General features: G+C 32.6%; 5 protein-coding genes and 1 non-coding gene across 10 annotated transcripts in view; 5 read left to right on the top strand and 1 right to left on the bottom strand.

Moving 5' to 3' along the window:
* The window catches only part of LOC113864453 (sulfite reductase [ferredoxin], chloroplastic), a 4,407-nt gene extending 312 nt beyond the window's left edge, over positions 1-4,095 (top strand). Inside the window, exons 1-8 of one of the 2 annotated variants that reach the window (XM_027498169.1) lie at positions 1-16; positions 308-1,087; positions 1,166-1,462; positions 1,915-2,112; positions 2,692-2,826; positions 2,917-3,033; positions 3,121-3,279; positions 3,394-4,022. The exon at positions 1-16 is cut by the window's left edge and continues 312 nt beyond it. In XM_027498169.1, coding sequence (XP_027353970.1) covers positions 1-16; positions 308-1,087; positions 1,166-1,462; positions 1,915-2,112; positions 2,692-2,826; positions 2,917-3,033; positions 3,121-3,279; positions 3,394-3,600 — 1,909 coding nt within the window. In that variant the 3' untranslated portion in view covers positions 3,601-4,022. Of the gene's footprint in view, positions 17-307; positions 1,088-1,165; positions 1,463-1,914; positions 2,113-2,691; positions 2,827-2,916; positions 3,034-3,120; positions 3,280-3,393 lie in introns of both variants that reach the window. The other variant, XM_027498170.1, reaches the window with a different exon arrangement.
* Positions 4,096-14,455: 10,360 nt separating this feature from the next.
* LOC113864481 (sulfite reductase [ferredoxin], chloroplastic) lies at positions 14,456-18,862 on the top strand. 2 transcript variants are annotated; one of them, XM_027498236.1, is made up of 8 exons: positions 14,456-14,783; positions 15,075-15,854; positions 15,933-16,229; positions 16,682-16,879; positions 17,459-17,593; positions 17,684-17,800; positions 17,888-18,046; positions 18,161-18,789. In XM_027498236.1, exons 1-8 carry the CDS (start codon positions 14,613-14,615, stop codon positions 18,365-18,367), a joined length of 2,064 nt encoding a protein of 687 aa, XP_027354037.1. In that variant the 5' UTR covers positions 14,456-14,612; the 3' UTR covers positions 18,368-18,789. The 2 variants fall into 2 exon arrangements, with proteins under 2 accessions (XP_027354037.1, XP_027354038.1); XM_027498237.1 differs by lacking the exon at positions 17,684-17,800 and having other exon boundaries at positions 18,161-18,862.
* An 11,043-nt stretch (positions 18,863-29,905) lies between these two features.
* LOC113866048 (cingulin) lies at positions 29,906-32,946 on the top strand. Its single transcript, XM_027500938.1, is given in 5 exon segments — positions 29,906-30,289; positions 30,596-30,892; positions 31,263-31,473; positions 31,773-31,972; positions 32,551-32,946. Coding segments are annotated over 5 exon segments (1,488 nt in total).
* An 819-nt stretch (positions 32,947-33,765) lies between these two features.
* LOC113865537 (phosphatidylinositol N-acetylglucosaminyltransferase subunit C) lies at positions 33,766-36,542 on the top strand. Of its 3 annotated transcripts, XM_027500166.1 has the most exons (3): positions 33,766-33,921; positions 35,124-35,273; positions 35,378-36,256. In XM_027500166.1, the coding sequence occupies exon 3, from the start codon at positions 35,403-35,405 to the stop codon at positions 36,243-36,245; it is 843 nt and encodes a 280-aa protein (XP_027355967.1). In that variant the 5' UTR covers positions 33,766-33,921; positions 35,124-35,273; positions 35,378-35,402; the 3' UTR covers positions 36,246-36,256. The 3 variants fall into 3 exon arrangements, with proteins under 3 accessions (XP_027355967.1, XP_027355965.1, XP_027355964.1); XM_027500164.1 differs by having other exon boundaries at positions 33,766-33,947; positions 35,124-36,542; XM_027500163.1 differs by having other exon boundaries at positions 35,124-36,256.
* Positions 36,543-46,888: 10,346 nt separating this feature from the next.
* LOC113864413 (auxin-induced protein 10A5-like) lies at positions 46,889-47,170 on the top strand. The gene has a single exon (XM_027498078.1). It carries the CDS (start codon positions 46,889-46,891, stop codon positions 47,168-47,170), a length of 282 nt encoding a protein of 93 aa, XP_027353879.1.
* A 15,252-nt stretch (positions 47,171-62,422) lies between these two features.
* LOC113866425 lies at positions 62,423-62,529 on the bottom strand. The gene has a single exon (XR_003505064.1). It is a non-coding gene; the product is annotated as a small nucleolar RNA R71 (small nucleolar RNA).
* Between the last annotated feature and the right edge of the window lie 9,560 nt (positions 62,530-72,089).

The raw sequence follows: 72,089 nt of genomic DNA, 5'->3' as shown, positions 1-72,089 counted from the left end.
ACGCGCTGTTTCCACGGTTTCTCTACTTCTCCCTTCAATTTCATCTTTAATTTCAGTTTTTCCTTTACTGTGCACTCTGTTTGTCTACTTTCTCATTTATCTCGGATTGTTATTTATTTTGTTGAATAATATTGATATATGTTCGAAGACGGTGATGAACATTTTCAGTTCCGGTAATATTTTAGAGAGAGTTGATAATTTTATAATTATTATTATTTTTTAAAAGTTGAACTGTGCGGTGGCAGCTATACTATGGAATGTGTAAATCCAATTTTGATAGTTTATTGTGCTTGCAATTTCTTTGTAGCCTGCAAAGTCTGAAACTGCCGCGGAGAAGCGCAGCAAAGTAGAAATATTCAAAGAACAAAGTAATTTCATAAGATACCCTCTTAATGAGGATTTGTTGACTGATGCCCCTAATATAGGCGAAGCTGCCACTCAATTGATCAAGTTTCACGGTAGCTATCAACAGTACAATAGAGATGAGCGTGGTTCCAGAAGCTACTCTTTTATGATACGTACTAAGAACCCTTGTGGGAAAGTTTCAAACCAACTTTACTTGACTATGGATGATCTTGCTGACCAGTTTGGAATTGGGACCCTTCGTTTGACCACCAGACAAACATTTCAGCTTCATGGTATTCTCAAGAAGGACCTTAAAACAGTGATGAGCACCATTATTCGAAATATGGGCTCAACCCTTGGTGCATGTGGTGACCTAAACAGAAATGTGCTTGCTCCTGCTGCTCCCCTTTTGAGAAAAGATTACGTCTTAGCTCAACAAACTGCAGAAAACATTGCCGCCCTCCTGGCTCCTCAGTCTGGGTTTTACTATGATATTTGGGTAGATGGGGAAAGGTTTTTGTCGTCAGAACCACCTGAAGTAGTTCATGCACGGAATGATAATTCTCATGGTACAAACTTCCCAGATTCACCCGAGCCCATCTATGGAACTCAGTTCTTGCCAAGGAAATTCAAAATTGCAGTTACTGTGCCAACTGATAACTCGGTGGATATTCTCACGAATGATATTGGTGTTGTTGTTGTTACTGATGATGATGGGGAGCCTCAAGGGTTCAACATATATGTAAGATGTTTTCAGATATCAGTTAAGTGAATTTTTTCCTATCAGTGTTCTGACTTGGACTTTTAATTATTCTTGCAGGTTGGTGGTGGAATGGGAAGAACTCATAGGTTGGAAACCACTTTTCCTCGCTTGGCTGAACCATTAGGTTATGTACCAAAAGAGGATATTTTGTATGCAGTGAAAGCAATTGTTGTTACACAACGAGAAAATGGGAGAAGAGATGACCGCAAGTATAGTAGAATGAAATATTTGATCAGCTCTTGGGGAATCGAGAAGTTTAGAAGTGTAGTTGAGCAATATTATGGCAAGAAATTTGAACCTTTTCGTCAATTGCCAGAATGGGAATTTAAAAGTTATCTTGGGTGGCATGAACAGGTTGGTTCTCTAGATGAAGGAATAATATTGATGTCTTTATCCCTGCTTATATACTCCATAATATTATTTTTTATGCACATTTCTCATAGTAATATAGACTTCACATGATGAGAGTTGGTGGATAGGATTCGTATGTTTAATGCCTATTTATTGATTTAATTGCTGATATGATCACAATCGATCTTTATACATTGCGTCTTGCCTGACAAGGACTTTCACGTATAAAATAAAAAATACAAAATATCTGGCAAATTAGGTTAATGAAGGTTATAGGAAATTCTGATATTTTTTGTGCTTTGTAGATTTTACTTCGTCTAACTTTAGATTTGTATTTTATGTGGTTAAGCAATCTGTAGTTGGCTGGATCATTCTTTGTTGTTATTGTCTTTGGCTAAAATATAGTTCAATGGACTTATGTGATATGGGTTCATTTGTTGGATTTCATCTTCTAGGGTGATGGCAAGTTATTTTATGGGCTTCATGTTGATAATGGTCGTATTGGTGGAAAGATGAAAAAGACATTGCGGGAGGTTATTGAGAAATATAATTTAAATGCACGAATCACTCCAAATCAGAACATCATCTTGACTGATATTCGTGCTGCATGGAAGCGTCCAATTACAACCACTCTAGCTCAAGCTGGTCTGCTGGTGAGATGCTTACAGATTATACTAAAATTGTTTTTCTGTGTTGAGTTATATTTGTTAAAAGTATTTAATTGACTTGTCCCTGCTCAGTTGACGCCTGACATTACTTAATAACCTTACATTGTGAGTTTCATTTAGTGGTCATAATTTACTAATTTAGGGGTTTCATTGTTTTGCATTTAGAAACAAACAAATTATTCATACGAACCCATCATTATTAACAAACACAATTCAGTTAACTTTTAGGGCTGTACAGATATAGATACAAGTAACAACTGTAACTTTTAGGTGTGTGTAGATCTTATTAGCTGCTACTTTTGTGATGGACCTATTTTTGTGAGTGGCGATAGAGAATGATCTTAATTTTTTCTTTTTCCATTCACTTTTGATTGATGCTTGACATGTATGGTGAATTGGTGATTCAAATTTCCCTAATTGTTAGTTTAGAGATCATAATTTACTAATTTTTTCCTTATTTATTTTCTCTTATGATTTTTTAATTTAATCTTTTGCCTTTTATTTGGTTCAGTATATGGAATTTTTCACTACTAATGCTATAGTGATCTGTTTTGCTGTGAACAGCAACCTAGATTTGTAGATCCCCTCAACATAACAGCAATGGCATGCCCTGCTTTTCCATTATGTCCACTAGCAATTACTGAAGCAGAACGTGGGATACCTAACATTCTTAAGCGGATTCGAACTGTTTTTGAGAAGGTATTGCTGTAGATATATGTGGCAGTATTTGATTTCATTGAAATCAGATCCCTAATCAGCAGACTTAATAATTATCTATCTGTAATTCAGGTTGGTCTGAAATATAACGAGTCTGTCGTTGTAAGGATAACTGGCTGCCCTAATGGTTGTGCTAGACCATACATGGCTGAACTTGGATTAGTTGGTGATGGCCCAAATAGCTATCAGGTCTGCTAATCAGTGACTCCACCCACTTCCAGTTAGTAGAAAATTCCAAAAGACTATCATGCTCACTTTTTTTTCCTTCTGATGAAGATTTGGCTTGGAGGAAACACCAAACAAACATCGTTAGCTCGAAGTTTCATGGACAAGGTGAAGGTTCTAGACCTTGAAAAAGTTTTGGAGCCTTTGTTTTATTATTGGAAGCAAAAGCGTCAATCTAAAGAATCATTTGGCGACTTCACAAACCGAATGGTGAGTTTTGCGTTCATACTTTTTATTTGCATCCGAGCCATATTTACTAATTTATGTTTTAATCTTTCAGTGATTATTGTGACTGTTAAAGTGATTGGAAAGTTTCGTTTTTAGGGATTTGTGAAGCTTAAAGAACTTGTTGAGAAATGGGAGGGTCCAGTAGTAGCACCAGCACGCCACAACCTAAAGCTATTTACTGACAAGGAGACATACGAAGCAATGGATGAATTGGCAAAGCTTCAAAACAAGAGCGCTCATCAGTTGGCCATGGAAGTTATCCGCAATTATGTTGCTTCCAACCAAAATGGGAAAGGTGAATGATTTCATTGACTTTGCCAAAGATGTAAGTGATGCTGCTTTTTGGTTGACTGGAATGGTGGATAGGCAACTAAACGCTACTCTCTGTTGTTACTGTGTGGTAACTCTGGGAATATGCTAAATTAATGTTTTGGTTGTTAGTAATTTTTATCTAAAACGGCTTTCAGATAGAATTGAGTTTTTTAACACAAAATAAGACTTTCTATCATTTCTGTATCAAATTTGGGGTGTTCGACCACTTGGTTTTTCTTCACATAATCATGTTAGGTAAGATCTTTTTTCAATTGTATTCTTGCTCCGATAAAGTTCACTAATGAGGATTTGTTAATAGCAATCGTGTGGTTAAAGTTGATTAATTACTGACGATGGTGCATCTGGAAGCGTATGTGTATGTGTTCACCTGTTCAGTGTTTCTTGTTATTTTTATTACAATGAGTTGTTCCTGATAGAATGTTTTGCATGAAAGACATGTTTTAATACTACATTTCACTCTTTTTTCTATTTTAATTCCAAATTGGTTTTTTTTTAGTAATTTTCTTTTATTTTTCCTAATCTAAGCTAATTGCAAAATTGTATGGTGGCAAAATGGGCTACTTGGCCCGATTTGGGTCCGCCCAGTTTAGGCATGTTTTCTTTTCACACCTTTTTAATTTTATTCCTTTTTTTTTTTTTTCAAAAATGCCCCCAAAATGGTTATTTTTTCCTCTTATTCCTCTGGTTTTGATTCATGCTTATTATTCCCACTATCAACCTTTATTCAACTTTGTCAAAAATTACACGTGCCTATGTTCTTTAACTACCAATGGTGCAATTTTAGAATCTCATCTTTCTTTATGACACTAAACACCACATCATTCTCAAATTCACTATAAACGCAGCACGTCACATCTATTCCTTTCATACTCAGTCACCATTCTTCATTTTTGTTGTCATTTTACTATTCAAATGACAACAGAAGTGAGTCCACGAGGTTCCCACACCATGAACAAGTGCTTCAGGTGGTCCTCGATGGTGCAGGTTTGCGCGCACATCTGAGTATTGAATTTGAAGGGAAAGGCTTCGTTTTGTTTTGTTTTTTGTTTTTTTTTCTTCTTTTGTTAATAAACTCGATCTTTCATTCTATGAAGATTACTTAATATTTTGGTACGAAGGGTACAATTTATTCACCCAATATTATTGGTTAGATCTTTTGTTTTTCACATGGAGAAGACTCAGGGTCAAGTGGTTCTCCTTTAGGAAGGAAGCAAGCAGTTGAGATTTAAGGGTATATTTTGAATAAATGTTCCAAAAAATATTTAAAGGGTGGTTCTAACAGTAAAAATGGGTGGATAATCTTATTTCTTATTCGCGCCTAAAATTTGAAACATATGCTTAACTTCAACCTTTGTTTCTCAAACCAAAAATAATAAGAACCTTCCTTTTACACTTGAAAAGATGGTTGGTTGAACCTTGCAATATAGAGCCAGCAGGTTATATACAAGATGATCAGATTTCGAATCCTTGGTTTTTGAAAATTTTCACATCTCCTTTTTCCGGGGTTTTGACATAGATAAAAGAATTTAAAATTCACACTACCTAAATGCCGTTTTTATCAATTTGATTACATATATGTCTTGATTTTATTGTAACATAGGTCAATTTTAACAGACATTCTTTAATTTTTTGCATGGTGCTTAAATAAAATTCAATTTAAATTATCTTTTTACTATTTTAAAATTTGTGCCTACTTAAAGAAGTCGATTTAAATCGACTCTCCTTCATGCTTTTATTTATAATTATATAGAAGTCGATTGCAATCGATTTCTATTTAAATTTTTCATGCTTTTTACAAAAAAGTTGACTTTAACCGACTTTCATACATGATATTCTTTTATTGAAGTCGATTTTAATAGATATATGTTAATTAAAATACAAACAAATTTGCTCCTTTATTATAAATGAACATATATAACTCGACTTTGCACAACTATTTTTGAAAAATTTTCAGATTAAGTGTGAAAATTGTAGTGATATGACGTAGAGTTACGTTCATGTTCTTATATATTATAATGGTGAGATTGTAAATACAATAAAGGGAGAGATCTCACAACTCCTTTTCATAAAGGATTGATGACATCATGCATCGCTACTCTCGGTATAAATTTATTTGCGAGATAATATACCTATATAGTGCAATAAGGAAATATCTTCCCTAGAATTAAACTTCAATTTTTCAATGATTATAACAAAGTCCTAACGGCATTTCCATACAACTCTAAAAAATTTATGTAAGCATGTATATATACAGTAGATGTTTCCTTGTAGTTCAAAATACAAATTTATAAATAACAATTGCATTGCTTGAAAACTGTAGCTAAAAAGTCTAGATCTATCACCAAAACCTAGACTTGACAAAATAATTAAAGTTACAAATTGAGTCTTTCAGTATTTTTCAGCATTTAACACAGCAATGCAACTTATTTAATGCAAATTGCAACAACTTAGTTCCAACTGGTTTCACAGCTCTAGTAATCCAGAAGGAACCTACAATTCTCCGGTTTGAGAGTAACTCATTCTGGTACTTGAATCCAGATATACAGCATAATACAACTCAGCATTTGATCTATTCCACACATGCCTACCCTACTTAGATATGTAACTAGGGTCTACAATGATGAATATCAGCATGATAATACAACTCATCCACAATCATGTATTTATTAGCTTAGTAATGTCTAGCAATGAACAAACATATATACCAATAACTCAACATTAATAACTTTATTATAGCATTATATCAGCACTTATTTATTCATTTCAGCACACAGGATTCACAATATGTGTTAATTACATATCTCAGCCTACATTTCCTAGCACCACAATCCAACTTTCACAATCAATTACATAGATACTTGGTGTTTTACCTTATGGTTTGTCCTTATATTAATTCATTCTCAGCTAAAAACCAAGTATACATCTAAGCATCTCCATATCTAGTGAATGAATAAATTCAGCTCAAGTAAATTCCTCTTACGTGTGACAAGATTTCTTAGATCAAAACTTTCAAAACAAGGAATAAAGCTTAAGGTCCCTAGATCTCCTTATTATTACGAAATAGAGACCCTTAATAAGAGAAATCTAGAAAGAAAGAATGGAATAAGGGAACCAACTCTTAGGAACTCACTTAGATCCGCACTAAATGGATGTTCTTACTTGAATTGGGAAGGAGTTCAACCTTGAGAAGATTTTCTCTAAGGGAAAAATGTGAGAAAAGAGCAAAAAAATGAGAGTTATTTGCTAAAGCTCGTATAATAGAGTTATTTCTCTAAGGGAACCAACTCTTAGGAACTCACCTAGATTCGCACTAACTCATTTGCTAAAGCTCGTATAATAGAGCTATTTGTCAAATTACAATGTGATTATTTTAGCTGTGGAGGTTCAACTTTGGATCCATCACCTTATGCATCAAATCCAGCCCTATTAGTTGAGGTGTCCTGTCATGATGTGCACAATTCATATGATGAGGTAGGTTCTCCAAGTTTTGAACACCTTGTTAGACAGATTAGAAAGTCATTATCCAAAATGCACAGGCAATGACACAACGTAATTTGATTGGAGATTTTGATTTTATTGTGGAGCAACAAGATGATGAAAATGATAAATAGAAAGACCTTGATCATGAACAATATGAACATTTTTTTTATGTGTAGAACTTTTGTGAACATTTGATGTCTTGATCCCATTCCAAATCTCAATCCAGACAACATCTTAGTCACTGTTCAACGATTGATTTAGATGCAATGCATTGTAATGTGAGTCGGTCTAGTCTAAGTTTGAGTATAAGGAGAGAGAATGATTTGGCACTTGGCTAAGTATTTCATATTAAGGACGAAGTGATATTTACTGTTAAGTATTACAGTCGAGGAGGTGTTAACTTTAAACATTACAACAAAATTAAACTAAAATTAACTACGTCACAAAATTAAATTTTAATTTATTATAATTTGTAAATTACTACAATATGAAACTAAATTATCATAATAATTAAAAATATATAATAAAAAATTAATTAAATTTAAAAATATATTAATTAGAAATATATAACAAATAATTAAATTAAATTTACAATATAATAATTAACATTTACACACTTTTCTAAACATACAATTACAGAATTAATGACATATTAAATTAAATACAGAAATAATTAAATATAATTTAATTAAATATATTTAAAACTTAAATTACCAATATTGACAACTTACTTGTAATATAATCAACAAAATTAAATCGATATAAATCATTATTCATATTCCTTAACTCCAATCGTCCGCAGCCTCCACTTTTCTCTGCTTTCACTTTCTTCATATAGCTGAAAAAGTTGATTAAACTCATCACTAAAATGATACTAAAATTGATTTTAATCGATTTTCTTGTTCAATGTGTAAATCAATTATAATCAATTTCTTGCAGAAAGTTATTTTCAATCAACTTCAATGAAACAAATTCATGAAATCTATGTTAGTTAATAAAACGTTTCCTGGACACATTAGTTGAAAAAATGTTTCCAAGACACATGCATAATTTTCAAAAAAATTCTTTTATTTACATAAAAAAAATCCCCATTTTTCCTTCCCCACTTAACTAAAAAAAAGATGGTCAGTTAGAATATGAGCAATGAAAAACTTAGATGGATGGGACTAAAAAAATTCGAATTAAATCTTCCATTGGGACATGACCAAGCCTTGATTTTATAGTTTAAAATGTTCGAATCCTCAATTGGTTTATTGATGAAGTCCCAACTAGATATCCTTTCAATCCTGTTTATGAGAAAATAAGACAAATGACAGGCTGTGTTATACTCATCACGAGCATTTGTGTGTGAGTTATGTATATCTATATAAATATTAATATCTCCGACTCCAATATCAACTTGTATGGTCTCCCAAGTTTTATTTTGGTGAGTGCACATTCTTCCCTTTAAAAGTCGAAAAAACAAGCACACCTTTTTTGGGTAATACACAAAATCACACTTTTATACAACCATTTTTCTTACAATTTCATTTGTATACTTGTTTACCTCTCTATTTCTTTATTGCATATGTTACTTTTTTCTCTATTTCCTCCATAAATAACTTATTTTTCCATTTTATAAAGAAGCTAAATGTGGAAGCTTCTCAGAATTTTTAGAATATACAAATATAACATACAATTGAACATATAACTGGTAAAATAGACTTTTGCCTTCAATAATTAAAAATATATATATATTTTTTATAAATAATCATATATATAATAAAATCATTTAAAACATTAACTTTCTTTAAAATATATTTTAATTTAACTCTATAATCACACACATTGTATGTATCAAAATAAAAAAATTATAATAGTTTAAATTATAATTTATTTTAAAATAATAAAAAATAATATATTAAGTATTATGACTTTTATATATAAACACAAAAAACTGTAGAAAATTTAAAATTTTATATAAAGTATTAAAAAAATTAGAAAAATAAATATAAGTATACTGAAAAATTGATAGTTTATATACAATAATAAGATCAATTTTATAAATATAAATATGAAAATTCATAGAGAATTTAAAAGTTTATACAATAATAAGCGAAGATGAAGTAATAACTTTTACTTCTACAATCTACAATAAAATTAATAAAAAAAACTATTGCAATTAAAAAAAAGTAATTCATATATTATTATTGGACAATTTTAATTTAAACAAAAGTATACATGCTATAGAATATTTCACTTACTAAATAGAATATTATCCTCTACAACACAAAGGTTCATTTTGTTACCATGCTTTTTTTTATATTATGATTTTTCATTATTTAATTTGATTTTTATAACAAAAGAATTTCCTTTCTCATGCGGTATTTGGTAACTTTCGTCTAGTATTTTTGTAAGTGTTTTGTGTCTCTAAAAAAATAGATATTAAATTAAAAAATAATTGATAAAATGGAAAACTAACGGGAGAGTTATATGAAAAGGAAAAACATTTCACAAAAACTTTATAATAATTTTAAGGCTTAATTATATTTTTGATCCCTATAAATATAGGCATTTTTGTGATTAGTTTGCACAAATTTGAATCAAACTACATAAAAATATAAATTTATGTTACAATTCTGACCCTACAACCCCTTACCTTATCTCAAAAATCAAAGTCAAAGAAAAGAGAAAAGAGAATTGGAACCTACAATTAATCATCTTGATTGCATTTGGAGAACAAGAGGTTATGCACGGGTCAGTAATCGATTTTGGAATCTACTTTGGCATGCAGGAGAAGCTTGGGGTACTCGCTCACTTTGGTGGTGAACTAGATAGAGGTAGTAGGAGTGCTAGGTGGAGGTAGTAGGAGTGCTGGGTGGAGGTAGGAGAAGGGGTGAGAATAAGAAATAATTGCTGGAAAAGGTAGGAATATGAGAAGAAGAAGGAGTGTCGAAAAGGGGGTGTGAGAGAGGAGGAGGGGGGAGTGGAGGTTGGGGTTGGGGTGAGGAAGGTAGAGTGTGGGGAAGAAGAAAAAGAAGGAGTGTGGGTGTGGGTGAAGGAAAGGAGTGATGGTGTAAGGAGGAAGAAGGGAAGAGAGTAGCGGCATAAGGAGGGAGAAGGGGAGGGAGTGGCCATGGGAGAATGAAGGAGGGGTAGGGGTGGAGGAGAGGTGCAAGATCCGGGCTATGGGAGAGGAGAAGAGAAAGACCGACAAGAAGAAAGAAACAAAATTAAAAGACTTTTATGCAATTATAAAAAATTGTGTTTAAGGACTTATTTGTAATTATATAATTTTAAATAAAAAAAAATGATGTGACATGCCACGTAAGCAACTGACTGGGACTTGAATAGGCCACGTGGAATGTTGAACTGACTCTCCGTTGGCCAGTTCAGCACTTAACAGAGGAGAAGTTAACGGCAGAACAAAATCCTAATTATCAACTTTAGAATGACTACTTCCTAACAAAAATATTTGTAGAGACTAATAACAGAAAGACCTATATTTATAAGGACCAAAAATATAATTAAGCCTTAAAAAATATTTCAATAAAAATTATTTTTATACTACTAATTTTAATTATAGTATTTATCACTAAACATGATTATTATTACTTATCATGTTTTATTATTTTGTTGAATAAAATTACATATTAATATAAGTTATAATCACTCTTACAATACTTAATAACTATTTTGTTGAATAATTTAATCTTAAAATCAATATCAAAATTAATATAATACATATTTTTAAAATATATAAAAATATAGACTATTTGATAACATTCCTATAAATGTTCAATTTAAAAAAAAAAATTAATGCAAATAGTTTAGGTTATACATAACTATAATTAAATGATTGAATTAATAAAAATTATTTTTTGTATTAAGTTATTAATAATTTACACTTATGTAATATGATTCCTTTCATATTATTATATTAATAAAGTTACGTCAAATTTTATATTATTTAATAACTTTTTATTAAATAATTTAATTTTAAAATTAATTGTTAATAGAAAGTTTCAATCAAATAGATCATATTTATAAAATGTTAGATCAATTGAAAATTATTTTATGTTTTACTCATATAAAATTAATGTAATGTATACTTGTAAAATATATGAAAAAAGGACTCTTTAATTACACTCTTATAGTTGTTTAATTTTGATAAAATTTGACATAAATAATTGAGATAATATATAATTATAATTTAATAGTTTAATTAATTAAAGATATATTTTATATCACTTTACTAATGATATAAAAATAGATGTAACTTACATTGATATAATTTGATCCTTTTCTATATATACATGGAGGATCTATTACTATTATCACCAATGTCAAGTTAGCACATGTACTCTGATTAATATTTTATTATAAAATACTAAATTGACTAGTCAAACAATTGATTTAAAGACAAAATTAATAAATATTATATAACATTAATTTAATTTAATAAATAATCTTTTTTTAAGTACAAGTAAATATCAAAATTTAAATAACATGTTACAAATGTTTTAATTATTCTAAATTTAATATCTATGAATATGAAAATGATATAAAATATTGATTAATCTTAAATTTTATTTACCTCGAAGATTTGTTACTTTAAGTACCACAGTTCTTAACCTTCATTAGGATTTCACTTTCACCTTGAGCTTTATAAAGCTCAATATCTTATTTGTAGCTTCCTTTAGACTTTGTTTGGGAGTTAGGTTTAAGAGGGGAGGAAAGGGATTAGAAGGGGTTTAATTAGGAGGGGAAGGTTTTGGAGGTTTTTTTAAACCTTTCAAAATTCTCTAAAAACTTGTTTTTTGAGTTCCTCTATTTTGGGAGTTTTTTGTCTTTCCCACTCTTTCATACTATTTTACAAATATGATTTTTTTAACCTTTTTTTTTAAATGTTAGTTTTTCAAATGATAATTTTTAAAAAAAAATTGAAAAATAAAAATTTTAATTTTAAAATTATTTATATAATTAAACCGCTATCACCTTTCCTTCTCAATATTAATTTTAAAATTATTTATATATTAACCTCCTTTCCCCTCTCTTCCCTTTCTCTCCTTCTTCCTCCTCTAAACTTACAAACAAAGCCTTAATGAAAGAATGTGACTATCCCTAAAGGAAAAACTAACTTCCTTATATCTCAAGTGAGTTATACTCAAGTAAGAAAGAGTAATAAAACAAAACACACAAAAAAAAAAAAAGTAAAGGGAAAGATCTATTGTGAATTATAATTGTGTGCCACACGTATGCATTGGTTGGTTTCTTTAAAAATTCTCGCAAAATTAAACTTTATAATAATTTGTTTAAAATCACATACATATAACGTAATCATATTTAATTATCAAGCATACAAATTAATTGATAAAAATTGTTCTAACTTAAATTGTAGTATTAAATTTGAGTTTGTAAATGTGTTAAATATTTATGAAAAAATTTATCACCTATAATAATTATATTCGACTCAAATATAATTGTCTTTGTAATACATGTGATTTAAATAAAAGAAAATTAATATATTGGTAATACTAGTTCTTTTAATATTTTTATTTTTTACATAACATTTGAATTCAACTTTAAGATATTATTTAATAAAAATTAAATATACATCACTTTTGTGATTTGGATACGAAAGCATTTGTGCAAAATATATATATATATATATATATATATATATATATATTCATATTTGTCCCCACTTTCATCAATTAATCTTCAGGTAAGTGATTAGAGGCGAGGCATCCAATTAGGGTTTAATAATTATTTTGTGCTCGCATATTATCATGCCTTAAAAAATAATAACTAAGATTCGTAACATTTTATTTCATAAATATAAAATATTTTTATTAAAAACATAAAAAAAATTGAGTGATATAAATATAATTTTTAATATATTGTTTATTAATTTTAAACTAATGCTCTTAATTATAGTAGTTTGGTGAACCCTAATATGTGTATGATGCACAAGTTGTAATTGATTACCGCGGCCAACTAGTTAACGAAGTGCTACTATCATGGGTTGAGCCAATATTCGGTCTAGGTTCACACGGCGATTCCTACTCGCCCAAAACCACAAACTCTTTTTTATTCTCCATATCTATCAGATATTTTATGTTCAACGCGCATTTTGTAGCGGATGCTTTTTTTTTCTTTGGGGTTCTCCATTACTTCTTCAATCCATCCGAATAATTAAAAGACTTTGTTGAAAATATATATTTATTATATTAAAATTATAAAAATATAATAAATGTTTATTTTTTAATAAATTTTTTTATTTCAAACGCTGAGTTAAATTTATATTATTGTTTGATTAAGAATAAAAATGTTAAGTATTAACGATAATATAATTTTCTTAAGAAAATGGGTTTATTATATTAAAAATATTAAATTATAATACATATTTAAAAGTTTTTAATTGAAAATATTTTTAAGAATTAATATTAATATGATTTTATAAAATATATTTATTAAATTAATAAAATTCAAATGATTTCTAGTCCAATTTAAAATGAGTAAACTATTAAATTAGTTTTTATTATTTTTTTAAATTCGTCAAAATATTATTAAACTAAGTCAACGTCATTCTAGTATATTCATTATATTAATAGTTAATTTAAAATATAATAATAGGGACTAATTTAGTTTTTAGTTAATTTAAATTAGTTAACTTAATTTAATATGAATTAACTTTGAAATGAATGTTGATTGACTCTTAAAATATCATATAATTATTATAATAATAATTATTTAAAATTTAGAAAAGATCACTTGCTTAACCTAATATTTAAGTCTTTTACTGTAAAATATTTTATTCATGATATAAGTCTCTTAAATACGATATTGAAGAAATAATAATAACTAGATAAATAAATGCGACTAAAATAATATTTATATAATTCATAAGTTAAAAATATTTAAATAAATGATATTAATTTTAAGTATTTGAAGATAATAATTTTAAAATATATTGATTATATTAACATTAGAAATATATAATAAATTTTACTATTACTATATACTTAATTTTAAATATTAAAGTTAATAAATTTTGTTATTTACACAAAATTAAAATGTAACAATGAGAGAAAGACAATAAATCACTGTATTTTATTATCTAAGGTGTAAAAATACTTAAGTTATATTTTTTATATTAATTTTAAGTAAGAAAATGCTCATGATTTCATTAAAATGATATGATTAAAAACTAATTAAAAGATAGCTTTTTTAACTTACGATTTTGAGTATTTATGTGATATTCATGATTTGGAAGCGTGCGCGTGGGATATTAGCATATCGGCGAATATATATATATATATATCTTTGAAAGCGTTCTCGTGGGAGGCACGTGACAAGAGAAACAAACCAAATTTGGCTTCACCATCTGGAGTCACTACTAACTACCACCCAATCGCAGTGTTGCTTTTCATTTCACTCTCTCAACTCAACGCAGAAACCGTCTTCCACTTCTTCATCATCTTCCAATTTCCCCTTCTTTATTCTTATTTCTTCAGCTCATGACGACGTCGTTTGGAGCATCTACGTCCACCGCGGCGCTCAAGGACCCCAAGGTTCAGATCCCGAGCTTCCATGGCTTGAGGTCTGCTTCCGCCTCCGCTCTCACTCGCAATGCTCTTTCGCTTCCTTCATCCACGCGCTCGCTCTCTCTCATACGCGCTGTTTCCACGGTTTCTCTACTTCTCCCTTCAATTTCATCTTTAATTTCAGTTTTTCCTTTACTGTGCACTCTGTTTGTCTACTTTCTCATTTATCTCGGATTGTTATTTATTTTGTTGAATAATATTGATATATGTTCGAAGACGGTGATGAACATTTTCAGTTCCGGTAATATTTTAGAGAGAGTTGATAATTTTATAATTATTATTATTTTTTAAAAGTTGAACTGTGCGGTGGCAGCTATACTATGGAATGTGTAAATCCAATTTTGATAGTTTATTGTGCTTGCAATTTCTTTGTAGCCTGCAAAGTCTGAAACTGCCGCGGAGAAGCGCAGCAAAGTAGAAATATTCAAAGAACAAAGTAATTTCATAAGATACCCTCTTAATGAGGATTTGTTGACTGATGCCCCTAATATAGGCGAAGCTGCCACTCAATTGATCAAGTTTCACGGTAGCTATCAACAGTACAATAGAGATGAGCGTGGTTCCAGAAGCTACTCTTTTATGATACGTACTAAGAACCCTTGTGGGAAAGTTTCAAACCAACTTTACTTGACTATGGATGATCTTGCTGACCAGTTTGGAATTGGGACCCTTCGTTTGACCACCAGACAAACATTTCAGCTTCATGGTATTCTCAAGAAGGACCTTAAAACAGTGATGAGCACCATTATTCGAAATATGGGCTCAACCCTTGGTGCATGTGGTGACCTAAACAGAAATGTGCTTGCTCCTGCTGCTCCCCTTTTGAGAAAAGATTACGTCTTAGCTCAACAAACTGCAGAAAACATTGCCGCCCTCCTGGCTCCTCAGTCTGGGTTTTACTATGATATTTGGGTAGATGGGGAAAGGTTTTTGTCGTCAGAACCACCTGAAGTAGTTCATGCACGGAATGATAATTCTCATGGTACAAACTTCCCAGATTCACCCGAGCCCATCTATGGAACTCAGTTCTTGCCAAGGAAATTCAAAATTGCAGTTACTGTGCCAACTGATAACTCGGTGGATATTCTCACGAATGATATTGGTGTTGTTGTTGTTACTGATGATGATGGGGAGCCTCAAGGGTTCAACATATATGTAAGATGTTTTCAGATATCAGTTAAGTGAATTTTTTCCTATCAGTGTTCTGACTTGGACTTTTAATTATTCTTGCAGGTTGGTGGTGGAATGGGAAGAACTCATAGGTTGGAAACCACTTTTCCTCGCTTGGCTGAACCATTAGGTTATGTACCAAAAGAGGATATTTTGTATGCAGTGAAAGCAATTGTTGTTACACAACGAGAAAATGGGAGAAGAGATGACCGCAAGTATAGTAGAATGAAATATTTGATCAGCTCTTGGGGAATCGAGAAGTTTAGAAGTGTAGTTGAGCAATATTATGGCAAGAAATTTGAACCTTTTCGTCAATTGCCAGAATGGGAATTTAAAAGTTATCTTGGGTGGCATGAACAGGTTGGTTCTCTAGATGAAGGAATAATATTGATGTCTTTATCCCTGCTTATATACTCCATAATATTATTTTTTATGCACATTTCTCATAGTAATATAGACTTCACATGATGAGAGTTGGTGGATAGGATTCGTATGTTTAATGCCTATTTATTGATTTAATTGCTGATATGATCACAATCGATCTTTATACATTGCGTCTTGCCTGACAAGGACTTTCACGTATAAAATAAAAAATACAAAATATCTGGCAAATTAGGTTAATGAAGGTTATAGGAAATTCTGATATTTTTTGTGCTTTGTAGATTTTACTTCGTCTAACTTTAGATTTGTATTTTATGTGGTTAAGCAATCTGTAGTTGGCTGGATCATTCTTTGTTGTTATTGTCTTTGGCTAAAATATAGTTCAATGGACTTATGTGATATGGGTTCATTTGTTGGATTTCATCTTCTAGGGTGATGGCAAGTTATTTTATGGGCTTCATGTTGATAATGGTCGTATTGGTGGAAAGATGAAAAAGACATTGCGGGAGGTTATTGAGAAATATAATTTAAATGCACGAATCACTCCAAATCAGAACATCATCTTGACTGATATTCGTGCTGCATGGAAGCGTCCAATTACAACCACTCTAGCTCAAGCTGGTCTGCTGGTGAGATGCTTACAGATTATACTAAAATTGTTTTTCTGTGTTGAGTTATATTTGTTAAAAGTATTTAATTGACTTGTCCCTGCTCAGTTGACGCCTGACATTACTTAATAACCTTACATTGTGAGTTTCATTTAGTGGTCATAATTTACTAATTTAGGGGTTTCATTGTTTTGCATTTAGAAACAAACAAATTATTCATACGAACCCATCATTATTAACAAACACAATTCAGTTAACTTTTAGGGCTGTACAGATATAGATACAAGTAACAACTGTAACTTTTAGGTGTGTGTAGATCTTATTAGCTGCTACTTTTGTGATGGACCTATTTTTGTGAGTGGCGATAGAGAATGATCTTAATTTTTTCTTTTTCCATTCACTTTTGATTGATGCTTGACATGTATGGTGAATTGGTGATTCAAATTTCCCTAATTGTTAGTTTAGAGATCATAATTTACTAATTTTTTCCTTATTTATTTTCTCTTATGATTTTTTAATTTAATCTTTTGCCTTTTATTTGGTTCAGTATATGGAATTTTTCACTACTAATGCTATAGTGATCTGTTTTGCTGTGAACAGCAACCTAGATTTGTAGATCCCCTCAACATAACAGCAATGGCATGCCCTGCTTTTCCATTATGTCCACTAGCAATTACTGAAGCAGAACGTGGGATACCTAACATTCTTAAGCGGATTCGAACTGTTTTTGAGAAGGTATTGCTGTAGATATATGTGGCAGTATTTGATTTCATTGAAATCAGATCCCTAATCAGCAGACTTAATAATTATCTATCTGTAATTCAGGTTGGTCTGAAATATAACGAGTCTGTCGTTGTAAGGATAACTGGCTGCCCTAATGGTTGTGCTAGACCATACATGGCTGAACTTGGATTAGTTGGTGATGGCCCAAATAGCTATCAGGTCTGCTAATCAGTGACTCCACCCACTTCCAGTTAGTAGAAAATTCCAAAAGACTATCATGCTCACTTTTTTTTCCTTCTGATGAAGATTTGGCTTGGAGGAAACACCAAACAAACATCGTTAGCTCGAAGTTTCATGGACAAGGTGAAGGTTCTAGACCTTGAAAAAGTTTTGGAGCCTTTGTTTTATTATTGGAAGCAAAAGCGTCAATCTAAAGAATCATTTGGCGACTTCACAAACCGAATGGTGAGTTTTGCGTTCATACTTTTTATTTGCATCCGAGCCATATTTACTAATTTATGTTTTAATCTTTCAGTGATTATTGTGACTGTTAAAGTGATTGGAAAGTTTCGTTTTTAGGGATTTGTGAAGCTTAAAGAACTTGTTGAGAAATGGGAGGGTCCAGTAGTAGCACCAGCACGCCACAACCTAAAGCTATTTACTGACAAGGAGACATACGAAGCAATGGATGAATTGGCAAAGCTTCAAAACAAGAGCGCTCATCAGTTGGCCATGGAAGTTATCCGCAATTATGTTGCTTCCAACCAAAATGGGAAAGGTGAATGATTTCATTGACTTTGCCAAAGATGTAAGTGATGCTGCTTTTTGGTTGACTGGAATGGTGGATAGGCAACTAAACGCTACTCTCTGTTGTTACTGTGTGGTAACTCTGGGAATATGCTAAATTAATGTTTTGGTTGTTAGTAATTTTTATCTAAAACGGCTTTCAGATAGAATTGAGTTTTTTAACACAAAATAAGACTTTCTATCATTTCTGTATCAAATTTGGGGTGTTCGACCACTTGGTTTTTCTTCACATAATCATGTTAGGTAAGATCTTTTTTCAATTGTATTCTTGCTCCGATAAAGTTCACTAATGAGGATTTGTTAATAGCAATCGTGTGGTTAAAGTTGATTAATTACTGACGATGGTGCATCTGGAAGCGTATGTGTATGTGTTCACCTGTTCAGTGTTTCTTGTTATTTTTATTACAATGAGTTGTTCCTGATAGAATGTTTTGCATGAAAGACATGTTTTAATACTACATTTCACTCTTTTTTCTATTTTAATTCCAAATTGGTTTTTTTTTAGTAATTTTCTTTTATTTTTCCTAATCTAAGCTAATTGCAAAATTGTATGGTGGCAAAATGGGCTACTTGGCCCGATTTGGGTCCGCCCAGTTTAGGCATGTTTTCTTTTCACACCTTTTTAATTTTATTCCTTTTTTTTTTTTTTTTCAAAAATGCCCCCAAAATGGTTATTTTTTCCTCTTATTCCTCTGGTTTTGATTCATGCTTATTATTCCCACTATCAACCTTTATTCAACTTTGTCAAAAATTACACGTGCCTATGTTCTTTAACTACCAATGGTGCAATTTTAGAATCTCATCTTTCTTTATGACACTAAACACCACATCATTCTCAAATTCACTATAAACGCAGCACGTCACATCTATTCCTTTCATACTCAGTCACCATTCTTCATTTTTGTTGTCATTTTACTATTCAAATGACAACAGAAGTGAGTCCACGAGGTTCCCACACCATGAACAAGTGCTTCAGGTGGTCCTCGATGGTGCAGGTTTGCGCGCACATCTGAGTATTGAATTTGAAGGGAAAGGCTTCGTTTTGTTTTGTTTTTTGTTTTTTTTTCTTCTTTTGTTAATAAACTCGATCTTTCATTCTATGAAGATTACTTAATATTTTGGTACGAAGGGTACAATTTATTCACCCAATATTATTGGTTAGATCTTTTGTTTTTCACATGGAGAAGACTCAGGGTCAAGTGGTTCTCCTTTAGGAAGGAAGCAAGCAGTTGAGATTTAAGGGTATATTTTGAATAAATGTTCCAAAAAATATTTAAAGGGTGGTTCTAACAGTAAAAATGGGTGGATAATCTTATTTCTTATTCGCGCCTAAAATTTGAAACATATGCTTAACTTCAACCTTTGTTTCTCAAACCAAAAATAATAAGAACCTTCCTTTTACACTTGAAAAGATGGTTGGTTGAACCTTGCAATATAGAGCCAGCAGGTTATATACAAGATGATCAGATTTCGAATCCTTGGTTTTTGAAAATTTTCACATCTCCTTTTTCCGGGGTTTTGACATAGATAAAAGAATTTAAAATTCACACTACCTAAATGCCGTTTTTATCAATTTGATTACATATATGTCTTGATTTTATTGTAACATAGGTCAATTTTAACAGACATTCTTTAATTTTTTGCATGGTGCTTAAATAAAATTCAATTTAAATTATCTTTTTACTATTTTAAAATTTGTGCCTACTTAAAGAAGTCGATTTAAATCGACTCTCCTTCATGCTTTTATTTATAATTATATAGAAGTCGATTGCAATCGATTTCTATTTAAATTTTTCATGCTTTTTACAAAAAAGTTGACTTTAACCGACTTTCATACATGATATTCTTTTATTGAAGTCGATTTTAATAGATATATGTTAATTAAAATACAAACAAATTTGCTCCTTTATTATAAATGAACATATATAACTCGACTTTGCACAACTATTTTTGAAAAATTTTCAGATTAAGTGTGAAAATTGTAGTGATATGACGTAGAGTTACGTTCATGTTCTTATATATTATAATGGTGAGATTGTAAATACAATAAAGGGAGAGATCTCACAACTCCTTTTCATAAAGGATTGATGACATCATGCATCGCTACTCTCGGTATAAATTTATTTGCGAGATAATATACCTATATAGTGCAATAAGGAAATATCTTCCCTAGAATTAAACTTCAATTTTTCAATGATTATAACAAAGTCCTAACGGCATTTCCATACAACTCTAAAAAATTTATGTAAGCATGTATATATACAGTAGATGTTTCCTTGTAGTTCAAAATACAAATTTATAAATAACAATTGCATTGCTTGAAAACTGTAGCTAAAAAGTCTAGATCTATCACCAAAACCTAGACTTGACAAAATAATTAAAGTTACAAATTGAGTCTTTCAGTATTTTTCAGCATTTAACACAGCAATGCAACTTATTTAATGCAAATTGCAACAACTTAGTTCCAACTGGTTTCACAGCTCTAGTAATCCAGAAGGAACCTACAATTCTCCGGTTTGAGAGTAACTCATTCCGGTACTTGAATCCAGATATACAGCATAATACAACTCAGCATTTGATCTATTCCACACATGCCTACCCTACTTAGATATGTAACTAGGGTCTACAATGATGAATATCAGCATGATAATACAACTCATCCACAATCATGTATTTATCAGCTTAGTAATGTCTAGCAATGAACAAACATATATACCAATAACTCAACATTAATAACTTTATTATAGCATTATATCAGCACTTATTTATTCATTTCAGCACACAGGATTCACAATATGTGTTAATTACATATCTCAGCCTACATCTCCTAGCACCACAATCCAACTTTCACAATCAATTACATAGATAATTGGTGTTCTACATTAGGGTTTGTCCTTATATTAATTCATTCTCAGCTAAAAACCAAGTATACATCTAAGCATCTCAATATCTAGTGAATGAATAAATTCAGCTCAGGTAAATTCCTCTTACGTGTGACAAGATTTCTTAGATCAAAGCTTTCAAAACAAGGAATAAAGCTTAAGGTCCCTAGATCTCCCTATTATTACGAAATAGAGACCCTTAATAAGAGAAATCTAGAAAGAAAGAATGGAATAAGGGAACCAACTCTTAGGAACTCACTTAGATCCGCACTAAGTGGATGTTCTTACTTGAATTGGGAAGGAGTTCAACCTTGAGAAGATTTTCTCTAAGGGAAGAATGTGAGAAAAGAGCAAAAAAATGAGAGTTATTTGCTAAAGCTCGTATAATAGAGTTATTTCTCTAAGGGAACCAACTCTTAGGAACTCACCTAGATTCGCACTAACTCATTTGCTAAAGCTCGTATAATAGAGCTATTTGTCAAATTACAATGTGATTATTTTAGCTATGGAGGTTCAACTTCGGATCCATCACCTTATGCATCAAATCCAGCCCTATTAGTTGAGGTGTCCTGTCATGATGTGCACAATTCATATGATGAGGTAGGTTCTCCAAGTTTTGAACACCTTGTTAGACAGATTAAAAAGTCATTATCCAAAATGCACAGGCAATGACACAAGGTAATTTGGTTGGAGATTTTGATTTTATTGTGGAGCAACAAGATGATGAAAATGATAAATAGAAAGACCTTGATCATGAACAATATGAACATTTTTTTTTTATGTGTAGAACTTTTGTGAACATTTGATGTCTTGATCCCATTCCAAATCTCAATCTAGACAACATCTTAGTCACTATTCAACGATTGATTTAGATGCAATGCATTGTAATGTGAGTAGGTCTAGTCTAAGTTTGAGTATAAGGAGAGAGAATGATTTGGCACTTGGCCAAGTATTTCATATTAAGGACGAAGTGATATTTACTGTTAAGTATTACAGTTGAGGTGTTAACTTTAAACATTACAACAAAATTAAACTAAAATTAACTACGTCACAAAATTAAATTTTAATTTATTATAATTTGTAAATTACTACAATACGAAACTAAATTATCATAATAATTAAAAATATACAATAAAAAATTAATTAAATTTAAAAATATATTAATTAGAAATACATAACAAATAATTAAATTTAATTTACAATATAATAATTAACATTTACACACTTTTCTAAACATACAATTACAGAATTAATGACATATTAAATTAAATACAGAAATAATTAAATATAATTTAACTAAATATTTTAAAATTTAAATTATCTACATTGACAACTTATTTGTAATATAATCAACAAAATTAAATCGATATAAATCATTATTCATATTCTTTAACTCTAATCGTCTGTCGTTTCCACTTTTGTCCGCTCTCACTTTCTCTGTTCTTGCTCAGGCAGCAGAGTAAATAACTGAAAAAATTGATTAAACTCATCACTAAAATGATACTAAAATTGATTTTAATCAATTTTCTTATTCAATGTGCAAATCAATTATAATCAATTTCTTGCGGAAAGTTATTTTCAATCAACTTCAATGAAACAAATTCATGACATTTATGTTAGTTAATAAATTGTTTCTAGGACACATTAGTTAAAAAAATGTTTCCAGGAGACATGCATAATTTTTAAAAAAATTCTTTTATTTACATAAAAAAATCCCCATTTTCCCTTTCCTAATTAACTAAAAAAAAACGATGGTCGGTTAGAATATGAGCAATGAAAAACTTAGATGGATGAGACTAAAAAAAATCTGAATTAAATCTTCCATTGGGACATGACCAATCCTTGATTTTATAGTTTAAAATGTTCAAATCCTCAATTGGTTTATTGATGAAGTCCCAACTAGATATCCTTTCAATCTTGTTTATGAAAAAATAAGACAAATGACATGCTGTGTTATACTCATCACGAGTGTTTGTGTGTGAGTTATGTTTGTCTATATAAATATTAATATTTCTGACTCCAATATCAACTTGTTGTATGGTTTCCCAGGTTTTATTTTGGTGAGTGCACATTCTTCCCTTTAAAAGTCGAAAAAACAAGCACACATTTTTTGGGTAATACACGAAATCACACTTTTATACAATCATTTTTCTTACAGTTTCATTTGTATACTTGTTTACCTCTCTATTTCTTTATTGCATATTACTTTTTTCTCTATTTCCTCCATAAATAACTTATCTTTCCATATTATAAAGAAGCTAAATGTAGAAGCTTCTCAGAATTTCTAGAATATACAAATATAACAACAATCAAACATATAATTGGTAAAATAGACTTTTGCCTTCAATAATTAAAAATATATATTTTTATAAATAATCATATATAATAAAATCATTTAAAACATTAACTTTCTTTAAAATTTATTTTAATTTAACTCTATAATCACACACATAGCATGTATCAAAATAAAAAAATTATAATATTTTAAATTATAATTTATTTTAAAATAATAAAAAATAATATATTAAGTATTATGACTTTTATATATAAACAAAAAAAAACTGTAGAAAATTTAAAATTTTATATAAGGTATTAAAAAAATTAGAAAAATAAATATAAGTTTACTGAAAAATTGATAGTTTATATATGATAATAAGATCAATTTTATAAATATAAATATGAAAATTCATAGAGAATTTAAAAGTTTATACAATAATAAGCAAAGATGAAGTAATAACTTTTACTTCTAAAATCTACAGTAAAATTAATAAAAAAAAACTATTGCAATTAAAAAAAATTTAATTCATATATTATTATTGGAAAATTTTAATTTAAACAAAAGTATACATGCTATGGATTATTTCATTTACTAAATAGAATATTATCCTCTACAAAATAGAGGTTCGTTTCGTTAGTATGCTTTTTTTTATATTATGATTTTTTATTATTTAATTTAATTTTTATAACAAAAGAATTTTTTTTTCTCGTGTGATGTCTGGTAACTTTCGTTTAGTATTTCTGTAAGTGTTTTGTGTTTCTAAAAAAATAGATATTAAATTAAAAAAAATTGATAAAATGAAAAACTAACAGAAGAGTTATATGAAAAGGAAAAACATTTCATAAAAACTTTATAATAATTTTAAAAACTAGATAATATCTATGACAAATCAAAAACACATTTAATTTTCGAAGCTTGATTTTATTATATATTTAAAAACAGGAAAAGCAAGTAAGGAGACACTGTACGTAACGAGAAGTGCTTTTGGTCGTGTAGAAACTAATTTTTATTACTAGTATTTCATTTTATTGCATAAAATATGTTTGACTTGTCTCGAAAACTTCCCATTAGAAGATGTCAGGCAATTTTGCAGTAATAATAATAAAAATCTTTAATTTGAAAAGCTGCTACAAATAATTATATTTTGAATTTCATTGGAAATTCAAGTATTTGGCATCTTACAACTGGCTCATGTAACGGTAAAATCATCAAATTCTTCAAAAGGATTTAATTAATAAATAAACGTACAGTCCTTTCTCTTCTCGTTTAACCTATAAATAATACGATCAAATAAAAATTTTATTAACTTTATATTCTTTTATGTTAATCTCTACATTCTAAATTTGGTGTAAAATGTAAAATCATTTTTAACACGTGTTTAATGATACATAATGAAACTTTATATACAATGAATTTTTATTAAAAATTAAATAATAATATTAAATTAAAGCAGTTGTGATTTCAATGCACGTTCCATCCCCACGCTTGATTAATATAAGCCAATTGGTGCATATCTTACTTACTCTGCCTCTTTATTAACCAGCTTTGTCTCTTTACTTTTATTTTTATTTAACTGACTCTTTTAATTTTTTTAAATTTGGTTTATCTATTTATTTCTTTTATTTGAAAATCTTCAATTATTAATTTTTTGTCTGAATACTTGAAAAATATTCGATAAAGTTATTATATATTGGTTGTAAAAGCGTCATTTACCTTTATCTAACTTCAAAATAGCAATACATAACGTTAAAATGTAAATAAATGGACATTAATTTTGAAAAACGTATTGTAATAATATTTCAAAATGTAAACAACATGACACTACAGTGACCTCATCTAACGGTGTCAGCTCGACTTCACTCAGTCACGTGACAGTATAAAATACATCAAAATATAAAATGAGACAGTATAAAATACTTTTTTTTTATTAAAAAAGTTATAAAGTAATTTTTAATAATGATATTTTATATTTTTGATTCACTAAATATATTTAATTAAATTATTTATTAAAAAGATATATATGACAATTTTAATGAGTGTTTTAAATATATTAATTAAGAATTTAAATAAGAAAAAATATTTAAAAAATTATTAAATACATGTCTATTTTATTTTTAATGCATTCTTTAACTTTTAATAAAATATTCATTCTCTAACTAATAATATTAAGATACTTATTAAAAAATAATATTTTTAATATGTATCTAATAATACAATAAAAAAATTACATATTAAAATTAAGAAAATATAAAATAATTAATACATCTTTGTCTTAAACTTGAGACTGAAATTAAGTTAGAATATACATTTTTAAATAATATATATATATATATATATATATTATCATTTATGATATGCTTGAGATATATATTAAAATTTTTGAGAAAATAAGAGTTATAATTTATAAATGCACCACATAAACATAGGATAGTTGAAAAATGATGGATGATTAATGGGAAGGTTGAAAAGTGGTAACTAAGGAATCGAAAATGGTTGAGCTTGGACGGCACGGAACGGACCACTTCTATTTATTGTCTCATTCAATCACTGATTAATGACTCACTGACACAATACGTGACAAACACTATCTTGTTTTGTGTGATTCCATTCAAAACATGCGCTGCGCTCATAAACTCTCCCTTTTTCAAATTCTACCTTTCCTTTTACTCCTTGTATAAACCCTTGCTTGTTTTAAAATTATAATATTAACTATTATTATATTTTTAATCTTATTTATATAAAAATATATATAATTTATTAAAATTATATACATTATAAATATTTATAATAATAAAATTTATATTTTATACATTAAAGAAAAAACAAATGTTAATAAGTGTGTTAAGAATAAGTAACTACAAACTTTGATAAAAACTAAATATTTAACTAAGTCATAAAATTATAATTTTTTACATCAGTTAATGTAATTTTTTTAATTTAACAATGGTATAATAAATTTTTAACAACTAATACATTTTCTCTCAAAAAATTAATTACTTTTTTTGAAACTCTAGCAATCAATGTAGGTAAAAATATGTCTTTTTTAACTATGACAAAAAATTTGATGATGAATTTTATAAATAATATTCACATTAACTTTTTAAATAAATAAATGATCATGATTAATAAAATTAAGATTTCATATTATATTTCTAAAATATTTATAATATTAAATAATTTAATTAATGTTTTATATTTCAAACAACTAAATATATCTATTTATATAAGTATTGAATGAATATATTATTAATATAATTTTCATAATAAATAAGAGTATAAAAATAATTTAACCATTGATCTATTTAAAATAATTTTTTATTTTTTATAATTAAGACTATAAAATATTAGCAGTTATTTTAAGAAAAAAATTAAAATATTTTTAAATATAAAATTTATATTCTAATAAAAATGTTTGTTCTTATAATTTATACATATATTTTTATTGAATACAATGACTTAAAATCATTTTAATCATACTTGATTCTCAACCTTATGACTATGCTTACATCATTTGAAACTTAAAATTTATTTTAATACTATAAGTTATTAAATTAACTTAAAATGTAATTTAAGGTGGTTTAGTTAAATTTTTTTATCCAATTTAATCTAAATTTAATTCGAGTTGCGTATCTAGATGTGGTGAGTGAGTTTATCACTAAATTTTTTTTGCACATATAAATACTCAAATCTAAAATATTGTTTAAGCGATATCGAACTATTGCTATTTAGACCAACTTCAATTAGTTGATTTAATTAAACTTTAAACACAACACACGTAATATACAAATATATAATTTTTTTATTTTTTAAATAAGAGAAAAATTAGCAAAATTATTAACTTATAAATATAATAATTAATACAAATATTTAATAATTATAATTATTTTTAAAATTTAAAATATATTAATTTTCATATTTTATTAAATCATTGATATATTATTAAAATGTTCTATTTCAAAAACAGTTATAATATTAATTGGTTTCTTGTATATTAAAACAATAAATATATCTATTTATATAGATAAAGGGTGAGTGCTTTATTAACATAAATCTTATCATAAATAAAAAAAATAAAAAAATAATATTATAATTAATATATTTAAAATTTAGTATTTATTTCTTATATTTTGAATAAAAAATGTTGATAGTTATTTTTTTAAAACAAAATTTGGTTTCTTGTATATTAAAACAATAAATATATCTATTTATATAGATAAAGGGTGAGTGCTTTATTAACATAAATCTTATCATAAATAAAAAATATAAAAATAATATTATAATTAATATATTTAAAATTTAGTATTTATTTCTTATATTTTGAATAAAAAATGTTGATAGTTATTTTTTTAAAACAAAACACAATGTAGTATAATTTTAGTTAAAGATTAATTTTAAAGAATATCCGTTACCACTTTTATATATTAATTGTTACTCTTATTTAATAATTTTATATAAAAATATATTTTTTATTAAATATATTTATATAGTGAAAAAATTGTATTTAAAAAAAAATATTTGAAATGAAAGTAGATATTTAATAGTGATAATAAATACAACTTTAATTTTAATTCACGGTAATTATAAAAATTTATATATATAAAAGTCAGCTTTATTTTCTTTATTTTATAAATAAAAATTTATGTTCTTCATATTTTTTTTGAGATTTTTATTTATTAGAAAATATATTATGCAATTTTGGAAATTTTATTTTGTTTAAAACCATTGTTGAACGAACTAAACCTTTTTTTTTTTTACTGGAATTGAACGAGCTCAACTTAAATAAGAAAGAGTACTAATCACGCAATATAAACGTTTACGGAAAAATAAACTGTTCTTCACACTAGTTGCAATTTTTATTTTGCAAAAAAATAAAAAACAAAAAGATAGTTGCTTTATTTTTAAATAAATTAAAGGTGGTTTCAAAATTTACACGTATCACATTTAAAATTTTAAAGTTTACGATTTCGAAATTGAATTCTAATATATTATTCAACATTAAGATTGAGTTTTCTGTACGTGAATATGATTAATTTCAACACGACACGTTTAAAATAAAACACGCTAAAGTAAAACGTAAAATCATAATTGTTTATTTAAAAATTATTAATTCATATTATAAAAAAACAACTGCACATTTGAAATTTTTTTTAATCAATAAATCAACAAACTCGAGTAGATAAAAACAAACAAATATCTTATAATAAATAATGGTTGTACAAATTTTATTTATTAAATGAGTTAAAATTAAATTTTTATGAGTAAAAGTGTGGATATGAGCATTATTATTATTATTAAACTCTATTCACAGTCACACATTAAGCTAATTAACTAATCTAAAAGAGGGTAACGTATTTGAGTTTGTGCACGAGTAATCTACTAACAAATAAGTTTATACTTGTCATTTATGTAAAGTAAATGCTAATTAATACTTTTAAGACACTAGTTGAAGAATTTTTTTTTAATAAAAAATATACTTTTTTTCTTGATGTAACATAAATTATAATAAAATTTTATTCTTTTTAATCTCCTAACGGTCATTGGTTTGCAAAATCCTTTATGCAAATATGAAAGTGAAAAATGCGATAATTTTGTAAGAATTGAGTTTTGTCACTAATATAATTTTTATATTTATATAAGAAATTTTATTATATCAATATTTTTTTTACCTTTATAATAATTAATTTAAAAATTACATTCATAGTAAATTTTAATCTATTAAGAATGGTTTTTTTTTTAATATATGCAACATTATACAAAATAAAAAATTATATATAATAATAAGTTATTAAAAATTATAATATTTAACTGTATAAATATATTAAAATACATATTTTTTTATTTTTTATTTTAGCTTCTTATATGCAATGGCGTAAGGGTTAAAAAAGTTAAAAAAATTTACATTAAGTAAAAAAAAATATAAAGTGTGAATATATAGATAAAAATTGTAATAGATAGTCTAAAATTGACGTGATAGTGTATCCACCTAAGATTTGTAATTTTGAAAGAAAGAGGAAGCAGACATAAACATGAAGCTTTTTTCAAATTCCCATAAGCAGGCAAACAGTGTCCGACGTTGGAAATAAATACTAAAAATAGAGAGAAACTCCAAACACGAACGCACACTGGCATTAACAAACACACACTTTTTCATTTCAAATCTCTGTTCTTCCACTTCACGAGGTTGCACGCCAACAACCTCTTCACCATTTACTCCTCTCTCTCTCTCTCTACCTGTCTTACTGCTATATCCCAGATATTGATATTCCTTTCAAACCCTTCTTTTTAGTACTATCATCATCGTCATCATCATCAACAACAACTTGTTTGCGTTTCACATCACTGCATGAAACTGTAAACATGGCCACAGCACCACCCAGAAGACCCAGATGGCACCACCACCCTCCTCCTCCTCCCACTCCCAGGATCCTTCACTTCCCTCGCCGTCCTCGCCGGAGACCCCCTCCCGTAGGTGCTCGGAAAGTCAACAACAAGTTGGAGACTCTCTTTGATCGAGAAAGAATAGTGGTTTTGAGTGAACGGAGGAGGGAGAGAGTGGAAAGTGTGAGCGAGAGTGAGAAAGGGTGTGCTTTGGAGGAAGAGAAGTGGAAGTTTCAGGCTGAGATGTTGAGGGCAGAATGTAACTTGTTGAGAATGGAGAAGGAGATTGCTGTTAAGAAGTTAGAGAGAACTCGTGTTAAGATGGAAACAACTCTAAGATCTGCGCTTCACCCTCTTCTTTCTGTCAGTGCCTTCTTTTCTTATTATCTCATATTCTCCACTTATTTTGATTGTGTGTGTGTGTTATAATTTGAAGTTAGTTATGATTTGTTTGTCCAATCCAATGCATGTTATGGTGCAATTGTGAAGGTTAATTGGGGCGTACTTTCTTTCTTTTCCTTGATTTTCTTAGCAATGGTGTTAATGGTTATTGTGTTGTCACACTTGTTGCACTATGAGACTGGTGGCTAATTGTACTTGCTAGTTTTGGGTGATTTTGCTTTACTGCTTGTGATGGTTTGCACCTTCTGATTAGTGGAATGACTGCAGAGAAGAATAAAGATTTGTGAAGGAAAGAATGTCGATAAGGTTTTGGATGAAGAGATTCATGATTTGACAGTGAAACTTCAGAAATTGCGGAAGAGATCAACGGTTAAGGATTTAGGGGCTAGGAATAACAGAAATTTTGACAAACAGGCTTCTGTTCTGCAGAGACGACTTGAGAAGATTGGAGGATCGTCCGATGAGGTATATTTGACGGGGTTTCAAGAGATGGAAAATGTAAGATTGTCTATTAAAACAAGTGGCAGATTTCATGACAGCGTTGTTCCAAGTGGAAAACTAAATGTAAGTCAAAATGTAACCATAATGTTGTGCTGTTTTGTAAGCATTATTGTATCAGTTAAAATTAGAGTTTTATTTTAATAATTTGTATGTAATGTTATTACATATTATCAAGATAAAACTATAGTTTTGATTTGTAAATACTAACTAGCACCAACAATATTTTAAGAACTGTGACTAAATCTTTTCTCCTAACTAATTGTTCCAAGTGAAATTTATATCTCCAATGAGATATCTAATTTAAACAAACACTAATTGTTAATTACTACTATTATGTATTTTGTCCAAGCATGCCATAAAAGGCATTTTTTTTTCTCCTTTTGTCTTTTTTAATATTTTGGTGTTTTCTTATTGATTTGATTAAAATTTACAGGTGGAGATTCTGAGGAGGAAAATGGAGGGGTTGTCAAAGGGGATATTATTACAAAGAATGGAGGAAGAATATAATTCACTGCTGTCTACTGCTAGTAATTCTCTTGCAAGTTCTGGCTCAACTTCCAAGAGAGTTGAATTTCAAGATTCATCTTCCGTACGAGTACCTCATCAGGCATATCCTTGATTTCTTTGCTCATCACTAGTTGATAGTAGGCTATTGTTAATAATTAGATAAATGTACATGTACACTACAAACACACATAAATATGAACAAATATACCCTGTTTAATCTGACTTAAAAAATCCCACCATAAATAGAAAAATCTCTGTACATGATTTGACTTTCTTAGTGTACTACAAATTCTTTTTAAGACCCAAAAAAAAAAAGAAATTTCAGAGTGATCAACCTTTTTGATGTAAAACAATTTTCTTGACCAACTGAATTAAGAGAATGGATTCTTACAGACCTTGGATTCACAAATCCTGCAGGAAAAATTGTCCTGTGAAGGGAATATGTGTTCAGGACATTGCAAGACTATTGTTCGAAGAATTGTAGAGCAAGTTAGAGCTGAGACTGAGCAGTGGTCTCAAATGCAGGAGATGCTTGGTCAGGTGAGGGAAGAAATGGAGGAATTGCAGGCTTCACGAGATCATTGGGAAGATCGAGCTCGGCATTCTGATTCTCAAATCCAATCCCTACACAATGCTGTATGATACGGTTCACTGTTTCTACTTGTTCTATATTTCCCATTTCTTAGTCTTCCTTTAAGCTCTTGTTTCTTTGGCAACAATACTTGTAAACTCCATAGTCTTTCTAAACAAAGTTGCTATGCCTGCGGTTTGCTGACATTGTTCTGGTACTTCAGTGAGCACCATATTTTCTTAACCTATTTGCTAACGTATAGGCATGGCTAGTTGTCTTGTTTGACAACTATAAATGTTTCGACCTCTATGATAAAATTTTCCCTATATGTCATCTGATTATCCTAATCTTTCTCTTTGAATCAAATTTTCAAAGAGAGCATTTTTGGCAAATAGCCATGAAAAAGGGTTTTTTTTTTTTGGTGACAAAGAAATTGGTTTTTGTCATGCCCACAGTAGGCAATTGGACTTCCGTAAGCTCAACATTGGTGCATATGACTCAAGAGTCATAGATTTAAATGAATCACTATCGTAAAGTGTATTCATAAATGAGTTTTTGGCAGATTAAACAAGAGGTTTGGTTTGGTGGTGTATTTGGTCTCTCAATGTTGGCCTTAATCTTCTGTTTTTTTCTTTTTTCGCAGGTGCAAGAATGGAAACAACGAGCTCTTTCATCTGAAAGCAAAACAAATGAGCTTGAAGCAAAACTCTCTGTGCTCTGTGGTGATCTTGAAAGGTTGAGGAAGGAACAAAATGCAGCTCAGGAGACCAAATGTTCACCAATTCCCTTGGAGTCACAGAATGAGTTGGAGAAGCGAATAATGGTTTGTTGCTCAAAGGAAAATAATAATGCTAAAGAAAACAGCAAACATAATGAGGTTTTAAGAAAAGGACATGCTACTAGAGGTGGAATCATAGCCCCAAAACGATCACCATTCCAAGACATTGGGAACCAATCATCATTGATGAGGCAAAATGGCAAAGCAGTTTTCCCTTTGCATTGCCATCTTTCTGCAGAAGTTGAGAAAATTTACCAGTGACCCACTAAGCACTAACTCATCACTTGAATGTAGGTTGATCGTTTCTAACACAAAACTACATATCCTAACATAATCAGGAGAAGAATGTGCACAATGGATCAGGGGTTTCATGTTTTAAGAGTTGTGGTTGAGGCATATCTTGTTATATGTAAGTACTATGTACTATGCCAACAAAAGATAAGGACAGCATTCTGAGTGTCCCAAGTTGATGTAACTTGATGTTTCATTTCATAAAAGCTTAGCTATCTTCGTTGGCTTGACATATTAACTTCTCAAATCACGGATTTCAGATCATTAAGAATGAGGGGTTTTTCTTTCGATATGATTCTATTCTATTTGGAACAATGACTGAAGTCAATTATAAATGTTTTCTTACATAATCACCTCAAAACTAACGATAATGATTTTGTTCGGTAGTTGGTATGGTGAATTCAACAATACTTCATGCCATTGCTCGAGCAATAATAATTTTTCATTTGAATCTTTTTTCAATTACCACCGTATAAAGTCAAGAAATGTGAACGTAATAAGTTTTGATCATAGAATGGTTAAAATTAAAAAAATTAATCCATTGTGATATGATTATTTAAAAAAACATATATTTATTTTTAAAATTTGACTATTCAAATTAAGTGAAAGATTAATTTTTAAGGATGTGAGGAAAAATAGAATAAAATAAACATACCAAAATAGATAATCATAAATAATATTTAATTTTCACCATTTATATTTATATATAACTGTAAAATTAAAATTCGCCTCTTTAAAATTCATATCTTGCTTTTCACCGTATAACACGAGTGCCCAATCGCAGTGCTTTCCTTTCACCCTCAAAACACAAATCCCCTCTTTTTCTGCTTCCAATTATCCCTTGTTTTTTGTTTGTTCTTCAGCCCATGACGACGTCGTCGTTTGGAGTTGCTGCGAGTCACTGAAGTACCACAACGTTCAGATGCCTAGCTCTCGCGGCTTGAGGTCTGTATCTGCATGTTGTTCTTTAGGTAGGGTTAGTTCTAATTGAAGGTCTGATACAACTTTTCATCTGTTTTTATGGTTATATGTCCTGTTTGAGGTGAATTTCTGTTTGTTGAGTTTTACTTTGGTTGATTCAACTGCACTTTTGATGAATTGAGTATGATTTTTATGGACGTTTTGATATTATGGATTTACTTGATTAATTGTTTGTATATTGTTCCACGTATCTATTTATAAAGTATCTTCTATCCGTAGGTGCTTTTAATAAGGAATGTAGTTTAAGAAAACAATAAGATTAAGTACCTGATTTTGTAATTAAGAGTGATTGAGTCCTGAGATTAAGAGAGTTATGCAATTGCCAATCAGTTAGATAAGTTACAGGCTGGTGGGTTCTAAATTTCTATTTTCCGCATGAATTGATCTGCTAAGTTTTGTGTCTTTATAGGATTTTAATCTACGTTTGTCACAATCTGGGTAATTTCACCTTCTCTTATTCTTTGTTTTCATTCATTGGAAACAATCATTCTGAAAGCGTGTTTGGAACCAATTACCCAATCTTGAAGCTGAACCCTCCACCCTACCTTCTCTCTCATCTTTCTTCGTGTGTTGATGTTGTTCATTTTGTATTCTCTAGCTTTTCATTGTTGTGGACTGCTAAATTGGGATTAAGATCTACAAACATGGGGTTCTTCATTTCTCTGTTGCAGGGTTTTTGCGTATTTTTTTAAAGTTTGAAGTTGAAGGTATTCTGATCTTCGCTGAACTGCGCAAAAAGTGAAAATAGAAAGCACAGAAATTACCGCACTTCATCTACCTAAAAGAGATTAGCCATTATATGCAGAGCCCATTAACTGGAAAACTGGTTTATTTTGGTTCTTCTTTTTCCCTTATACCTTAAACATCAGTCAGATTACCAAACCACATTTAAAGTTAATTGCATTTCAGTTTAGTTTTCTAAACCAAACCACGCACAATCCATATTTACTGCTCTAGGTTTTCTTACCTACTGATTGCAACATTCTTGGCCTGTGGAATTTCTGCTAGCTCAGTGCTGTGGTTGGTGATAACTGTGACGGTGCTTTGATCTTTACATCATACTATTGAAAATCTTGAATCTTGTAACTTGACTTGTGATAACATTTTTTATGCCACTGCCTATCCCTCCCCCTTTATATCTAATTTCATCTTCTTTTATTCTTCAGAATATGGAGATGGTTTTCACATGTGCAAGCTTCCTGGAATAAAAAAGAAAAGTGCAACTGAAATATGATATGTTCTACCACTGATTGCATCAATCAAAGATGGCATGTCTGTGGAGCAAGATTTATTTTTATTTAGTAACGGAGAATTAGGTCTTGCCATATAATATATTCAACCCTGCAGGCCCATCTGAAATTAAATAACTCGGTGCAATGAATCTTAGCATGGTTAATAATTCTTCTTCACCTCATCCTAGATGGAGAAAAGTAGCATATGGCGGTATGCAACCTGGTTATGATGACAATCATACTGACGAATCTTTCCTTGAAGGAATGGTCATGAATGCCAGTGTTGTAAAAAGGGACATGCTAAAGGTGATGCTGGACTCGGTTTCCATCTCTGAATATTTGTGCATTGTTGCTCTTGTTGTCTTTGTCTGGACTTGTACACTCACATCAACTATTGATGAAAATTATCTCCTTTTTATTGATGTAAGTCTTCTTGTTTCAGGTTTTCTAATTCTCCTTTTTACCCAAGAAATGCTTTCCCTTAGCCTTCTCCTCCATTATTTCCTCAATATCTCCTTTTTCATAACTGCGTTATATGTTTTGGCTCCCATCTATCAAACTCTTACAAGGTCCATTAGTTCAGATTCCATTTGGGCAGTAAATGCATCACTTATCATACTTCACCTTTTTCTGCATGACTATTCAGAATCCACCGTCAAAGCCCCCGGGGTTCTGAAGAATCCTGCATTGACCAGCTGTATCTCTGTAAATGCTTCTGTAGTTGCCTCTGTTTTTATTGCCTCTCGCCTTCCATCAAGACTACATGTGTTCGCTATCATGTTATTCTCATTGCAGGTTTTCCTTTTTGCTCCACTGGTTACTTACTGTATTAAAAAGTATTCCTTCCGCTTGCACCTATGCTTTTCTATCAGTTTGATGGCCATGACATTAAGTTTTGTGTACATGCTGCATCGCTTACTTTTTGTGCTGCTGCTGAGTTTATTAGTTTTTGTCAACGTGGTCTGCCCTTATTGGCTTATAAGGATTCAGGAATACAAGTTTGAGATCAATGGGCCATGGGATGAGGCTAAGCTTTGTTTTGATATCACTGACTGAAATCAGAAATTGGTTGATGTGGCACTGTAGTAGTACCTTGTGAGCTGTTTACGTGGAGTATAATTTGTTGAATACTTGGTCAGTGTTTAAGTTTTATAGTTGATGGGAAGGTCCTTGCCGTTCATGTCAAGGATGGTAACAAAATGACGTTTGTATTCATTCTTTAGAATGATAAGTATGATGGTTTAAAAATTCCTTGGGTACAAAGGAGGTACGTTCAAGATTTAGAGCACCATTCATTGTTGACACATTCAACCGCCTTGTTTCGCAATTAACAGTTGACTTTTTTCTTTCAAGCGTTCCACAATCTTCATGGGGCTTATGTACAAAAGAATAACAAATAAATTCCTAAGCTTCTTTCATTTTGGCATGTTGAAGCTTATTGTTGTCTACACTCCTGATTAAGTGTAATGAATGTTATTTATAAAATGGAGTCTTACGTGCTAAAAATTTACACTTGTTTATTTCCCCACTAATAACCCGTGATAATGAATTCATTTACGTCTTTGTGCTACAAATTTACACTCGTCGTTTCCGTTTACATTTAAATGTCTTACTCCAGCAGTTATGATTACTTAAACACGCTACCCATATTCATCCTCACGTGACCAACAACGATTTTGACGCTACAGATGAAGAGATTCTCGTGGAGAAATAGTATTGTAGAATGATAAGCTGGTAGCAACAGTATGATAAGTTTTTCATTGTTGTATCAATCGTGGATAGATGAGCAAAAGAGAAAAAAGCTTCGATAATAGGAATTGGATATTAAAGATTAATCTAACTATGCATTTGAATTCAAAATTTAAATTTTGGTACCATAACTTTAATTGGAACAACATTGTTTTCACGATTTATTGAACAAATTATATTTATAATCCTTAAACTCAAGCGATATGTATTTGATATCCATGTTTCTTTATCATACACAAACTTGTCTTGATAGGCCCTCTAATACAAATATGGAACTTGGAAATCAGTTAGCTCAGTAAACAATGGGCTAAGGTGTGGAGGGTATATACAAAGATAACTAGAAAAGAGAGTAAGAGGAATGCTAAAGTGGCAGGAAAAGAGAAATATGTTGGGTGGGTTGGTTAACAAAGTTTTATTTTTTAGTTATAAAGAAATAAGTGAGATATGTGTATGGAGGAGAGAATATTACCTTTTTTGGTTGTTATGCGTAAAGAGCAATAACTTACTATAGGAGCTGTGCTCTCAGGGTGGTAGAATATCCATCCTTTGTAATCTCTAATTCTAATTCAATAAATATACCTATTTTGTCTCTGATTACGTGTACATTACTTGATTTGTGTAACTGATATTGGTTTCTCAACTCAATAATAGTGTTTTCTCTAACCCCAATTATTTTAGTAAAAAAGAAAGATGAGACATAAAAGATGTGTGTGGATTATAGGAAACTAAACAAATTAACTATAGCTGATAAATTTTATTTTCTAATCATTGATGAATTATTAATAGGGATATTGTTTGGAGGGCAAGTGTACTCATCGAGAAGTAATAAAAGATTTTTAAATTAAGTTCCCGAAATATCGTCCCACAAGGATTGCTTTTCAATTACTAAGAATTTCTTAATTCAATTGTTTAAGCTTCAAAGATATGAGATTAATTAAAACAAGAATTTATAAAATTAATTATAAAACTAAGTGCAAGAAATACAATACTCGTCTTGGTTAAACTTATCGGAGAGGAACCTACAACATATGAGTTTTCTCATTCAATCCTTTATTTTATTTTTCTGTTTATCTCTAAATTCAATTTCCTTGTGATTACCAATCATTCATACGAATACTATTAATACCCAATGGTCATGCAATATTAATATTCTTTTCTCTAAATCAACATCCCCAATGGTCATGCAAAATATTAATTTAAGAAAGCTTAAGGAGCCTACGAACTTATTAATTTAATAACGATTAGAAGAGAAAGATTGGTTTGGTCCACCTAATTCTTTGTCTTATTTTACCCTATAGATCTATTAATTAATCGAGGTACGGTCGCCTGACGATATAATTAATTAGGATTAAGAAAAAAGCGCAATAGGATAAAATTTAATCACAAAATGAAAATTAAATTTAGATTCAAACATCAAAATTTCATAAATTGATGAATAATAGTTCCCATAACCCTAGCTATGGACTTGGTTACTCATGCTAAAGGAAAAAACTAAAACAATCATAAACAAAGCCATAATAAAAAGAAATAGCAAACTAGAGTATGAGATGTGTTCCCGGTCTTCAAGTACGATCGCTTGAAGTTTCAAGTCTCGTCAAGCATGTGCCAAGGATCCTGTGCAAGAGAGACGAGATGAGATGTATTCTAGAGCAAAAGTCAAGATAAAAATAATGACCCATACGATGCCTGAGGTCTTCCTTTTAATAGGGCTTGAAAATCCTAAAGACTCTTCATAATTGGGCTTCCTGTAGATGAGCACAGCCGTGCAAGGCTTTAAGCACGACCGTGCATGGGCTTGAAACACCCCGTGCTTGTTGAAAGATTTTGAGCGTGTTGACTGCTGCGAAACTCTAATCTTCCATCAATTTGGGCCCAAAATGCACCCAAAATGCACTTGCGGCCTCTTTATACCAAACTACATAATTAATATATAAATTAGTGTAAAACCCAAATAAAATAAAGGTCAAATATGAATATATGGGCTGTAAAAGAGGGTCTAATTACAGACTTATCAGATATGCATGACCAAATTTTTCACTAAGCTAAATTTGAAATCAAGTTACCATTGAGTGAAAATGAAGGAGGGAAACATTCACAAAATAACAATTGGAACATATAAGGGTTACTAAGTATTTCATATGAGGCATGTGGGGGAAATAGGAAGAAATGTCATTTTGCCAGATTGACCATAGAATATTTAGGGCATGTCATCTCTCAAGAGGGTGTTTCGATGGATCTAGAGAAGATTAGGAGTGTTTTGGATTGGCTAAGCCTAAAAAATGTAAAGTTTCTTGGGCTAATTGAATATTATAAGAAATTTATAAAGGATTATGAAAAATCAACAAAGTCATTCACTAACTTGATAAAAAAAAAAAGGATGGATTCAAGTGGAATGCTAATGCTTAGGAAGCCTGTAACGCCTCAAAATTTGTAATAATAATAATATTTTTGAATTAATAATATAAATGTATATGGATTGCTATGTGTTTGTGTGTTTGAGTTATATGATAATGATAAGTATTGAATGATGATGTGAATATAGATGTATATGTGTTTGATGATGTGGATGCATATGAATAAGTGAATGTTGATTATGCACGGAAAATGTTTGGTTGGGTTTGGGCTGGAATAATTGAGAGAATTAGCTAAGTGTGTGTTGCAGGGTGTTCTCGCTACAGGCCTTGGGTGTAGAGCATGAGTCTGTGGTGTTCTCGCTGTAGCGAGAATGTAACAGATGGAGTTGTATTTCTAGGTTGTAGTTTCGCTATAGCGAGAGGGTCTTGCTGTAGCGAGATTTTGCAAAAATCAGAGTGCAGTTTCCTCTAAGATTTTTGCTGTAGCGAGAGGGGATGTCGCTGCAGCAAGGTTCTCACTGTAGCGAGAGTGTTGCGATCAGAAGGGTATTTAAGGGGTTTAGGGTTTGAGAAATTCATTTTTCCATTCCTCTCTTCAAAATTTCTTCGATTCTTCTCTTCAAAATTTCTTCGATTCTTTCAACTTTTGACCCGTTTTCACCGATTAAACTGCCTCCAAAGCTGTTGGTGAGCAAGATTGAAAGTTAGAATCACGTTTGGAGCGTTTGGAGGTAAGTTTTGATGGCTAAGGTTTTGATTTTCGTCCCTATTCTCTCTTTTCTTGGTTCTCTTTGGTTTCTCATGGAATTCTTCCATGCATTTAGGACGAAATCCATGTGGGGAGCGTTTCCATTGTTGAGTTTCACGTTGGGTCTTCATTCTGAGGTAAAGGGGGACTCTACCCTATCTCTTGGTGTCTTGAATTTGTTTATATTGATAAATAATGCAATGTGGTTAAGATAGGATGTAGGAAGATGTATATCTAATGAGAATGACTTGATTGAAATTGTATTGTGATAGAAATTTCATGTGAAAGGTAGTGTGATTGATGTTTGATTATAATATGGTAGTTATTGGGTTATATGTGTGATGGAATGGTTTAATTATGTTTGGATCATAATGGGAACTTGTGTGGAATACAATGTGATTGATATTGATTATGATGATATGTGTGAACATGTCGTTGATTGATGTTGAATAATATGAAATGGTTGGACGTGTGTGGAATGACATGTTGAATGCGAATGTGGATGTGTTTAAATATGTTGGAAAAGTATGAATGGTTCAGTGATGCACTAGGGGTGTGAAAGATGGGAGCGGTAGAAAAACCTTAGGGAAGAGAGGGTGGTGGTGACACCAATAGTGAGTGTGGGTGCACCACAGGCCTTTGCTTGGGGGCGGTAGAAAAACCTTTGCTTGGGGGCTCAATGATAAATCCACATTTTACCATAATTTTTAGTATAATTTTGTTAATAAATAAGTAGTAAAGTGCTAAGTAAACTTGAAAATATCATAAAAATTGCATTAATATTCATAATTGTGTAAATAGTTTTGATTTTTAGATTTTTAGTCCAATTCTGAACAATTTGACTTAAAAAATGACTTAATCCTTGTGCAGAAGCTTGAGCTGAGAATTTGAGTTGAAGATTGAAGTGAAGAAAGTAGAGGAATTGAGCTTAAAAGATGAAGAATCAAGTGTTATATGAAGGGTGTAATCATTCTGAGTACATAGAGTGAACACTTTGAAGAAGAAAATTCATGAAGATTAAGAGAGTAGCTACTTTAAGTGTTCAGAGTAGCTACGCAAACATGCGCGTAGCCACTTCAAGTGCCCAGAGTAGCTATGCAGAGCGCGTAGCCATTTCAAGCGTTCAGAGTAGCTACGCCCAAGGCTAATTCAGAACTGCACAGTGCACGTAGCTACTTCAAGTGATCAGAGTAGCTACGCAATTCAGCACGTAGCTACTTCAAGTGCCTAGAATAGCTACGCAGTCAGCGCGTAGCTACTTCAAGTGCCCAGAGTAGCTACGCAAAAATAACAGAATTTTAAATATCACTTCTAAGTGTTAACTTTGGACGATTGGAGTTCTTAAATCAGTTTTAGAAGCTTCTAGAAGATCTTTGATGCTAGAACTTGAGACAGAAAAATAATTAGGGTAAAAACTGTATATACTTTCTTGTGATTCAGAGGTTCTTATAAGAGAAATCTGTACAAAACTAGATCCCTTGATTATAGGGATTGACTAGGTAATTACAGCAGAATCTTAATTACATTATTTACATAATCAATTAGATTTCTATATAAAAGGAAAGAAGGTAAATATAGAAATACAAATATTCTCAACACTCCCCCTCAAGCTGGTGCATATATATCATATGCATCAAGCTTGTTACAAATGTATGTTATCCTTGGACCTCGAAGTGCCTTGGTAAGCATGTCAGCTAATTGATCATTAGAGTTCACAAACGACGTAACAATCTCACCAGAAAGAACCTTTTGACGAATGAAATGGCAGTCAATCTCTATATGCTTGGTCCGTTCATGAAAGACAGGGTTAGAGGCAATATGTAAGGCTGCATGGTTATCACAAATAAGTCTCATAGGTCCTACCTCACAAAACTTTAACTCAGCAATAAGCTGTTTTAGCCATACAAGTTCACATGAGGTATTGGCCATTGCTCGATATTCAGCTTCAGCACTTGATCTAGCAACAACATTCTGCTTTTTACTCTTCTAAGCAATTAGGTTGCCTCCAATCAATACACAATATCCTGAAGTTGATCGTCTATCACTTGGGCAGCCAGCCCAATCCGCATCTGTGTATGCAACAATATCAGTATGGTCTCTGTTTTCATAGACTAATCCTTTTCCAGGGGAACCTTTGATGTATCTCAGGATTCGAATCACTGCATCCCAATGACTATCACGAGGGGAGTTAAGAAATTGGCTTATAACACTGACCGGAAAAGATATGTCTGGCCTAGTCATAGTAAGATAATTCAATTTTCCAACTAGTCTTCGGTATTGATTTGGATCTGAATACAACTCTCCCTGATCCGACATAAGTTTGACATTTGGATCCATAGGCGTATCAACTGGCTTACAATCCAACATTCCTGTTTCTTTCAAAATATCAAGAGCATATTTTCTTTGAGATATGGCGACACCAGTTTTTGATTGAGCTACTTCAATCCCAAGGAAATATCGCAATCGACCCAAGTCCTTAGTTTGAAAATGTTGAAACAAATGCTGCTTGAGTCGGATGATACCATCATGATCATTGCCTGTGATAACAATATCATCTACATAGACAACAAGATAAATGCACTGGTTAGTAGAAGAATGTTTATAAAACACAGAATGGTCTGCCTCACTACGAGTCATCCCAAACTGTTGGAGAACTGTACTAAATCTCCCAAACCATGCTCGAGGACTTTGTTTAAGGCCATATAGAGCCTTACGTAACTTGCAAACAAATCCTTGGGACTCCCCCTGAGCAACAAAATCGGGAGGTTGCTCCATATAAATCTCTTCTGCTAGATCACCATAGAGAAATGCATTTTTGATATCGAGTTGGTAGAGGGGCCAGCAACGTGTGGCAGCTATGGATAAGAAGAGGCGAACTGAAGTCATTTTTGCAACAGGTGAGAAGGTGTCGCCATAATCAAGGCCAAAAGTTTGTGTATAGCCTTTAGCGACTAATCGGGCTTTAAGTCGATCAATTTGTCCATCTGGACCCACCTTAATGGCAAACACCCAACGGCAACCGACAGTAGATTTCCCAAGAGGAGATGGAACAAGTGTCCAAGTCTGGTTAGATTCTAAGGCCTGCATCTCATCAATCATAGCCTATCGCCACCCTGGATGGGAAAGTGCTTCCTGGACTGTTTTAGGAATAGTAACAGAGGAAATAGCAGACACGAAGGCACAATGGGAAGAGGATAAATGATGATAAATCAAGAAATTATAAATGGGATAAGGATTTCGAGTTGAACGTGTACCTTTGCGAAGGGCTACTGGCAAATCAGCAGGTGTGTCAGATGGATCCAAAGTAGGTAGAGCAACTGGCGTAGGAGATGGGCTGCCTGAATCTTCCAAAACTACGTCTTCTAGTGAAACAGGACGAGGTCTACGCTGGTATGTAGCCAGGGGACGAGGAATAGTAGGTGAAGAGGGATTAGGAGGTTCTAGCACATCAGAGAATAAGGGATTAGTGACAAGGGGAATATAGTAAGGAATGGGAAGAACTTAAGAAACTGAGTTTGAAGAGACTGATGTGGTGAAATATGGTGTGTCTTCAAAGAAGGTGACATCGGCTGACATATAGAAGCGATGACTGGATGGGGAATAACACCTGTATCCTTTCTGCACCCGAGAGTAACCCAAAAAGAGACACTTAATAGCACGAGCAGATAATTTGTCAAGTCCTGGAGTGAGATCATGGACAAAACAAGTGGAACCAAAAACATGTGGGGGAACCTTAAACAGAGAGTCATTAGGGAATAAAAGTGAATGAGGTACTTTGTTATTTAAAGCAGAGGATGGCATCCTATTTATTAAAAAGGTTGCTGTAAGGACAGCATCACCCCAAAATTTTAAAGTTACATTAGCATGTAACAAAAGAGTTCGAGCAGTTTCAATAATATGACGATGTTTTCTTTCTGCAATGCCATTTTGTTGTGGGGTGTGTGGACAAGCGGATTGATGCAACATGCCATAAGAAGTCATAAAATGATTAAAAGGTGCAGAAAAATATTCTTTGGCATTGTCACTGCGCAAGATTCGAATAGAACGACCAAACTGTGTTTGAATTTCATTGCAAAAATTCTGAAAAATTGTACATAATTCTGAACGTTCTTTCATTAAGAAAATCCAAGTACATCTTGAGTAGTCATCAATAAAAATAACAAAGTACCTATGTCCTAAGATAGAATTAACACGACTCGGACCCCACACATCTGAATGGACAAGATCAAATGGAGATTTTGCTTGACCATGGACAGCACTTGGAAAGGAGGCTCGAATGTGTTTACCTAATTGGCATGACTCACACTCCATAGAATGTAAATGAGAGAGGTGAGGAACCATGTGCTTCACTTTATTTAGACCTGGATGACCTAGGCGACGATGCAAGAGAAGGGGGGAATCTGCAACAGTGCAGACAACTGAGGTAGTGGGTTGGAAATAATAAAGACCATGCGATTCAAATCCTACTCCAATCGTCTGTCCCGTACTCCGGTCTTGTAGAGAGAAAAATTCAGCAGTAAATGTTATGGAACAGTTATGAGTGCGAGTAAGTTGACTTACTGAGACTAAATTAAAGGGGCAACCAGGTACAAGAAGAACAGAATTCAAGGATAAATTAGGAAGAGGGGTAGTTCGTCCAATGCCAATGGCATTAGCTTTTGAGCCATCAGCAAGGGTGATGTGGTGTGCTGTTTTAGGTTGTGACAGTTTTGAGAAAAGAGAAGGATTACCAGCTATGTGGTCAGAAGCACCAGAATCTAATATCCAGGGTCCAACAGACGATGAATGAGAGAAGCAAATTGTAGAGTTACCAGATTGAGTAGTGGCAGAGGAAGATTGTTGTGATGCTATCTTTAGCTGGAGGTACTCCTTGTACTCCATATCTGACAGAATATTTTGGTTGTCTCCTTCATGGTCAATTTGCTATTTTCACAGCGGAAGGCTGAGAATACGTCACATTGGCTGATTTCTCGGGAAACCCAATCAAAGAATAATACTTATCTTGAGTGTGGCCCATACGTTTACAATAGGAGCACTGTGGACGATTTCCAAAACTGCGACCTCCTCTTCCACCACCTCGACCACGACTTCGACCTCCACGGCTGATCACATTAGAGAAGAATGCAGAAGACTCCAAACCTGGTTGGGAACCATTTCCTATCATAGTTTCCGGAGAGGGAACACGCAGCAGACGATCAATGAGATTCTCTGCTGTAGGTACATTGGAATTTGTCAAAATTTGGTTCCAAACAGATTCAAAATCTTTGTGAAGGCCATGAAGGATGAAGACCATGCACATGTTATCAATCTTGTCTAAGACTTTTTGAAGGTCATCACCTGTCAAGACCAATTTTACTTCATCAATGGTGGACTGTGCTCTGTTCAAATATGATGGGAGAGCGTGATCTGTCATTTTAAGTGCAGCTAAATTATGTACAACATCATAGAGACGCTGAACATCATTTGAATAGACACTACGAGCTTTCTTCCATATATCGTAACATGTCTTATAAGTGCGAAAGTGGACTAACAACTTTGGATCAATGGAATGCCATAGAAGTGAAACTAACTGATAATCAGCCTTCTTCCACTGATCTCGTTCAGTGGAATTAATGTCACTTGCTGTCTTAGTCAAATGGTCAGAGAGACCTTGACCCAAAAACCATATTTCCACCGCAGCTTGCCAATCCATATAATTTTTCCCATTAAGTTTCTCTGAAGTTATGGATGGATTTCCAAAGAAGACAAAGGATACTGGATTTTTGTTTAAGGGTTCAGTGCTGTTGATGAGGATTTGGACCTCATCAACAAATCTTGAAATGAAGATTGGTGCAAGTATGATACGGGGATTACAAACCGCTTCATTTTCTCTCCAACATAAATTGCAAGGTAGCCCTTTGGCACGTCCAAAGCTTTTGAAGATGCTTGGTTTGCAGCAAATGATGCCCTTCTGATGCCAGGTAAACGAAAACCCATTGTTATATGTCCTGAAACGAGACTCGCCTAAAAGAGGCTTGTTTAGAAAAAGGTGAGTTTATGAGTTTCAAATGCCTCAGGATGTGAGTGATTGATTTAGTTTGCTCCTGAAGTCTTGCAGCTATGAATATATATAGATGAAAGAATGATTTGTCAAGAAAGGCTATCAGATGGGAATCATGGGACCAACTAGGAGACAAGGGCATATGCTGTTGTCTTAAAAGACATTCTACGTAACATGTTATAGTAGATAATACAAGTCCCACCTTCTGGAGCCAAGACCAACAGATTAACCCACTTGAAACGAAGTATACGCATCTATAAGAGTCTAGTTGGATTGTGTGGAATTTATTTATTCAAAGTTGGTCCTTTGCTTGCCTCCAAACACTGTTTCAAAGCTATCAATTACAACCAGCTAATGGTTTACTGGTTGGTACATGGTAGATGTATGTATCAATAACATTGTCATCTTATCTAAAGCAACATGTGAGGTGTCTAAAGCATGTCTTTCATTGATGTAGCTATACTCAATGAATGAACAAGCATCAAGTACACCTTCGCTAATTATTTAATTTTAAGGGGGTAAATCTGTTGGCCATTATCTCAGAAGGTGGGGTATACACTCTTGTGTATTTCCTAGTCCTTGAGAGAGATCTCTAAGGCAATACCATGTGATCCCTTGTCTCTTTGTAGACCACATCACTGCCCTGTCAAATATCATTAATTGTTGAGTTGGATTGGAGAGGCCGTTAACAATTATATATACATTATTTCTTAAGTTCTCAAGCAACACAAGTCATTTGCATGCTGAAGAATCAGAATTCAAATATTTCTTCCCAATACAAGTCCTTCGATATCTTTTCACGAAAACAATGGGTTTCGGCATACGAAGTATTATTAGACGGGCATCATTTTCTGCTGCCCAAGCAGCTCCCAAGGGACTTGAAGTCCCAAAAGGATATCTTGCAGTCTACGTTGGAGAAAAAATGAGGCGGTTCGTGATTCGAGTATCATACTTGAACCAACCTTCATTTCAAGAATTACTAAGTCAAGCAGAAGAAGAATTTGGATATGATCATCCAATGGGGGCTCTCACAATTCCATGCAATGAGGATGAGTTTCTAAACCTCACTTCTCGCTTGAATGAGTTCTAAATCATGCTGGAGAGTCAGATAGATTAGTTGAGGCAAATTTGTACAGAAGGAACATATTTTTATTGGGAAGATTTTCCATTTTTTTTTTCTCCTTGTATTATCCAACAGAAGTTGAAAAATTTTACCTGAATGAGAATGTTAAGATGAGACATTTACAAAAACACCTTTTGCTTTTGCCAAATGTTAATGATTTCTAATATATATACAACAGTATCATAATCAAATTTCAGTGGATATATATCAGTTTATCTTTGTCATAGAGAGATAAAGTGCAGTAATTCTTTTGGCGGTATTCACCAAACATGATAGTAGTCCTTACTGCTATTGCTGCCCGGCCTATTGTATTTCAATGTATGTCTTTGTGCCCCTGTGCTATCGGAAGAAGGGGAAAAAATGAAGTTTTAGACATCTATGTCGAAAGTGGGTGTTAAATAATAATAATAATAATAAATCTGCTGTGTTTTCCTTTAAAGCATAAAAGAAATAATGTTGCGTTTCAAACTTGATGCCAAGTTCAATGTTACTTTGGACCTGGCTAGGCAGGGAAGGCACTTAATGTATGATTGTGGCTCAAAATTTTAATTCAAAATATATATTTTTTAGAATAAATATTTATTCAAGGTCCTAGGATAAAGTTGTTCAAGGGAGTATAATTTACTTCCTTTAAAGAATAGCCAGTATAGCATGCATTGGTATTCCGTATTTCCATAGACATGTATGTCACGTTTTCTTTCATATTGATAATGCAGCTCAATGCTAGGATATAGCTGCCAATTGCCAACTAGCGTCTGCTTCAGGATGTAAATACATCATGTAGTAAATATCAGTTCTGTTGAATGAAGATAGCAAATACTATAAAACATAAAACAGAACCATAAAACAATATAAGGAGAAGAGTGGAAAGGGAAGAATAGAGCTATTTTTGTTTTGCTGCATGACCCATTCTGTTCTGCAACCATGCATTAATATTTTAGTGTAAAATACATTAGAAAAATAACCCATCATAATACTGATTGATACACACTGCAGCAAAAAGGCCATGCACCCACTAACTAAGAGTACAAATCTACCCAAAATACAAGCAAACTAAAACCACCAATCATAACATTACTTACTAACACAAGCAAACATATTACAGCAAGTAAACATAATTAAAAAAGTAAATAGTAATTAAAAAGTTTTACAGCTCATTAAATTTAACACTCCTCCTTAAAACTTTTCTTGAACACTCCAAGCTTGTTCCGCTGCTCATTAAACATGGCACATGGAAGTGCCTTAGTAAAAATGTCTGCATTTTGCTCCTCAGATCTACAATAAATCAGTTGAACATCTCCATTCTTCTCAGCTTCTCTTATTGCATGAAATTTGACATTGATATGCTTGGTTCTCCCATGCTGAATTGGATTTTTGGCAATAGCAATGGCTGAATTATTGTCACACCATAGCTCCATAGGCTCCTCTTGCACATGATTCAACTCATCCAATACCTTTCTAATCCAAATAGCTTGATTTGAAGCAGCTGCTGCAGCAATGTACTCTGCTTCAGCTGAAGATTGAGCAACTACATCTTGCTTTTTGGAGTTCCATGAAAACACCCTGCTTCCAAGTGAAAAGACAAATCCGGTTGTGCTCTTTGAATCATCAATAGAACCAGTCCAATCACTATCAACATAACCTTTAAGCCTTCCATCTCCTTTGCAGTACCAAATACCAAAATTAGTTGTACCTCTCAAATATCTCAACACTCTTTTGCCTACACCAAAGTGTGTTAAACTTGGTGAATGCATGAACCTTGAAAGCAAACTAGCAGAGAACATCAAATCTGATCTAGTTGTAGTCAAGTAAAGAAGGCTGCCAACTAAACTTCTATATTGAGTTACATCAACCTTTGCATCACCATCATTCTTTGAAAGCTTTTCATTAATAGCAAGGAGAGTTGAAACAAGATTACAACTCTCTAATTTGAATTTTTTGAGCAAATTAGTAGCATACTTTCTTTGTGAGAGAAAGATTCCATCATTGAGCTGATGCACTTCCATTCCTAAAAAATATTTCATCATTCCAAGATTTGTCATTTCGAAAACCTAAAACATGCTCCTTTTAAATTTGTCAATTTCATCAATATCATCACCAGCAACTAGCAAATCATCAACATAAAGTGAAATAACAATTTTCTTCTTATTGCCACAATCTTTAACATAAAGAGTGGACTCATTTTGACTCCTCCTAAAATTATTTTTCAGAAAGTGTGAATCAATTTTGCTATACCAAGCTCTTAGAGCTTGTTTCAGCCCATACAAGGCTTTGTGAAGCCTATAAACTTTATCTTCATGACCTGCAATAATAAAACCAGTAGGCTGCTCAACATAAATTTCTTCTTCCAAAACTCCATTTAAGAAAGCTTATTTGACATCTAAGTGAAAGATTTTTCACCCATATTGAGCTGATAGAGCAACAATTAATCTAACTGTTTCATGCCTTGCAACAAGCGCAAATGTATCTCCATAATCAACTCCAGCCATTTGAGAATATCCCTTCACAACAAGTCTAACTTTATGTTTATGAACAGAACCATCAGGATGCAACTTGGTTCTATACACCCACTTCACACCAATAACATGCTTGTCCGTAAGCCTTGAAGTAAGTTTCCAAGTACCATTTTTGTTTATCATATTCAACTCCTCCTTCATTTCATCTTTCCATTCTATTTGCATGAAAGCCTCTTCAAAAGTAGAAGGCTCATTCACAACAAAATTACATTTTTCATAAATTTCAGCCAAAGACTTTGTTTTCAAAATTGGGGAATCAGATTCAGCAACCTGATCTTCATCATCATTTGTATCTTGCTGCTGGTCAAACTTCAAACTTCTTTGAACTTCATTATTTTCTCAATCCCAATATGCATTCTCATCAAATTGAATATCTCTGTTGATCACAATCTGTTGTGACTTGAAATTATACACTCTATAACCTTTAGAGTGTGCAGCATAGCCTAAGAAAATCTCCATTTCAGCTTTATCATCTAATTTGGTTCTTTTAGCTGTTGCAACATAAATATAACATATTGAACCAAAAACTTCAAGTGTTTGGCAGAGGGCTTTACTCTCATCCATGCTTCAATTGGTGTTTTCTGTTGAACAACTCTTGTTGGAAGTCTATTCAAGAGATACACTGTTGTATAGACAGCTTCAGCCCAAAAGCTCTTTGGTAGCTTCTTTTTTGCAATCAAGCATCTTGCCATTCTACAACCGTTCTGTTTTTTCTCTCAGAAACTCCATTCTGTTTAGGAGTGTAGCTGATGTCAATTGATGAATAATCCCCATTTCTTCACAAAATATATTGAATTCATTGGAGGTATACTCCTTCCCGTTGTTTGATCTCAACACTTTAATATTGCAGCCACTTTAAGACTCCACCATAGCTCTAAACCTTTTAAAAACATTAAAAGTTTGAGCTTTCCTTGATAAAAAAAAATACACCAATGTCATTCTTGTAAAATCGTCAATAAACAAGATGAAATACTTGTTTTGGCTCAAAGAAGGTATGCTCATTGGACCACACAAATCAGTGTGAACAAGCTCCAACTTGCTCTTTGCCCTTGTAACATTTGCTGCTGAAAAAGACTTTCTATGCATTTTTCCCAATTGACAAGCATCACATAAATCATCAAGACTACCCATCATAGGCATGTCTCTCACCATATCATGAGTTTGCAAAAATTTCAATGCATCCATATTAAAATGACCATATCTTTTGTGTCATAGTGCGGAATCATCATGTTTAGAAACAAGTGCAGATTGTTTCACTGGATTCAAACTGATTTGATTGGGAAGCTATTATCACACATTTGAACATTAATAACTTTAGAATCATTTGAATCTAATATGGTGCAACCATTATTTTTGAAAGAAAGAGAATATCCTCTTTTAATTAATTGAGCAATACTTAGCAAATTCTAATCCAAATCTAGAATTAATAAAACATCATAAATAAATTTAGGACCTTTGCTAGTGTGAACAGAAACAGTACCTCTTCCTTTAGCTTGTACAATATCTCCATTTCCAAGCTTGACTTTGGTTCTAATAGCCTTGTCTAAAAAGGTGAAGAGACTTGAGTCTCTTGCCATGTGATTTGTGCATCCACTATCAACATACCATACATTCTTTGAACCTGAACTACATGCTTGGGTAGCCATAAATAAGTGTTCTTCAGATTGCTCATCAGAGAAGTTGACTTAATGTGCAGGTTGTGGGTGAGATCGATTCTGCTTAAATCGACAGTACCTTTCTTTATGTCCCCACTTCTTGCAATTATGACATTGAATATAAGGCTTCCCCTTATACCAACAATCTTTAGACAAGTGGTTTGTCCTTTTACATTTAGTGCAAGGAGGAAAATGGTCCCTTGCTGCAGATTCGATTGAACTCTCATCCTGTTTGCCTTTTCCCTTTTTATCACCTCTTTTTTTTATATTGTTGCTTCTTTTGATCTTTTTGTACAGGTTGTTTCCCCTTATGTCTTGCTTGAAATGCACCTTCAGTTATATCATCCATCCTCATAGAAAATCTTTGTTCATGAGCATGCAACTTACTCACCATCTCAGAAACAGTTAGTTTCTTAAGATCACATGATTCTTCAATTGCAGCAACTTTGGCTTCAAATTTGTCAGGTAGGCTAATCAACATTTTCTGAACCACCTTGCTGTCATCCACAACTTCACCATACAACCTCATTTGATTCACCAAATGGGACAGCTTTGAAGTGTACTCCTTGACTGATTCATTCTCCTTCATTTTTAGCATCTCAAACTCTCTTTTAAGAGTCAAGAGCTTGATGGACCGTACCCTTTCATCACCTGCATGTCTCTCATTTAGTTCATCCCATATTTGCTTAGCTATTTCCATATGCATAATACTGGTAAACACATCATCTGCCAAGGCTGAATGTAAACACAAAACAGCTTTCTCCCTTTTCAAGGTCTCCTCCTCATGTTGCCTAATTTGAGCCATTGTAGGATTAGTTCCCAATGCTGGAACTTGCTTGTCTTGATCTACATACTCCCATAAGCCAAAAAAATTCAAATATGATCTCATTTTGACTACCCATATATGAAATTTTCCCCAGAAAATTGAGGAACAATAAACACAGCATTGTTCCCTGAAGCCATTTTTTCACTCACTTACTCACAAGTGTTTAATCTCTCCTCTCAATCTTTTTTTAGAGACCCACAGCCTATAAGAACAAAGCTCTAGATACCACTGTTGAATGAAGATAGCAAATACCATAAAACATAAAATAGAACCATAAAACAATATAAGGAGAAGAGTGGAAAAGAAAGAACAGAGCTATTTTTGTTTTGCTGCATGACCCATTCTGTTCTGCAACCATGCATTAATATTTTAGTGTAAAATATATACTGCAGCAAAAAAGCCATGCACCCACTAACTAAGAGTACAAATCTACCCAAAATACAAGCAAACTAAAACCACCAATCATAACATTACTTACTGACACAAGCAAACATATTACAGCAAGTAAACATAATTAAAAAAATAAATAATAATTAAAAAGTTTTACAGCCCATTAAATTTAACAAGTTTTATTCTTGCTTCCAAACACTGCTTCCAAACTATCAATTATAAGTAATTAATGCTTAACACGTTGCATACTATCACTCTGATATTTGTTCATACATGGTAGATATATATCAATAGCACTATCATCTTGTTTAAAGAAATATGTGAGGTGTCTAAAGCTTGTCTATCATTGAAGTAGCTATAGCAAGCATTAGGCTTCATCTCAGTGATGTCTTTCAATTCTGTTAGGCAAATTTGTTGGCCAATATCTTAAAAATTGGGGTATGTGTAACATCCTCGTTTTTGCTAAACGATTAATTTATTAATATAGTTCTAAGTTAATATATAGTACTTGATTTTTGGAAAAAATTGGGATAGAATTAGCATGAGATGCTTTAGACAAAATTGTTAGGTATATTTTTTAAAAAAATTTGGTAATTTTTAATTTTTAAATTTTTAAGTTTCAAAAAGTGTCAATTTGTATTGGTTAAAATTGCTGTATAATGCTAAAAATAACATTTTATTTTAAAAATAAAAATAATAATAATAAAAATTATAAAAAAATTTATATTTTATTTATAAATATTATTTGGAATATAAAAATAATTTTTTTGTAATTAATGAGCATTTGTGAATTTTCTGTTTAATTTTACGTAAATTAGTTATATGCTCAAGCAGAAATTGTGTGTAAAAATTTTGGACACCAACTAAAGGATCAATAGTGTCAAAAATTATTTTATAATTATGTTTAATATATTTCATGAGTATTTTAAAATTTTGGGATTTTTATCTAATTATTTCAATTAATTACAAAAGAATTAGTGAAAATTCTAATATTATATTATTATTTTTACTATTTAAGATAAGATCAATTTATCCAATTCATTTTCTTCTCTCTTGGCTTCTGTAAGTGCTCTTCTTCTCCTTCCAAAAGCTTTGAAACTTCTTTGGCTCTAATCTTTTGATTTTCCAAGTAAGTTCATTAAATTTTTTTAATATTCCATCTATTTTCATCATTTTGAACACTTTTAACCGATTAATTTTTTTATTTTCTCCCTCTTTTTGGGTGCTGGAACAGTGGCATGAGGGTGAGATTTTGTCCAAAAATTTTGTTTCAAAATTATGTTTTAATTAGCTTAATCTTTCTATATTTTATAATAAATAATTTTGGTACTTTTTGTTTTGTTAAAAATACATTTGGGGGTTTAAAACCCTTGGTCTAGAGGTGCTGTCCCAAGAGTGTTATGAAGGGAAAATAATTATTTTTAATCACCTTTAGGCTTATAGTATTCCATTTACATCATAGAAAATAATTGTAAGACCCGTAAGCCATTTTTGCGAAGATTAGAAAATGATAGTTTCAACTCACTAGTAGTGGGTTGGGTGATTAATGCCTCTTAACATTGATCATGATTATGTGTGATTATTTGGTTAGGATCGTAGTTTGAGAAGTGGTGGAAAGAAGTCGTTGGTGAGAAAAAAATCGGTATACACTTCAAGGTAAAAGGGGACATATCTATTTTCACGGGTATAGTAGAAAAACGTTGAGAAATGGGTGTTTTATTCTTTGCTATGTATATATGAATTATTTGAAGGAATTTATAATTATTTCCATACTTAGTGTACAATTGTTTGATATTCCTTTTTGAAATTGATTTTATGTGTGATAATGTTCCTATGATAATTGTTTGTTGAATTCAGTATAAATAATTGATTACCTAAAATACTTGAGGAATGAACTATCATTCATGTGGAGTGAGCATATAGAAGGTCTGTTGAAAGTTGAAAAGAATTGGAGAATTGCGAAATAAAGATATTAAAAAAAATCTTCTTTAATTTCAAGTGGTTTGATCAAAATTTATTTAATAGTTTTTATATATTTAAAATATACCTATATACATATTTAAATAATTTAAAGGATTTTAATTCATTTTAAAGTATTATTTTAAATGGGTATTTTGAAATGTGGTGATAATTGGAAAAAGGTATTTGAGAGCCATTGAAATGAAAGAAAAGTTGTAAAATGTGGTGGTGGTGAGACTCTGTTTAAAATTTGAAGTGTATTGGAATTTTCTATCTGTTTTGCAGAGAGATGAAAATTTAGAAATATCTGAATTATAGAGGAAACTCTGCCGGATTGTCGGTAGAATTTTGAAATATATGTTGTTGATTAAAAAGAAATGTTTAATACCTAATTAAAAGACTGAAATTAGGTTCATGCATCATAAGCATGTAATGATGATGGTGTTGGATTGGAAGTATATGAAATCTAGGGGAGACTCCAGGTTAGTCTTGGGGATAGTTGGGTGTGATTGAGTCGGGCAAAGGCTAGGGCTCGCAACCCTGTGCTGTTGGTTCTCACTGCAAAACCGGACTATCCTAACAGAACCCGATGGATTATCAGAATCAGTTGAGCTATATCTTTGAAACTATCTAATGAGATGGTTATGACCAATAATGGTTGGTGATAGTGAACTCCTGATCCTTCCCAGAAAGAAAGAAAGAGAAAAAGAAAAAGAAAATGGTTTGGGCCCACATGCATGTGTCAGTATAGCAATTAACTAGGTGATGCACAGAATCATACATGGCATGTACATTGTGTGTTGAGTTGTTGCTAATTGCTATAATGATTGTAAATATTTTGACGTGTTTTCTACTGTACTTTGGTTGAAATGGGTTTGTCTCACCCTTTTAGTTGCTATGTGTGTTGTATGTGAATATGTTTAGTAGGTGAGGACACAAATGGCCTAACCACCATACCAGTTTAGCGTCACAGTCAGATATGATCCTGAAGGAAGATGGGCGCACGATTGGGAACGACAACAGTCCACCCATACTGGCACTATTACCTTTTTGTTAGATAGAAATGGACCAGGCCCACGAGCATACCCCATCCCCATCAGGGTACCCATGAGACTCACTTTTCTATTTACTCCTAGAGTACTGTTAACTTTTGGAGGAAATGGTATTTTTGATAATCATGGGTCTAGGGGAAAAGTTTGTGAAGTCATTTTTGTTGTTGTTGTCTCTGATATCGTGACCCCACTTTATTTTGTATGTAAATCAGTTATGTGTATATGTTTATATGACTGGATGACTGTATATTTTGACAGATGATTGCTATATACGTATTTGGATAACTGATGCAGATGGTGTATTTAGTTTCTATTAATATGAACAAATGTAAACTCATACATATGGCTTTCTTACTGCTTGGATTATTTTAATATTATATTTATATTGATGGCATAATAAGTAATAAGGGTGTCACAGTATGCACTATCGTTTAACTTCCTAATTCCTAAAGAGATTTCTAAAACAATACCATGTGATCCTTTGTCTCTTTGTAGACCCTGCCCTGTCAAAAATCATTCATAGTGGAATTAGATTGCACAGGCCTTTAATAACTACATATACACCAATTTGGGTTCTGGCCAACACAAGTCATTTGCATCTTGAAGCATCAGAATTCAAATATTTCTTTCTAATTCAAGTCCTTTGACATCAGTATATATTATTTGCTGTGTGGAGAAGCAAAAAACAATGGGTTTCCACATGCCAAGTATTATGAGTCGGGCATCACTATCTGCAACTCAAGCAGCTCCTAAAGGACTTGAAGTCCCAAAAGGATATCTTGCCGTCTACGTTGGAGAAAAAATGAGGCGGTTCGTGATTCCAGTATCATATTTCAACCAAACTTCATTTCAAGAATTACTTAGTCAAGCAGAAGAAGAATTTATATATGATCATCCAATGGGGGCTCTTACTATTCCATGCAAGGAGGATGAGTTCCTAAACCTCACTTCTCGCTTGAATGACTGTAACATTCAAATATAGACTGAGATAGATCATAGATAAGTTGAGGGCTGCAGAAAATTTGTATAGAAGGCAGTTTCTTTCATTTTTAGGATTTTCCATTTTAGTTTCTTCCTTGTATATATCATTCCTTTGGAAATACAAAGTTATCTGAATAAAAAAGTTATGACAAGCTATTGTGAAAACACTTTCAGCTCTTGCAAAATCCCAATGAAATTTTGGTTGATAATATTAAGTTATCAGATTTTAATAGGGATTAAATGCAGTAATTCTTTTGTAGATATTGACCAAACAAAATTATGGTTGTCCTTGAGCCCAACATAAAACATATAAGACAACACATGCATCTGTCAAACTTAAGCCATGCTGCTAGATTCTATATCCGTGAGGTGGCTGATTTAATTCTAGCCATTCAATTGTCCCTGCAAAATCGTCCCCACTTTCTAAGGGTCGATTCTTCCATTTTCCTAGCGCCATGACTTGGATTGTTAGTTGTTTCTTGGGCACTAATACATGGATTGTCCCTACTATGGTATTGCCCCAAATTTCATAACAATAATAGAAAATATTACAAATTTTAGTGCAATGAAGAATAAGAATTCCGATCCACACAAATTCAATGATTAACTAGCTGTTTTAGTATCCATGGCCTAATTTTTTATCCCTTTCTAAGTTATTTTTGTTTATCTACCTTTACATATTAAATTTAAGTCTTCATTTTTTATCCTTATTATGTCACTTGACGTCTTCTATCATTTAGTATTTCATTTTTAGATATTTTTATTAATTTCAAATATATTTAATTGTTTTCATCTTAAATTAAATTAAATTTAAAATTTAAATATTGATACACTACATCAAATTAAAGATATCATTCTAGAAAAACTGAATTTTAAGATTGTTATTATCTTAATCAAGATTAATTTGAATTTAATTTTGAAATTGTGCATGAATTCTACTGTATGTAGCCAGGGGACGAGGAATAGTAGGTGAAGAGGGATTAGGAGGTTCTAGCACATCAGAGAATAAGGGATTAGTGACAAGGGGAATATAGTAAGGAATGGGAAGAACTTAAGAAACTGAGTTTGAAGAGACTGATGTGGTGAAATATGGTGTGTCTTCAAAGAAGGTGACATCGGCTGACATATAGAAGCGATGACTGGATGGGGAATAACACCTGTATCCTTTCTGCACCCGAGAGTAACCCAAAAAGAGACACTTAATAGCACGAGCAGATAATTTGTCAAGTCCTGGAGTGAGATCATGGACAAAACAAGTGGAACCAAAAACATGTGGGGGAACCTTAAACAGAGAGTCATTAGGGAATAAAAGTGAATGAGGTACTTTGTTATTTAAAGCAGAGGATGGCATCCTATTTATTAAAAAGGTTGCTGTAAGGACAGCATCACCCCAAAATTTTAAAGTTACATTAGCATGTAACAAAAGAGTTCGAGCAGTTTCAATAATATGACGATGTTTTCTTTCTGCAATGCCATTTTGTTGTGGGGTGTGTGGACAAGCGGATTGATGCAACATGCCATAAGAAGTCATAAAATGATTAAAAGGTGCAGAAAAATATTCTTTGGCATTGTCACTGCGCAAGATTCGAATAGAACGACCAAACTGTGTTTGAATTTCATTGCAAAAATTCTGAAAAATTGTACATAATTCTGAACGTTCTTTCATTAAGAAAATCCAAGTACATCTTGAGTAGTCATCAATAAAAATAACAAAGTACCTATGTCCTAAGATAGAATTAACACGACTCGGACCCCACACATCTGAATGGACAAGATCAAATGGAGATTTTGCTTGACCATGGACAGCACTTGGAAAGGAGGCTCGAATGTGTTTACCTAATTGGCATGACTCACACTCCATAGAATGTAAATGAGAGAGGTGAGGAACCATGTGCTTCACTTTATTTAGACCTGGATGACCTAGGCGACGATGCAAGAGAAGGGGGGAATCTGCAACAGTGCAGACAACTGAGGTAGTGGGCTGGAAATAATAAAGACCATGCGATTCAAATCCTACTCCAATCGTCTGTCCCGTACTCCGGTCTTGTAGAGAGAAAAATTCAGCAGTAAATGTTATGGAACAGTTATGAGTGCGAGTAAGTTGACTTACTGAGACTAAATTAAAGGGGCAACCAGGTACAAGAAGAACAGAATTCAAGGATAAATTAGGAAGAGGGGTAGTTCGTCCAATGCCAATGGCATTAGCTTTTGAGCCATCAGCAAGGGTGATGTGGTGTGCTGTTTTAGGTTGTGACAGTTTTGAGAAAAGAGAAGGATTACCAGCTATGTGGTCAGAAGCACCAGAATCTAATATCCAGGGTCCAACAGACGATGAATGAGAGAAGCAAATTGTAGAGTTACCAGATTGAGTAGTGGCAGAGGAAGATTGTTGTGATGCTATCTTTAGCTGGAGGTACTCCTTGTACTCCATATCTGACAGAATATTTTGGTTGTCTCCTTCATGGTCAATTTGCTATTTTCACAGCGGAAGGCTGAGAATACGTCACATTGGCTGATTTCTCGGGAAACCCAATCAAAGAATAATACTTATCTTGAGTGTGGCCCATACGTTTACAATAGGAGCACTGTGGACGATTTCCAAAACTGCGACCTCCTCTTCCACCACCTCGACCACGACTTCGACCTCCACGGCTGATCACATTAGAGAAGAATGCAGAAGACTCCAAACCTGGTTGGGAACCATTTCCTATCATAGTTTCCGGAGAGGGAACACGCAGCAGACGATCAATGAGATTCTCTGCTGTAGGTACATTGGAATTTGTCAAAATTTGGTTCCAAACAGATTCAAAATCTTTGTGAAGGCCATGAAGGATGAAGACCATGCACATGTTATCAATCTTGTCTAAGACTTTTTGAAGGTCATCACCTGTCAAGACCAATTTTACTTCATCAATGGTGGACTGTGCTCTGTTCAAATATGATGGGAGAGCGTGATCTGTCATTTTAAGTGCAGCTAAATTATGTACAACATCATAGAGACGCTGAACATCATTTGAATAGACACTACGAGCTTTCTTCCATATATCGTAACATGTCTTATAAGTGCGAAAGTGGACTAACAACTTTGGATCAATGGAATGCCATAGAAGTGAAACTAACTGATAATCAGCCTTCTTCCACTGATCTCGTTCAGTGGAATTAATGTCACTTGCTGTCTTAGTCAAATGGTCAGAGAGACCTTGACCCAAAAACCATATTTCCACCGCAGCTTGCCAATCCATATAATTTTTCCCATTAAGTTTCTCTGAAGTTATGGATGGATTTCCAAAGAAGACAAAGGATACTGGATTTTTGTTTAAGGGTTCAGTGCTGTCAGGGGTAGAGGACTTAGTTGGGTCAGAATCCATGACTAAGCTTGGTGAGAGTCGGAGGAGACTAAACACAGCTCACCAACAGGGAAAAAGGACACCCAGAACAGACAGAGGGTGTGCCGACGAGCTGAACAGGACCAGCGGCGAGAAGAATGGAGTCGCGTAGGGCGGCGCGTGGCCTTCACGCGCCGACGGTCTGGTTTTCTGGTAAGCGCGCGTGGTGGCGCGTGGAACACTGGGAGACGACGGCGATCGGTGGGACAACCGATCGGAAGCTTCTCGAGCTAGTGCCAAAGTCTCAGGCCAAACAGTGGCCGGATGTCGGGACAACTAGGGTCGGCAGTACTGTGCAGTACTATAGATGATTTTATCAGGCCCACAGAAAGTGAGCTCTGATACCAACTTGGGACAGAAAAATAATTAGGGTAAAAACTGTATATACTTTCTTGTGATTCAGAGGTTCTTATAAGAGAAATCTGTACAAAACTAGATCCCTTGATTATAGGGATTGACTAGGTAATTACAGCAGAATCCTAATTACATTATTTACATAATCAATTAGATTCTATATAAAAGGAAAGAAGGTAAATATGGAAATACAAATATTCTCAACACTAGAATTCTCAGAGATTAACATGTAGAAAAATAAAAGCGGGAAATACCATATAAATAGAAGTTGAAGGTTCAGAAAAAGGGACTTTTGTTCATTTTTGTTTTTTTCCACTTTGTAACTGTTTTAACTTCCAAGGAAAGTCAGAAAGAGAGATTGGGAGCAACTTTCAAGCTTCATTTCTAGAGGAATCAGAGTGAAGATTGGGTCTTGGAAGATGTTCTTCTGCTTCTTGTCTTCTTCTTCTCTTACTTCTCCTTTCTCCATTGTAATGTTGTTCTAAACCTTTTTGGTTAGGGATCTATGGATCCAGATTTGATGTTGTGATGTAGTTGTGGATTAAATCTTGAGATTTTAATTGAATTGAGTATGTGATTCTGTTCTTAATGCAGTTGTGAACTAATCCTTCATTCAATTGAATTTAGAGGAATTTTCATCAATGAAAATTGAGTTTATTTCTCAGATCTAAATCATATGCTTAGGTTATTGAGATCTTAGGAATAAGTATCATGATCTAATAATCCTATAATTTCCAGAACTTAATGCAATATTTGATTAAATTTCACCTAAGGGATTAGGAAAGTTTAATTAGGTATTAGGATCAATGAGGCAAGGAATTATCCTTTGGTTAAAGAAGTGAAATTGATTAGCAATCAATTAAAATTTTCAAGAGTTCAGAACATGATTATATTGCAATTGAAAATCTGGTGAAGTGATTCCTAACTATTTTCCACATAATATTCTTAATACAAATTTCGTATTCTGTTTTTACAACAATTCCATTACCTTTTATTGTTCTTATTTCTTATTTTTACATGTTATAAACCTCTCAATGAATTGTTTTGTTCAACTAATTGTTAAATTGTGAAGTGGTAATTGAAATAAGATCCTTGTGGACGACACTTAGAGCTCATATTGAATTCTAAATTTTATTACTTGCTACAACTACCTAGTACACTTGTTAGTTAGTTCTCCAATTGTGTAACAAGTTTTTGGCGCTATTGCCGGGGATCTATATTTTCAATATCATTAGTAGCAAGGAGACAACTAGATTGAGCTTTTTGTTCTCTATTTTCTTTTTGAAAATTTTATTTTTAATACATTGAATTTCATATTACATTTTCTACTAGTTTTCCTGTACACCTTTGCTGTCCAATTTTGTATAAATTTTGTGTCACTGTATTTTGTGTAGATTACATGTTTAGATGTATGATTCTTTTTTAATTCTTCATAGGATATTCTGCTAGTAAATTTTCTGCACTATATTGTTCTGTATTTTCATCATTTTCTTTTAGTGTTTCTGCCGTGTTAAGTTTTCTTAGTGTTACATGCGTGGGAAAAATAAAAACAAGACTGCTCTTGTATTTGATCCAGACATAGACAGAACATTGAGGAGGTTGAGAGCAGAAAATTCAGCAAGGAAAGAGCAAGAATTGGAATCTACACATTGTACTCCTAAATCGGAAGAACTTCAAATTTCTTCTCCTACACCACCAACACCTCAAGAGAAGATAATGGCTGAACAGAACATGATGAGAACTTTAGGGGATTATGCAGTGCCTAACATGCATGGATACAACTCTTCTATAGTTAGACCTACCATACAAGCCAACCATTTTGAAATAAAACCAACTTTACTTCATTTAGTTCAGCAAGATCAATTTTCTGGTTCAATTTCAGATGATCCTAACTTACACATCTCTAACTTTTTGCAGCTTTGTGATACAATAAGGATGAATGGAGTTAGCGAGGATGCAATTAGATTGAGACTATTTCCATTTTCATTAAGAGATAAAGCTAAATGTTGGCTGCAAGGTCAACCCCAAGGAAGCATCACCACTTGGGCAGACCTTATTAATAAATTTCTTACCAAGTATTTTCCACCATCTAAAGCTACCAAACTAAGAGGAGAAATTACATCATTCATGCAGCAAGAAGGGGAATCTTTATATGAAGCTTGGGAGATGTATAAAGAATTATTGAGGAAATGTCCACACCATTGCATATCGGAATGGATGCAGCTGGAAACTTTCTATAATGGAATGAGTCCAGCCACTAGAACCATGATTGATGCAGCTGCGGGAGGATCATTGAATACTAAGTCATTGGAAGAAGCTCAACGAATTATAGAAATGATGGCTTCATCTATGTATCAAAATTCTAATTCTAGACATTCTACAAGGAGTGAAGGATATGAAGCCAAAATTCTTGAGACTTTTCTTGCACAAAACCAGCTGCAAAGTCAAATGTTTTTAGAATAAATTACTGCACTAACTCCGCAAATAAGCAATTTACAGGCTGCTCCAATTCAAAATACTCAACTTACTTGTGATTTTTGTGGAGGAAATCATGCTAATGGAGCATGTGATGCACCTACCAATGAACCTCAAGAGCAAATTAATTATATGGGAAATTTTCAGAGACAACAACCTTCATTCCCACCTGGTTTTCAGTATCCTAATAGCAAAAATCAACAGTACTCTAATTGGAATAGTCAATATTCTACTACAAAGAATTTTAATTCTACTTTACCTTTTTTTCTGGTGCAGGACCAGCAGCACAACAATCCTATTTTCAAGGGAGTCCAGCTACTCAACCTCAAAGGAATTAAAAATTCTCCAAGCCTATGACTGAAAGGTTGAATGAGATGGAGGAAACCATGCTGCAATTTATGAAAGTAACCTAAACAAGCTTCAAAAATCAAGAATCTTCCATGAAGAAGCTTGAAACTCAAATTGGACAGCTGGATGAACAATTATCCAGCAGAGAAGAGGGGAGATTTCCTAGCAATACAGTTGTTAATCCAAAAGAACAATGTCAAGCTGTAATGACTAGGAGTGGAGCTGTTGTGGAGAGTCCCAAACCTACTGAGAAAAGATGAAATAATCTTACTGCAGAGGAGAAATTAAAATCTGATCTAGATGAAGGAAATTTTACCTTGCTGAAAAGAGAAAATTCAGAAAAAGAGAGTTCTCCAAGTGCTGTAAGGAAGACAAAGAGGCAAATACTTGAGGAAGCTAATTGATGAGGAAAAATACAAGAGACTTCCTTACCCTCAAAGAATGCCCAATCCAAAACAAGAAAAACAATTTGAGAGGTTTCTAGATGTCTCTAGATGTCGTCAAGAAACTTCAAATAAATATTCTTTTTGCTGAAGCACTTGAGCAAATGCCTTCCTATGCTAAATTCATGAAGGAGCTGTTATCTAAGAAAATAAAGCTTGAGAATGATAAAACAGTCCCTTTGACTAAAGAATGCAGTGCTGTTTTACAAAGGAAACTTCCTCAAAAATTAAAGGATCCAAGTTCTTTTAACATTCCATGTTCTATTGGAAATTGCACCGTGGGGAAAGCTTTATGTGATCTTGGGGCCAACATCAATCTCATGCCTCTTGCTATCCTGAAGAGACTTGGAATAGAAGTCAAGCCTACTAGCATAACTTTACAACTTGCGGACAAATCTTATACATATCCCTATGGTGTTGTAGAGGATTTGCTAATTAAGATTGACAAATTTATTTTTCCTGCAGATTTTGTAATTTTGGACATGGAAGTGGATGCTGACATTCCTTTAATTTTGGGTAGACTATTCTTAGCTACAGGAAGAGCTTTAATTGATGTTCAAAAGGGAGAACTTATGTTGAGAGTGCAGGATGAAAAGGTTATTTTTAATGTATTTGAGGCACTCAAACATCCCAATGATGATGTTAGTTATATGAGGGTTGATATTCTACATTCTATTACTTTCCCTTATTTTATTGATAATGCTGATGAAATCTCATTGTTAAAGGAAACAATAGTTGCAGGGAATCATTCTGCTGCTGTAAAAAAAGAAGAACACTTGAGAGAATTAATGCAGCAGCTGGACACCTTGCCAATTGTTTCTTTCTTAGAAAATCCAGCGAAGGAAGAACTGAAAAATGAAATGAAGGAAGAGAAGACTGAGAAACTAGAGCTGAAACAATTACCTTCTCACTTGAGATACTCTTTCTTAGACCAAGAACATGAAAATCCGGTGATTATTAGTAATGATCTCAAGGGAGAAGAAGAAGAGAAATTGTTGAGAATTTTAAGAGCCCATAAGTCTGCAATCGGTTGGCATATTTCAGATTTAAAGGGGATCAATCCAGCTTTTTGCAAGCATAGAATTCTGTTTGAAGAGCATTTTAAACTGGTAGTACAACCACAAAGAAGACTAAATCTACCCATGAAAGAAGTAGTGAGAAAAGAAGTAATGAAGCTGTTGGATGTATGAATTATTTACCCAATTTCGGATAGCCAATAGGTTAGTCCAGTCCAAGTTGTCCCTAAAAAAAGAGGGATGACAGTTGTGCCTAATGAAAAGAATGAATTAATTCCTAGTAGGACTGTCACGGGTTGGCGCATGTGTATCAATTACAGAAATTTAAATGATGAAACTAGAAAAGATCACTTTCCATTGCCATTTGCTGATCAAATGTTGGAAAGACTAGCTTGACATGCATATTATTGTTTTCTTGATGGATATTCCGACTACAATCAAATAGCGGTGGACCCTATGGATCAAGAGAAGACTGCATTTACAAGTCCATTTGGAGTTTTTGCATATAGAAGAATGCCATTTGGATTATGCAATGCTCCCGCTACTTTTCAAAGGTGTATGTTGTCCATTTTTTCTGATTTAGTAGAGAAAATTATTGAAGTGTTTATGGATGATTTATCTGTTTTTGGCAATTCTTTTGATAATTGCTTAGCTAATTTGTCCACTGTTTTGCAAAGATGTCAAGATACTAACCTTGTTTTAAATTGGGAAAAATGTCATTTCATGGTCCAAGAGGGAATAGTCCTTGGCCATATAATTTCAGAAAAAGGAATGGAGGTCGTTCAAGCAAAAATAGAAGTTGTTAATAAACTGCCTCTACCAATTAATGTCAAGGGAGTTAGGAGTTTTTTGGGTCATGCAGGATTTTATAGGAGGTTTATTAATGATTATTTAAAAATTGCAAAACCTCTTAGTGATTTACTTGTTAAAGATGCTAACTTTATATTTGATGATTCTTGTTTGCATGCATTTTCTGTTTGGAAAGAAAAACTTATCTCTGCACCTATTCTTGCAAAACCTGATTGGAATTTACCTTTTGAATTAATGTCTGATGCAAGTGATAGTGCAGTAGGTGCTGTTTTAGGACAGAAAAAGGATAGGAAATTGCATGTCATTTACTATTCCAACAAAGTCTTAAATTTTGCACAAGTAAATTACACAACTACTGAAGAGGAACTCCTTGCTATTGTGTTTGCTTTTGATAAATTTAGATCATATTTCATGGGATCCATAGTCTATACTGACCATTCTGCACTTAAATATTTGTTGTCCAAACAGGATACCAAGCCAAGATTATTGAGATGGATTTTGCTGCTGCAGGAGTTTGAATTGGAAATTAGAGATAAAAAGGGAAAGAAAAATGGGGTAGCTGATCATCTGTCCAGGCTTCCATTGGACAATTTAACCTCTAATTCCTTGGATATTAATGAAGAATTTCTAGATGAAAGACTACTTTCTGTGGAAGATCTGCCTTGGTTTGCTGATATTGCAAACTTTAAGGCCACTCAACTCATTCCAAAGAAATTTGCTTGGCAACAAAGAAAGAAATTTTTACATGACAGCAAATTTTATGTGTGGGAAGACCCTTATCTTTTCAAAATTAGGGTGGATGGTCTACTTAGAAGATGTATCCCACAAAATGAACAAGCTGAGATATTATGGCATTGTCATAATTCAGATTATGGAGGCCACCATGGGAGTTCAAGAACTGCTGCAAAAGTCTTGCAAGCAAGATTTTTCTGGCCTACACTCTTTAAAGATGCCAATAATTATGTTGAGAGCTGTGATAAGTGCCAAAGGACAGGCAAAATCTCTAGGAAACATGAGCTGCCTTTGACAAATATTTTGGAAGTGGAATTATTTGATGTATGAGGGATTGATTTCATGGGATCTTTTCCCACATCCTTCTCTCATGAATATATTCTTGTGGCAGTTGATTATGTTTCTAAATGGGTGGAAGCCATTCCAACAAGGACAAATGAAGCCAAGGTGGTAATTTCTTTTATAAAAAGGAATATCTTTGCTAGATTTGGAGTGCCCAGATTTTTAATAAGTGATGGAGGTGCTCATTTCTGCAACAAGCATCTTGAATCCGTTTTAGCAAAGTATAATGTAAAACACAAGGTTGCTACTCCATATCATCCACAAACAAGTGGACAGTTTGAAGTGTCAAATAGAGAAATTAAACAAATTCTAGAAAAAGTGGTGAATAATTCAAGAAAGGATTGGTCAAAAAAGTTAGATGACTCTTTGTGGGCATATAGAACTGCCTTTAAGACTCCAATTGGTATGTCACCTTACCAATTAGCCTTTGGAAAGACATGTCATTTACCTTTGGAGCTAGAACATAAAGCATATTCAGCCACTAAATGGCTAAATTTTGATTTGGCTAGTGCTGGAGAAAAGAGAATTTTGCAGCTACATGAGTTGGACGAATTTAGGCAACAAGCCTATGAAAATGCCAAACTGTACAAAGAAAGAACCAAGAGGATCCGTGATAAATTCATTCTGAAAAGAGAGTTCAGGCCTGGACAACAAGTTTTACTATTTAATTCAAGACTGAAATTATTTCCAAGAAAGCTTATATCAAGGTGGTCTGGACCTTTTCTAATCAAAGAAGTATATCCCTTTGGAGCAATTTTAATTGAGGATCAGAAAACAGGGAGAGAATTCAAAGTCAATGGCCAAAGGTTGAAGGTTTATCATGGAGAGGCATTCACAAAGAATATCTCTTGTGTTAAGTTGATTTCTCTTGAATGAGAAATATGAGGCGTCAAACTAGTGACGTTAAAAGAGCGCTTGTGAGAGGCAACTCACATTTCTAACCCTTTACTTTTGTTAGAATTTAGTTTAGGAATTTTTACTTTCAGTTATTTTTGAATTTTAAAAATTCTGCATTTTCTGAATTTTAGTTGAATGTAATGGTGAAATATGATTTTCATAATGAATCACATTGTTAATTGTGTTTGCAGATTTTAATTCAATTAAGATCAATGTGTGGAATTGTAGTTGGAATGATGCTCATCAAGTAAGTCAACATTTTGAGGAAGAAGAATTGAAGCACAACAATCCATTCTGAAAGTTGATCAATCAAGTAGACCCTTCAAGTGCATAAAGTGTCTACACAGAAGCCCATGGATTCTGAGTTTTGAAGTGGAGTAAGAGCGTAGCTACTCTACTCATTTGAAGTGGACATGTGCAAAAACGCGTAGCTACTTTAACCACTGAAGTGTCCACGCGCAAGGCTATATAGTAAAAGTTCAAAAAGTGGCTTCTGCGTAGCTACTTCAAGCGTTTGAACTAGCTACGCGCATAATTACGTAGCTACTCTAGCCATTTGAAGTAACCACGTGCATCTGAATGAAGCAAGGGCACAACTACTTTATCCATTTGAAGTAGCTACGCGCATCTTCGTGTAGTTACTCTACCCATTTAAAGTGGCTACGCGCTCAGGTCACTAGTTAAGTATTCACTTCAAGCATTAAAGTGGTCACGTGATTTGCACACTTCCAATTATGTAGACACTCTGAGTGCTTAGAGTAAACACGCTCACGTCTAATTCATTACAAAATTCCGAGCGTGTCTACTCTTCCTATTTAAAGTGCCTACTCACTCTGCGTAACCATTTAAACCATTCAGAGTGATAATGCAGAAGCATCCAAACCCTAACCCTGAAACCCAGCTCTGAAAATTTGATTTTCCTACCCAGTATTCACTGAATTTTTGCTGATTAATTGTCCTTTCATCATTTGCGAGTAGAATTACATCATTTCTGCACTTCAATTCCAGGTAATTCTGTCTCCAATTTTGAAATTTCTGATTAGGGTTCTTTAGAGCATGAATTGGGAAAAATTTGAGAATTTATAATTGGGGACGATTTCTGTGAAATTCTTGATTCGAATATGAAATTGAAGGTTAATGAGATTGATTCCATGCTCAAATTATAATTTCTAATGGAAGATTAATGCTGTATGAAGGATTTTTGTATGAACATGTTGCTGCATTTGTACTTGACTATAAAACCTGATTTCTGAAGCAAATTTTTGCGAAATTTTTGCATAATTAATATATGAAATTGCTGGAAATATTCTGAAATAATTTTTGATTAATCAATTGTGAAGAAAAAGGTTTTCAGAATGAATTTCATAAGTACTAATGTGATTTTTAGCAGTAAAAATTTGTGAGCTGATTGTTCTGAAATTTTTCATCTAATACACTACACTGCTTGGTTCTAAATTTCACATTTTTATCAATAATTGTTGATTCTGCACATGTTGATCGTATTATTTTGCATATTACCGCACTGCACATAATTGATTAAAAATTGAGTTGAGCCTGAATGTTATTCTGCACTTTGTATTGATGGAATTTGATGATTTGTACTTGATTGATTATTAGTTGATGATGCATACAGTTTTAGGACAATATTTTCTCTGTACTTTGACTTAGAAATAGTGCTTAGTTTGCTGAAATATTTGCTGTAATTTTGACAAATTCTGAAACTCATTCTTTCCATACTTAATTTGTGATTTCAGCTGAAACATGGCAAGTACACCTAGAGGAACTCCAAGATCTAAGAGGGGAAGATTCTCAGCTGGTCCTTCTTCAAGGACTATACTTGATCATGACCCTCGCTTCAGGAGCATTGCACATGAGAACTATTTTAAGGCTAATATCTTGAGGAGGAAAATAGTTTAAGATAGGAATTTTGATCTAGCTGAAGGAGAGCACCCTGAGTTCTCTGAGCAGATCCAGAAAAGAGGATGGGAGATTTTTACTACCTTAGCTGGAAAAGGGTCAGAGATATTACACAAGAATATTTATGCTAATGCCTTAAGGACCAAGGGAAACCATGTAACTCCAAATCACACTGCTGTTAGAGGTACAATAGTGGATTTTTCTGCTGAATGAAGGGATGGTGATATTGCTATAGGACTTAGAATATTTATTTTGGAACTGAAATGTATTAATTGAATCCTGTAGCAATTACTTGATTCAAATTGTAATTCATCCTTATTTTGAAACACTTTATTGAACTGTGTATTGGAAACTATTTGAATGAAAATTTTTATTATTCCTAATTTTGTAAAATTTATTTATTTAAAAAATTAAATTAAAGTGTTGCATAGTTTTTGTAATTTTAAAGTAAATGACGGTGACAACTCCAGTGTTGGCCTTACCTAACATCAATCAATAGTTAGTTCATTAGAGAAAGTGATACTTCTAATTAGAGAACTGATACCATTTTTAACACCTTAATTTAATTTCCAATATTTTTCTAAATAAATTAATTTTGCAATAATGAGAATAATAAAAATTTTGTTCAAATGGATTCCAGTTTTCAATAAGTATTTCAAAATAAGGATGGATTAGAACGTTGAATCAATTATTGCTACAGGACTTAATTAATACATCATAATTTCAAAAGAATAATTTTCTAAGTCCTATAACAGTTTCATCCAACCCTTCACTGAGCCTGGTACTGATTGTCTTGGTCACCTGAAAAATAAATATAACAGTGAGTATTTCACACTATCACACACACACACACACACACAAGTATAGAGACTCACCTTACACACTCAACATGTTTCTAACATAATTCATGATATAATTTAATTCATTCATCGAACAACCATAAATCAATTTAGTACATCAACATACACATTAAGTCACATCAATTTACACACGAGTGCGCTCTCTACACCTTCAATCAATCCACAAACACACTTGCACTCACTGCATGTTAGCCACACTTACTGTGACACTGTGATCGTAGTTTTCCTGATGCCCTCACCCTCAAGGATTTACTCAGTTTCACACCATGGATGGTCGCTAGATAGCCCCTGCTCCACAGATACATGTGTGGTACTGGCCCCCCAAGCAAAGGTCTTAGTCAGAGGCTGAGTCAGGAGGAGAGTGTATGGCCTGTGGTATACCTACGCTCACTGTTGGTGTCACCACTATCTTCTCTTTCCTAAGGTATTTCTACTGCCCCATCTTTCGCACCCCCAATATATCAGTAAACCATTCATAGTTTTCTAACATATTCAAACGCATCATGCCATTCACACGCATTTTCAATCATTTCACATTATTCAACATCAATCAATGTCATGTCTACACATACATTTACCCATATTCCTAAGCACATCATGATATTCACTTTCACATATGGCACATATGCCCACATTCAATCACATTCCACTCAAACATCCAATTTTCATCAAAATCCTACGTTAATCATTTTGTTTTATCACACACACTATCTAACATCAATTACATTTTATTCCATACAATCTTTCTATCTCAATCTTACTACAATCCAGTCATTTTCATTAAAACACACATCTTCCTACATCCCAATCATTCACATTCCAACACTTAGCCATACAAACGAATTCTAAGCACAAAGAGATAGGGTAGAGTCCCCTTTTACCTTAGAATGAAAACCTAAACACAAAATCAACGATGGAAATGCTCCCCACACGGATCTTTGTCCTAAATATAGGGAAAACCCCATGAGAAACCAAGGAGAACAAAGAAAGAGTGAAAAACGTAAACCCTAGCTCTTTAAACTCACCTCTAAACGTGATTCCAACCTTCAATCGAACTCACGAACGAATTTTGAGGCAATTTAATAAGTGAAAATGGATTATGGATTGAGAGAATAGAGAGGGAGTTCAAAGGGAGAAGTGGGAAATGAGTTTCCCAAACCCTACACCCCTCAAATACCCTATGAGTCATGACACTCTTGCTATAGCGAGACATTTCTCACTGTAGTGAGACATCTCTCGCTTTAGCGAGACCTCCTCTTGCTACAGTAAAAATCTCAAATGAATCTGTACTCTGATTTCTGTAGAATCTCGCTACAGCAAGATTGCACCCAAGAATGCACTCTCCTTTGTTGCCTTCTTGCTGCAGCGAGGAGTTTCTCACTATAGCGAGAATGCAACAAAGTCAGGCCCTCTGCTCATGACCTTCTCGCTACATATATATATATATATATATATATATATTCATCTATATTTATATTAATTTCAAAAATAATAAATTTCACAAAATGGAGATAATTAAACCTTCATTTAAATATAATTTCCCAAAACAGAGTTTGATCAAAGTTTTTCAAAATAATAAGGGATTACAAGTTTTATATGAATAACTGCTACAGGCCCAATTCAATTACATCGAATTTTCAAAATAAAATCTAAGCCCTATAGCAGTTTCATTCATTCCTTCACTTAACCCGGTGCTGATCGTCTTGGTCACCTGAAAAACAAATGTATGGGTGAGTACTCTACACTATCCATCACACAAACAATATAGAGACTCACCTTGCACACTCTCACATGTATTCTAACATATTCTACTCAAGTATTATCAATCACAGGCAACACTTTCAAGCAATTCATTTCAATTTACAACCGATGCACTCATGACACCAAAGCATTTTACACACATGCGCTCACTGCACATAGCCACGCT

The sequence above is a fragment of the Abrus precatorius genome, unplaced genomic scaffold, assembly GCF_003935025.1.
Source record: "Abrus precatorius isolate BTA unplaced genomic scaffold, Abrus_2018 Scaffold4, whole genome shotgun sequence".
NCBI lineage: Eukaryota > Viridiplantae > Streptophyta > Magnoliopsida > Fabales > Fabaceae > Abrus > Abrus precatorius.
This window is presented reverse-complemented; position numbering and strand designations above follow the sequence as displayed.

Bases quoted from the DNA above. Each gene is read 5' to 3' on its own strand.
- LOC113865537 (XM_027500164.1), top strand. From the start codon at position 35,334: ATGAATCTTAGCATGGTTAATAATTCTTCTTCACCTCATCCTAGATGG.
- LOC113864413 (XM_027498078.1), top strand. From the start codon at position 46,889: ATGGGTTTCGGCATACGAAGTATTATTAGACGGGCATCATTTTCTGCT.
- LOC113864481 (XM_027498236.1), top strand. From the start codon at position 14,613: ATGACGACGTCGTTTGGAGCATCTACGTCCACCGCGGCGCTCAAGGAC. The intron at 14,784-15,074 runs GTTTCTCTACTT...ATTTCTTTGTAG, and splicing joins TCATACGCGCTGTTTCCACG to CCTGCAAAGTCTGAAACTGC. The intron at 17,801-17,887 runs GTCTGCTAATCA...CTTCTGATGAAG, and splicing joins ATGGCCCAAATAGCTATCAG to ATTTGGCTTGGAGGAAACAC.